Source organism: Rhineura floridana, chromosome 3 (assembly GCF_030035675.1).
Source record: "Rhineura floridana isolate rRhiFlo1 chromosome 3, rRhiFlo1.hap2, whole genome shotgun sequence".
In the NCBI taxonomy this organism is placed as follows: domain Eukaryota; kingdom Metazoa; phylum Chordata; class Lepidosauria; order Squamata; family Rhineuridae; genus Rhineura; species Rhineura floridana.
The window spans coordinates 225,865,213-225,920,824 of NC_084482.1; the positions used below are offsets into that span (position 1 = coordinate 225,865,213).

General features: G+C 44.9%; 2 protein-coding genes across 8 annotated transcripts; both read left to right on the forward strand.

The window, feature by feature from the left end:
- Positions 1–1,427: 1,427 nt before the first annotated feature.
- Positions 1,428–23,953, forward strand: LOC133381855 (zinc finger protein 135-like). 4 transcript variants are annotated; one of them, XM_061621409.1, is made up of 3 exons: positions 1,428–1,499; positions 4,063–4,186; positions 16,703–23,953. In XM_061621409.1, the coding sequence occupies exon 3, from the start codon at positions 17,356–17,358 to the stop codon at positions 18,598–18,600; it is 1,245 nt and encodes a 414-aa protein (XP_061477393.1). In that variant the 5' UTR covers positions 1,428–1,499; positions 4,063–4,186; positions 16,703–17,355; the 3' UTR covers positions 18,601–23,953. The 4 variants fall into 4 exon arrangements, with proteins under 4 accessions (XP_061477393.1, XP_061477396.1, XP_061477394.1 ...); XM_061621410.1 differs by lacking the exon at positions 1,428–1,499 and adding an exon at positions 1,559–1,695; XM_061621411.1 differs by lacking the exon at positions 1,428–1,499 and adding an exon at positions 2,733–3,014.
- A 9,424-nt stretch (positions 23,954–33,377) lies between these two features.
- LOC133381803 (zinc finger protein 91-like) lies at positions 33,378–48,508 on the forward strand. 4 transcript variants are annotated; one of them, XM_061621272.1, is made up of 3 exons: positions 33,378–33,579; positions 35,003–35,128; positions 45,284–48,508. In XM_061621272.1, exon 3 carries the CDS (start codon positions 45,932–45,934, stop codon positions 48,419–48,421), a length of 2,490 nt encoding a protein of 829 aa, XP_061477256.1. In that variant the 5' UTR covers positions 33,378–33,579; positions 35,003–35,128; positions 45,284–45,931; the 3' UTR covers positions 48,422–48,508. The 4 variants fall into 4 exon arrangements, with proteins under 4 accessions (XP_061477256.1, XP_061477257.1, XP_061477255.1 ...); XM_061621271.1 differs by lacking the exon at positions 33,378–33,579 and adding an exon at positions 33,603–33,823; XM_061621273.1 differs by lacking the exon at positions 35,003–35,128.
- The last annotated feature ends 7,104 nt before the right edge of the window (positions 48,509–55,612 follow it).

Consider the following 55,612-nt stretch of genomic DNA (forward strand, 5'->3'; position numbering starts at 1 on the left):
TTTAAGTCGATCCCGACTTATGGTGACCCTATGAATAGGGTGCTCATGGTAAGCGGTATTCAGAGGGGGTTTACCATTGCCTCCCTCTGAGGCTAGTTCTCCCCAGCTGGCTAGGGCCTGCTCAGCTTGCCACAGCTGCACAAGCCAGCCCCTTCCTTGTCCACAACTGCCAGCTGGGGGGCAACTGGGCTCCTTGGGACTATACAGCTTGCCCATGGCTGCACAGGTGGCAGGGCACGTAACCCCTGAGCCACTCCCTGTGGGGGTGATCTTTAGCTGGTCCTTTACACCCAGGAGACACGAGCGGGGATTTGAACTCACAGACTCTGGATTCCCAGCCAGGCTCTCCTCCCCACTGTGCTATACCAGCACTACATCTGGATAATGTGTGTTAAATTTGAAAGTGCTATAAAAATGTTAACTACTACTACTCTTTGGTGCTGGTTTTCACTCTCAGTTCTTTCACTGCATGCACATCATCAGCTTGCAACATGGATAAATTATGCATTTACAAGACCACTAAACGTAGATTAATCACCTGTCAGATTGAAAGTATGGGTACAAAGATAGCTATTTTCTCCTCTTGGACCACATAGTTCTGGATGAAGTTTGGATTGTAACACACACAACAAATTGCAGAGCAAACACATACTATCCAGATTGTGACACAAGTTTCCATAAACTAGAGCCCACTCATCTTACCCACAAAAGCTCATGCCACAACCAGTTCTATAAACAGTTATTGTATAACATTATTATTATTGCATCGAAAGTTTGTATAGGACAAGAGAAGTTTCTAAGTAAAAATAGGATTGCAAATGCATCTGCTTTTTAAAGGACCACAAGCCTCTTGTACATTTTTTGAGCCAGAACTGGGGTTATGACAGCAGAAACAGGGTCAGGTAATTCCTCACGTTACTTAATATGATGTATGAGTTTAGAATTTTATACCCCGCAGCAGTTACCCGTTCTCCCAGTCCCAGATCAGTCCCACCCATACACTATTATTTTTAGCATTAACAGCATGTGCGCCTTTTTAAAAAAAGCAGTGTGTGTGTGTGTGTGTGTGTGTGTGAGAGAGAGAGAGAGAGAGAGAGAGAGAGAGAGAGAGAGAGAGAGAGATTCGCTCCCTTTTCCAAATGCACACACTCATTTACATGCTCCCGGGCCCGCGACTCCACCCGAGCGAGGGAGGGTCCCCTCTTGGGCAAGCCTCGCCCAGCGGGAGTCTCTCGGGAGTCAGGACAAGTCAGCCCGGCCGGGGCTGCAGGGGGAAAGCGGTGCGCCGGGACAAGGCCAAAGACTCCCCGCGCAAAGCGCCTTTCTCGGGCGGAGGAGGAGAAGGTTGGCCGCGGAAGGGTTAAGGAAAGGGAACGTGCTTCCTAGAGGGGAAGGGAAGTGGGGAAGCGGCGGCGTCCTGTCGAGAACGGCTAGAGAGCCGCTTCCGCGCCGCCCTCTCCGCGGACTCTTTGGCGACGGGCTGCGTCGGTGGGGATCCGGTGAGCTCCTCGCAGCGCAGTGAGAGACGCAGGCGGGGCAGAGCGAGGAGGAGGGGAGGTCTTCCGGCTGGGGGGGCGGCTCGTGGTGTCACCCGGGGCGGCCCACACCTGCCGCACTGCCCTCGTGACGCCCCTGCGGCCCCGGCCGGGCTGGCTTGTCCTGACTCGTTGTAACCCCTGTTCTGGCTCAACAAATGTACAAGAGGCTTGTGGTCCTTTAAAAAGCAGATGCGTTTGCAATCCTATTTTTATTTAGAAACTTCTCTTGTCCTATACAAACTTTCAATGCAATAATAATAATAATGTTATACAATAATTGTTTATAGAACTGGTTGTGGCATGAGCTTTTGTGGGTAAGATGAGTGGGCTCTAGTTTATGGAAACTTGTGTCACAACCTGTATACTATGTGTTTGCTCTGCAATTTGTTGTGTGTGTTACAATCCCCACTTCATCCAGAACAGTGGCGTCACTAGGGGTGGTGTCACCCGGTGTGGTAACTCATAGTGTCACCCCCATGGACCTCCTCCCATACCAGACCATACAGAATCCTGAGTAATGTTTTTTGTACTAATGTTACTCGTAAATTGTAATATCTGTATATCACTGAATTGTAATAGCACACACACACAGAGCCATTTTGGTCAATGACTGTGCCGTTGTTTGTTGTTATGTCCCTTCAAGTTGATTGCGACTTGTGGCGACCCTATGAATCAGTGACCCCCAATAGCATCTGTCATGAACCACCCTGTTCAGATCTTGGAAGTCCAGGTCTGTGGCTTCCTTTACGGAATCAATCCATCTCTTGTTTGGCCTTCCTCTTTTTCTACTCCCGTTTTTCCCAGCATGATTGTCTTTTCTAGTGAATCATGTCTTCTCATGATGTGTCCAAAGTATGATAACCTCAGTTTCATCATTTTAGCTTCTAGTGATAGCTCTGGTTTAATTTGTTCTAACACCCAATTATTTGTCTTTTTCGCAGTCCATGGTATGCGCAAAGTTCTCCAACACCACATTTCAAATAAGCTGATTTTTCTCTTATCCATTTTTTTCACTGTTCAACTTTCACATCCATACATAGAGGTGGGGAATACCATGGTCTGAATGATCCTGACTTTGGTGTTCAGTGATACATATTTGCATGTGAGTTCTCCAATAGCTGCCCTCCCCTAGTCCTAGCCTAATTTCTTGACTATTGTCTCCATTTTGGTTAATGACTGTGCCAAAGTATTGATAATCCTTGACAAGTTGTGTCCTCATTGTCAACTTTAAAGTGGGGAAGGGCTAAGCTGGGGTTGAGGGATTTGCTGCTCCCCCACCTTGCAATCCTGTGCATGTTTACTCAGAAGTAAATCCCACCCTGTTGAATGGGGCTTACCCACTAGGACTGGCGTCAGTTTTGCTGAGACGGCACCTCGGCATTGCACCTGCACTCTTTGCCCACTCACTTCTCCCTGCTTCTCATCACATCTGTGGCTCCCACTGGCCCTCAGAATTATCCCCAGGCCAGCAGAACAGTGAGTGCTTTTCTACCCTATATCTCAGTGGTAGGCTGAGCATGTGCTTTGCATGTAGAAGGTCCTGGGTTCACTCTTTTGCATGTCCTTGTGAAAGGGAAAAAATGTTCTAGGTTGTTTGTGTGACGATCCCACAGCTGGCTCTGTGTGTGTGTGTGTGCTATTACATTCAGTGATATACGGGAATTACAATTTAAGAGTAACATTAGTACAAAAAACATTACTAAGGATTCTGTATGGTCTGATACGGGAGGAGGTCCATGGGGGTGACACCATGAGTTACCGCACTGGGTGACACCAACCCTAGTGACACCACTGCCGCGAAGGCCCCCTTCTTCTCCCGAGCGGCTTCCCGCTGACCTCCGGGCTATCCATCCATTTCCTGGTGCCTCTCCGTAGTGCAGTCCCCGGGGTGGGCTGTCTCCATCCCGGGCGGGGAGGAGAAAGGCAGCGCTAGGCGTGGGGAGGCACCTCGATGCTGGGTTACTTCTGGCCAAGGAGTTCCGACGTGCGTGTGGGGCGAGGGTCAAGCCAAGCCGACTCTCCAGCGCGAGGGAGGGAAGTGGGACTGGCCCCACCGGGGAGCAGGCTCAGCCCCAGCCCCTGTAGGGAGGGGTCCTGGGGACACCCCGAGGTCCTCGACCCGAAGCGCGCCGGAAGGGTCCCTTCAGCTTTGCCTCTGAGGCTGCGGGATGCTGCAGCTGCGCCCCCCGAAGGCACGGCGCCACCTTGTGGGCGTCACAGGACGCTCCTCCGGCTCTGTCTTGAGTCCCAAATCAAGAATCGGAGCTCTGTTGACCTTGGAGAAGGCAGCTGTTCTCTGGGCCCTTTTCAGACATCTGATCTGAGTCCCCCTGTCAGGCCACGAGGAGGAGAAATGCAGTGGGCTGTAGGTAAGGAGGCTGCAATTGGTGACATTTAGGGGGTCCTTGTAGCAGAGTTTTTCTACTGCTCCTGCTGAGATTTTGGTACAAGTTAGGATTTTTGCTAAGTCAGCCACGGAGTTACCTTTTCCTCACCAAACCTTCCCTCTTCCTTCCCCCTCCAGGCTTGGTCTCCTTTGAGGAGGTAACTGCCTGTCTGTCCAAGGAGGAGCGGACTGTGCTGGATCCAGGCCAAAGGGCTCTCTAGAAAGACGCCTTGCTGCGGATCTGGGAATGTGACTTCTCTGGGTAGGGATCCTTCTGTCTGTCCCATCTTTAGTATGGCTGAAAGGTTATTGGTAAGGCTGTGGCCAGTAAGTCTGCCCTGGCCATTCTGAGCCTTCCTGTGTCACCGTCTTCTGGCCTGGCAAGGGCTGAAGGTACAAGAGCAGTTTCTCTCTATGCTGGGTCTTCTCGTCCCGTTGCTGTGAGGGGAAGACTTCTGCCTTCTCCACTATACCAGTATGGGCAAGACTTAATCTGATAGTGCTATGGCCACTGTTTCCAATTGGTTTGACACCACTTCTTTCTGTCATCTGGTTCTGGGAGCCACTTAATCTTATGTCTGTCATGATCACTGGGTCCCAAAATCCTTGAAACCCCAAAACCAGCTCTGCAACGTAGAATGCTGCTGAACACCACAGCTCTTTTTCAGGCACCCTGCAGTCACCAACTTCACCAAGGCTGGCAAATAATCAAAGCCAGCCCTATCAGGTAGGCCATGTTGCTACCAACCCTTCTGTCCACCCGTTTGGGCCAGGGGACTCTCAAACCTTACGTTGAAAAGGAATGCTTAGGATTCCAAAGAGGCAAGTGCTAAAGACCAGACTCTTTGCTTCTTGGAGCCCCAAGCAAAACAGCTAAATGGTAGCACATATCCCAAAGGCCAAGGTGGCTTTATTAAAAATATAAGTGCATATAAAAGAGCAACATGAAAATCCTGAACCCAGAACACCCACAAGGCAGAGGTAGAAGTCTCCAATAAAGATCAAAGGGCGGTTGCAAATTGAAGCACATGATGAAATACTGACTATTCCTAACACTAAGACACTTTGACAAAGCTTAGGATGGTTCTGACTCTTGTAAGAAAAGGCCTGGCAGCAACAGCGGAGGGGTCTAATAGCCAATCAGGAGACCTCTGGAAGGTGGACTATTCCAGGGCCTCTTCCTGCCTTCTCATAGGTGCGCTCGCACAGCTGGGGACTCTTAGGTCACAGTTGCACCAGATATTTATTCCGCTATTATTCCACTTTAAATACTTATGGCTTCCCCCAAAGAATCCTGGGAAATGTAGCTTGTGAAGAGGGCTAAGAGTTGTCAGGAGGCTCCTCTTTTCCTCAGAGAGCTATAATTCCCCGAGTGTTTTAACAATCAATCCCTCTTCCAAGGGGACTCTCAGAATTGTAGCTCTGTGAGGGGACTGGGCATCTCCTGACAAGTCTCTGCACCCTTCTCAAACTACATTTCCCAGGATTCTTTGGAGGAAGATGATGGTTTAAAGTGGAATAATAGTGGAATAAATGTACAGTATGAATGCAGCCTGAGTATGTGTGGATGTCTTAATCCTGAGCTCATGGCTCATCTAGTGAGGAAAAACTGCTTCTCAGCAGAAGGATATTACCCATAAGGCTGCATTCCAGGAGCAAGTTGTTACCCAGAATTCTTCATGGCAGAGCCATGTTTTCAGGGCAGAGGAACAGGCTTTCTTGACAAAGTCCACGGTGGCCACCCCTCTGGTCAGTTGAACGGCCACCTGTTCTAGGGCACAGTTATTTAGGATTTGTAGAAATTTCTCCTCTTGGTTGTGACAGGAACGCACATGTTGCCAATCTGTGTAAGGGCAGTTGAAGTCACCCATTGCTACATTTTCTCTTTTGGGTACTCCCTTCATTTAATTTTCATCTCAAGTTCACATTGACACATCCCCAGTGCTAAATTACAAGGCATTACAGATCTAAAGCGTTTGATGCGGAGTGGAGGTACCTTTCTGAATTCTTCATTACCTGAATCACAAGGCTATCTGGGCGTAAGTAATGTGTGAGCCTCACGGATGAGAAGACTGACTAAGTGCTCAAAGTAAAGAATGTTTACATTACTTTTTCCTTTGACAAGCATAAGAATGTGTTTATGATTCATTCCTAAGCTTAATTACTTAGTATCACAATTAATTATCAGTGAAAAAAAAACCATTCTAAATTATAGCAGGATGGTACATTCCTCAGATATCTGGATATCTGAAAGAAATACAATTCACTAATCGGCAAAAACCCTTGAGGTTTAGGAACATACCTATAGCCAACAGAAATTTCTATCAAAGTTTAAAAAGCAGGGAAATTGGTCAGCTATAGTGAATGCACCAGGGGAGCAGAGACCTGACCTCCTCTCTGAGATATTGGACTGCCCTACAAATTTGTAAATATGCAAACATATTTTGGGTTGGTCTGTCACAGTGCAGTCCACTTCCTGTGTAGCTTGGAAGAATTTGGTAACAGGTGGATACTATGTGCTGTACTTGATGTCCTTTTGGACACAGCAAAATGGCCAGGTTGTACCCTAAATCACCAGTTTGGGCCAACTCAAATCACATATCCCCACCTCCAGGAGACAAAGGTCATTTCCAGATGGTTCGAGGCCTCATTACAGCTTCACAATTAACATACATTATAGAGTCACAAGAGTGGCTATATATTGTAGCCAGCCTGGGCTTGTCACATTCTGCCATGTTGCATTGAAAAATCCCCTCCATGCCATTCTGCTGCTTCCCATAAGCTCATTTCAAAACAAAACCTTACTAATCTTATAGTCCTGAACTCAGAAACACTTCCTTAACAACTCTCTTAAGTTTTCATGGCGATAGAGAAGACAGTCAGAGAGAATGAAGAGTTCAAAGTGTAAAAATGGGGGGAATCCAGAGCCCTGTTAAGACTTTTTTCTGTCAGAGTTCTCATTCCCATTCCTACGGTTCCCTCCCACCACCCCTTCTCTCCTCCCCCCTCCCTCCCCCTTCTCCCCATGCTCAGTTTCACCTATCCTAAGCATGATTATACAGGAGTAAATCCCATTGAACTCAATAAGCATGCAAATGATCAAACCTGTCCTCCTCCCCCTCCTGCTTGCTCCCATCCCCCTCCTCCTGTACTGAATGTGGAAAGAGCGTCAGTATGAGAAATAAGCTTAGTTTACATCAAAGAATCCACACAGGAGAGAAACTATATAAATGCATAGAGTGTGGGAAAAGCTTCAGTGGTAGAAGTGTTCTAAGTGTACATCAAAGAATCCACCCAGGAGAAAAACCCTATAAATGTGCAGAGTGTGGAATAAGTTTCAGTCAGAGACCACACCTTACTTCGCATCGCAGAACCCACACAACGAAGAAGCCATGTAAGTGTCTGGAGTGTGGAAAGAGTTTCAGTTCTAGTCAAAGTCTAGCTTCCCATCAACGAACCCATATAGGAGAGAAGCCATTGAATTGTCTGGAACGTGGAAAGAGTTTCCGTCAGAGTAGTAACCTTTCTTTACATCAAAGAACCCACACAGGAGAGAAACCGTATAAATGCATAGAGTGTGGAAAAAGTTTCAGTCAGAGCCAACACCTTACTTCACATCACAGAACCCACTCAGGAGAGAAGCCATACAAGTGTTTGGAGTGTGGCAACAGTTTCAGTCATAGTAGAGGCGCTTTTTTACATCAAAGAACTCATACAGGAGAGAAACCATATAAATGCATGGCATGTGGAAAATGTTTCAGTCAGAGCCAAGACCTTAATTCACATCACAGAACCCACTCAGGAGAGAAGCCATTACTGTACATCAAAGAATCCACACAGGGAAGAAGTATGTATGGAGTGTGGAAAAAGCTTCAGATGTAGAGATTTTACTAAACATGAAAGAACCCACACAAAAGAAAAGCCACATGAATGCATATAGTGTGAAAAAAAGTTTCAGTCAGAGCCAACCCCTTACTTCAAATCACAGAACCCACATGGGGGGAAACCCATACAAGTGTCTGGAGTATGGAAAGTGCTTCTGTCATAGTCAGCAGCTAACTTGACATCAAAGAACCCACAGAGGGGCGAAACCATAAAAATGTCTTGAATGTGGAAAGGTTCAGTGCGAGCTCTTACCTTAATTTGAACCACCAGTATCGTCTTACTGCACACCAAAGAACCCACACAGGGAAGAAAGCAACAATGCATGGAGTGTGGAACGAACTTCAGTCATAGCAAAAGCAAATGACTGCATCATGGCCCTACTTTCAGACTATGGCCTTGCAACATTTTATCTGTTCCTGTTGGACTTTTTTCTCTCAGAGTTCTCATTCCCCTTCCTACGGTTCCCTCCCACCACCCCTTCTTCCTATCCTAAGCATGATTATACAGGAGTAAATCCCATTGAACTCAATAAGCATGGAAATGATCAAGCCTGTCGTCCTCCCCCTCCTGCTTGCTCCCATCCCCCTCCTCCTCCATGCTCACTTTCACCTATCCTAAGCATGATTGCAGGGGAGTAAATCCCATGGAACTCAATAAGCATGCAAATAATCAATCCATTCTCAGCAGACCTGTACAGGATCCCATTTCTTACCTCCTGGATTAAAAATCAGAGAAATTCACTAATTGCTAAAAATCCTTGCTATTTAAGGACATACCTATAGCCCACAGATATTTCTATCAAACTTTAAAAAGCAGGGAAATTGGGCAGCTATAGTGAATGCACCAGGGGAGCAGGAGACCTGACCTCCTGTCTGAGATATTGGACTGCCTTACAGATTTGTCAAAAAGCAAACACAATTTGGGTTGGTCTTTCACAGTCCAATCTACTTCCTGTGTAGCTTGGAAGAAGACACCCCTGTAGCTTCTGTGCCCACTCAGGCCTAACTCAAGTCAGGAATCCTCAGCCAGAGTGTTTTATACAGAGGTCTAATACTTAAAACAGACCAAGAGAGCTCTGTAGCCATTATTATATGTTTCTATCATATTATTTATTATATTTTACAGCCACGAGAATGGCTGTATACTATAGCCAGTGGGGATTTTTCACATTCCGCAGTGTTAAATGGAAAATACCCCCCGCATGCCATTGTGATGCTTCCCATAACCTCATTTCAAAAGAAAACCTTACAAAACTTATATTTCTGAAATCAGAAACGCTTGCTTAAGAACCCTCTCAAATTTCATGGCGGTACACAAAAGAGTCAGAGAGACTCGAAAGTTCAAAGTCTAAAAACGGAGAAAAAAAACTCAGAGCACTTTTGGACTTTTTTCTGCCAGAGTTCCCATAATCTGTTGAAATTCATTAAAAATCAGCCATTTTCACAGAGTACCTGCAATCCTAATACTGACGTTGCCCCATACTCTGAACGCCATCTTCTGCAGTTTAAAAGTTAAAAAAATGCCTGGCTGATTTTTAATTAATTTAAGAAAGTTTGGCTGGAAGCCTATTATAACGCGGGGCATGCTCAGTAAGGACCAACTGTCAGTGTTCTAAAAGCCTCACAGCTGCTGGGCGTGGCTAATCAGAGGGCCACACCCACACCAGACTTGATTTCACTTGAGACAGTCATGGCTTTCCCCAAAGAATCCTGGGAAGTGTAGTTTGTGAAGGGTGCTGAGAGGAGACTCCTATTCCCCTGAGAGAGCTCCAGTGGCCAGAGTGGTTTAACAGTCAGCCACTCTGATTGAAGGTCTTTGAGGGGAACAGGGCGTCTCCTAGCACCTCTCAGCACCCTTCACTAACTACACTTCCCAGGATTCTTTGAGAGAAGCCATGATTGGTTTGAGCCATGGCTTTGGGAGAAGCCATGATAAATTGTTTTAAATTGTTTTTAAAAGATGTGTTTTTAAATTTGTATATTTGTTTTTAATGTTTTTAGTTACTCTAAACCGCCCAGAGAGCTTCGGCTATGGGGCGGTATATAAATACACTAAATAAATAGATAAATAAATAATGATTGTCCAAAGTGTAATAGAGGTCTGGTGTGGATGTGGCCAGGGACAGCTTTGTTTTAAATTTGGGTGGGAGGTAGGGTTGCCAGGTTCAGGGCCTGAGACTGATCCTGTATCTTTAAGAGAAGAGAAAGTCAGCCAAGTGCCGGTGTTCTTGCAACATTGTAATGCGAAAAACCACAAGGTAGAATTCTCCCTTCCCCCAGCACAACTTTGAAAGATACAGAAGATGTCTTGGTTGGCAGGCCCAGCCTGGTCAGTTTTACCTATCCTAACCATGATTGCAAAGGAGTAAATCCGATTCAACCCAATAATCATACAAATGATCAGACCTGCCTTTTCCCTCTTTCCCCTTTCCTCTCCCTTTCTCCTCCCCTCCCTTCTTCTTCCGCCTCCCCTGCCCACTCCATCCCTCCATCCCTTCCCCCCAGTCAGTTTTACCTATCCTAAGCATGATTGCACAGGAGGAAATCCCACTGAACTCAATAAACATGCAAATGACCACATCTGTCCTTCTTCTCCCCTCCCCCTTCTGCCTGCTCCCATCCCAGTCCTACCCTCTGCCTTTCCACCCCTCCCTCCTCCTCCTCCCTTCCCCATCCTCTGTGGTCAGTTTCACCTATCCTAAGCATGATTGCTCGGTGTGTGTGTGTAAATCCCACTGAACTCAATAAGCATGCAAATGATCAATCTGTTCTCAGCAAACTTGCACAGGATCCCATTTCTTACCTCCTGGATTAAAAAGCAGGGAAATTCACTAATAGGCAAAAAACCTTGCAGTTTAAGAATGTACCTATAGCCCACAGATATTTCTATCAAACTTTAAAAAGCAGGGAAATTGGGCACCTATAGTGAATTTACCAGGGGAGCAGGAGACCTGACCTCCTCTCTGAGATATTGTACTGCCCTACAAAGTTGTTAAAATGCTCCACGAGCTAGAGGGGCCCCCAGCTGACGAAGCGTCAAGGCCCCAGCTGACAAAGCGTCAAGGCGAGTTAAGCAGCAGAGCGAGTTCGGCAGCAGGGCGAGGAGGCCAGGGCCCCCCACTCTGCCCTTCTGTTCCCTGACCTCAACTAAACCACAGTCTCCAACCCATTGACGTAATAAACCTTAAACAACTCTATGCAGGTAAGAAGCCAGCAGGCGTGTGGGGGCTTTCCAGTGTTTTGCACAGCCTGCAGCATGTACGACTATCTGCCTGTTGGACAGAAGTCGTGGGTGTGCTCTTGGTGCAATGAGCTCCTGGCTCTCCGGGAACGACTTCATTTCCTTGAGGCCAAGGTGGCGGACCTGGAAAAGCTGAGAGAGGCAGGTGTGTGGAGGAGGCCTTCAGGGACGTTATAGCTGTGTCCCACTCCAGCAATGATAGCTCTCCTACTATCATGGACAACGATGGTCTCGGGGAAGGAGAGCATCCAGCTGAGGAAGAGGGAAACGATCCCTTAGAAGGGACCCATTCCTTGGGGAATGAGCAGCTATCCTCTCGTGCCGAGGATATATCTCCAGGGGGTGGAGGGATCCTTGTAGTGGGTGATTCGATCATTAGGAACATAGACAGTGGGGTGTGTGATGGGCGTGTAGACCGCAAGGTGTTTTGCCTGCCTGGTGCAAAGGTTGCGGATATCGCCCGTCGTTTAGATAGTTTGGTAGACAGTGCTGGGAAGGAGTCAGTGGTCGTGGTGCACGTTGGCACCAACGACATGGGGAAATGCAGCCGTGAGTTCCTGGAAGCAAAATTTAGGTTGCTAGGTAGGATGCTGAAAGCCAGGACCTCCAAGGTGGCTTTCTCTGAAATGCTACCGGTTCCACACGCAGGACCAGCCAGACAGGCCCATCTTTGCAGTCTCAATGCGTGGATGAGACAATGGTGTCGGGTGGAAGGGTTTGGATTCATTAGGCACTGGGGAACATTTGGGACGAGCCGGGCCTGTACAAAAGGGACGGGCTCCACTTGAACCAGAATGGAACCAGACTGCTGGCACTTAAAATTGAAAAGGTAGCAGAGCAGCTTTTAAACTGACTGGGGGGAAACTCAACAGGAGCTGAGGAAGGTCCGGTTCGGAATAAACCTCCCCCCTGGGATAAAAACCAAGTAGGCATTGTGAGACCAGGGGCACAGGATATAAATTCAGAAGAGCAAAATTACCACAGGCCAAACCACAAGTGCCAAAGACACTTGAAGAGAGACACTGCTTACAAGTGCCTGTACGCTAATGCTAGGAGCCTCCGAACCAAGATGGGAGAACTGGAGTGCTTGGTCTTAGAGGAGAGCATTGATATAGTGAGCATAACGGAGACCTGGTGGAATGGAGAAAACCAGTGGGATACGGTTATCCCTGGATATAAACTATATCGGAAGGACAGGGAAGGACGTATTGGTGGCGGAGTCGCTCTATACGTGAAAGAAGGCATTGAATCCAGCAAGCTCGAAACCCCAAAAGAGGCAGAATCCTCCACAGAATCGTTGTGAGTGGTGATACCATGCCCCAGGAGGGACTTAATACTGGGAACGATCTATCGTCCCCCTGATCAAAATGCTCAGGGAGACCTTGAGATGAGATATGAAATTGAGGAAGCATCCAAACTAGGAAATGTGGTAGTAATGGGTGACTTCAACTACTCGGACATAGACTGGCCGCATATGTGTTCCAGTCATGACAAAGAAGCAAAGTTTCTAGATATTCTAAATGACTATTCCCTAGACCAGTTGGTCATGGAACCGATAAGAGGGACGGCAGCCCTGGACTTAATCCTCAGTGGGGACCGGGACCTGGTGCGAGATGTAAGTGTTGTTGAACCGATTGGGAGCAGTGACCACAGTGCTATTAAATTAAACATACATGTAACTGGCCAATTGCCAAGAAAATCCAACACGGTCACATTTGACTTCAAAAGAGGAAACTTCACAAAAATGAGGGGATTGGTAAAAAGAAAGCTGAAAAACAAAGTCCAGAGGGTCACATCACTCAAAAATGCTTGGAAGTTGTTTAAAAACACTATATTAGAAGCTCAACTGGAGTGCATACCGCAGATCAGGAAAGGCACCGCCAGGGCCAAGAAGATGCCAGCATGGTTAACGAGCAAAGTCAAGGAAGCTCTTAGAGGCAAAAAGTCTTCCTTCAGAAAATGGAAGTCTTGTCCAAATGAAGAAAATAAAAAAGAACACAAACTCTGGCAAAAGAAATGCAAGAAGACAATAAGGGATGCTAAAAAAGAATTTGAGGAGCACATTGCTAAGAACATAAAAACCAACAACAAAAAATTCTATAAATACATTCAAAGCAGGAGACCATCTAGGGAGACAATTGGACCCTTGGATGATAAGGGAGTCAAAGGTGTACTAAAGAACGATAAGGAGATTGCAGAGAAGCTAAATGAATTCTTTGCATCTGTCTTCACAGTGGAAGATATAGGGCAGATCCCTGAACCTGAACTAACATTTGCAGGAAGGGATTCTGAGGAACTGAGACAAATAGTGGTAACGATAGAGGAAGTTCTAGGCTTAATGGACAATATAAAAACTGACAAATCACCGGGCCCGGATGGCATCCACCCGAGAGTTCTCAAAGAACTCAAATGTGAAATTGCTGATCTGCTAACTAAAATATGTAACTTGTCCCTTGGGTCCTCCTCCGTGTCTAAGGACTGGAAAGTGGCAAATGCAACGCCAATCTTCAAAAAGGGATCCAGAGGGGATCCCGGAAATTACAGGCCAGTTAGCTTAACTTCTGTCCCTGGAAAACTGGTAGAAAGTATGATTAAAGCTAGATTAACTAAGCACATAGAAGAACAAGCCTTGCTGAAGCAGAGCCAGCATGGCTTCTGCAAGGGAAAGTCCTGTCTCAGTAACCTATTAGAATTCTTTGAGAGTGTCAACAAGCATATAGATAGAGGTGATCCAGTGGACATAGTGTACTTAGACTTTCAAAAAGCGTTTGACAAGGTACCTCACCAAAGGCTTCTGAGGAAGCTTAGCAGTCATGGAATAAGAGGAGAGGTCCTCTTGTGGATAAGGAATTGGTTAAGAAGCAGAAAGCAGAGAGTAGGAATAAACGGACAGTTCTCCCAATGGAGGGCTGTAGAAAGTGGAGTCCCTCAAGGATCGGTATTGGGACCTGTACTTTTCAACTTGTTCATTAATGACCTAGAATTAGGAGTGAGCAGTGAAGTGGCCAAGTTTGCTGACGACACTAAATTGTTCAGGGTTGTTAAAACAAAAAGGGATTGCGAAGAGCTCCAAAAAGACCTCTCCAAACTGAGTGAATGGGCGGAAAAATGGCAAATGCAATTCAATATAAACAAGTGTAAAATGATGCATATTGGAGCCAAAAATCTGAATTTCACATATACGCTCATGGGGTCTGAACTGGCGGTGACCGACCAGGAGAGAGACCTCGGGGTTGTAGTGGACAGCACGATGAAAATGTCGACCCGGTGTGCGGCAGCTGTGAAAAAGGCAAATTCCATGCTAGCGATCATTAGGAAAGGTATTGAAAATAAAACAGCCGATATCATAATGCCGTTGTATAAATCTATGGTGCGGCCGCATTTGGAATACTGTGTACAGTTCTGGTCGCCTCATCTCAAAAAGGATATTATAGAGTTGGAAAATGTTCAGAAGAGGGCAACCAGAATGATCAAGGGGATGGAGCGACTCCCTTACGAGGAAAGGTTGCAGCATTTGGGGCTTTTTAGTTTAGAGAAAAGGCGGGTCAGAGGAGACATGATAGAAGTGTATAAAATTATGCATGGCATTGAGAAAGTGGATAGAGAAAAGTTCTTCTCCCTCTCTCATAATACTAGAACTCGTGGACATTCCAAGAAGCTGAATGTTGGAAGATTCAGGACAGACAAAAGGAAGTACTTCTTCACTCAGCGCATAGTTAAACTATGGAATTTGCTCCCACAAGACGCAGTAACAGCCACCAGCTTGGACGGCTTTAAAAGAAGATTAGACAAATTCATGGAGGACAGGGCTATCAATGGCTACTAGCTGTGATGGCTGTGCTCTGCCACCCTAGTCAGAGGCAGCATGCTTCTGAAAACCAGTTGCCGGAAGCCTCAGGAGGGGAGAGTGTTCTTGCACTTGGGTCCTGCTTGCGGGCTTCCCCCAGGCACCTGGTTGGCCACTGTGAGAACAGGATGCTGGACTAGATGGGCCACTGGCCTGATCCTGCAGGCTCTTCTTATGTTCTTATGCAAACACCATTTGGGTTGGTCTTTCACAGTCCAATCCACTTGCTGTGTAGCTTGGAAGAATTTGGTAACATGTGCCTCTGAGCATATGGTGAGTGGTGGCAACACCTTTAATCAGCCCAAATAATAGAAAGAAGATATGTGCTGTGCTGATCTTGTTTTAGCCAGGAGGAAGCAACATTATTAAGACAGTTGATATAGTTCAGATGGTCACTTTAAATATGTCTCATCTACTTTGCAATTTTAGTGAAGTTTCCTATAGGAAATCATTTTCTTTTGCTTTTGTTTCTATGACTATGTGAAGTACAGCAACACTTTGCAAAATGTATACTAAAAAAACTCCAAACATAGTTGTGGAATAATGGCACTGACGTCTGCAAAATAGTCTCCAGTGGACCTCAGAAGTGTCTCAATTTGCACAAGATAAAACAGTGGGAGGTGAAATATATTCTAGCAAAATTCTAGGTGTGCTCTATGTTTTTAATTGACTGTGCCCACCTTGCCTTAAATGAAGTGGTTTAAACATAGCAGCCTGAAAACATGCATCCTCTTTTTCCCAACAGCTAGAGTCATTGCTGAAGTAGCAACATATTGTAATCAGTCTGATTTTACATCAAACTGCCGTTTCAGATTCAACTGTTAATGCACCCAAAATAGAAATAGAACATAACCTCCAATATAAAACACAAAAGGCTGTCTTCACCATCACATGACAATGACCAATAAAAAGGCTTTGAAATTAATAAAAATACATTTGACACAGATTTCTAGGATGAATAAGGAGAGGGGAAATGTTCTGGTTTAGATTCTCTGTAGAAACATTAGTAACACAGGAAAGAAGCAAAGTAAGAAGAACACCAGCAAACATACAAAAATATAATTCTCCATCTTTGGAGATGGCAGGTGTTGCCACCACTCACCATATGCTCAGAGGCACATGTTACCAAATTCTTCCAAGCTCCACAGCAAGTGGATTGGACTGTGAAAGACCAACCCAAATTGTGTTTGCATTCTGACAAATTTGTAGGACAGTACAATATCTCAGAGAGGAGGTCAGGTCTCCTGCTCCCCTGGTGCATTCACTATAGCTGCCCAATTTCCCTGCTTTTTAAAGTTTGGTAGAAATATCTGTGGGCTATAGGTACATTCTTAAACCGCAAGGGTTTTTTTGCCTTAGTGAATTATTATGTTTGCATGTGCCGATTTCAGCCTGTTGTCCTAGATCTGTATGTATAATTTAAGCTATATGTAACATATGTGTATATACTGAAGCATGTTTCCACAAAACTGATATATTTTAAAACTCCAACACAGGGCAGAAACAGGTAACCTCTCTTGCTGAAAGCGAGGTCCTTAATTTGCCCCAGTAGCCCAGAGGCTGGTGACCAGATATGGGCAGAAGCTGGAAGCTGATTGGACAATTTATTTAAAATACATCAGCAATAGACCAGTGTGTGCATCTCAATTTAGGAAAGATGTGAGCATAAAGAAAGCAAAGAGAAATATCTTCTGGATATTTGAATGTAGAGAAGCAGGTCATTGTGTTTGATCCCTAATCCAATCATTTCTCTGTGCCTTGAAATCCTAACAGGTTTTTCCTTTTCTTTCTTATTTGCCCAAACAGGTGAAAGGCAGGAAAAAAGCATTTTATGGATCCCTTTGTGGTGTCTTTGTAAACAAGCAAGCACAAAGTGGGAAAAGAGACATCTGGGAATAGAAGTGACTTAAAAGGCAGAAGGAAAATCAATGAAAGAAGAAATCCTGTACTTTGCAGGGTGCTGTTATCAATGAACTCTGGATCCCATAGGAAGACCACAAAGGGAAAAGAAAAGGAAAGTGTTCAGTGTGGGAGAAAATATTAAAAAGTAAGCCCAAGTAAAATTGCGGCAGCTACAGAGGGGAAAAAACATATCAGTGCATGGAGTGTGAAATGTGTTTCAGACTCTCACCAGCTTACTCCACATGAAAGAACCCATATTGAACAGAAAGCATATGAGCGCAAGGAATGTGGAAAGAGGTTCAGCATGAGCTCTCACCTTACTTTACATCAAAGAACGCAGACGGGGAGAAATGATATGAATGCATGAGTGTGGAAAAAGCTCCAGTCAGAAGGGCCACCTTACTCAACATAAAAAACATACGCATGCAGAGGAGAAACTGCATGAATACATGTAGTGTGGAAAGTCCGTCCGTATAAGAACTCAGCTTACTTTATATCAAAGAGCCCATACAGGGAAGAAAAAGTATATATGTACTGAATGTGGAAAGAGCATCAGCATGAGAAATAAGCTTACTCTACATCAAAGAATCCACACAGGAGAGAAACTATATAAATGCATAGAGTGTGGGAAAAACTTTAGTGGTAGAAGTGTTCTAACTGTACATCAAAGAATCCACACAGGAGAAAAACTCTATAAATGCATAGAGTGTGGGGAAAACTTCAGTGGTAGAAGTGTTCTAACTGTACATCAAAGAATCCACACAGGAGAAAAACCCTATAAACGTGCAGAGTGTGGAATGAGCTTCAGTCAGAGGCATCACCTTACTTCGCATCACAGAACCCACACAGCGGAGAAGCCATATAAGTGTCTGGAGTGTGGAAAATGTTTCAGTTCTAGTCAAAGCCTAGCTTCCCATCACAGAACCCATACAGGGGAGAAGCCATTTATTTGTCTGGAATGTGGAAAGAGTTTCAGTCACAGTAGTAGCCTTTGTTTACATCAAAGAACCCACACAGGAGAGAAACCATACAAATGCATAGAGTGTGGCAAGAGCTTCAGTCAGAGCCAACACCTTACTTCACATCACAGAACCCACACAGGGGAGAAGCCATATAAATGTCTGGAGTGTGGAAAGTGTTTCAGTCAGAGCTCACAGCTTACTTTACATCAAAGAGTCCACACAGGAGAGAAACCATATAAATGTATGGAATGTGGAAAGACCTTTAAAGAAAGCGGCAAACTTACTTTGCATCAACGAACCCACACAGGAGAGAAACCATTTAAATGCATAAAGTGTGGGAAAAGTTTCATTCAGCGCCAACAACTTAATTCACATCACAGAACCCACACAGGGGAGAAGCCATATAAGTGTCTGGAGTGTGGAAAGTGTTTCAGTCATAGTAGAAGCTTTTCTTTACATCAAAGAACCCACACAGGAGAGAAACCACATATATGCATAGAGTGTGGAAAAAGTTTCAGTTGGAGCCAAAGCCTTACTTCGCATCATAGAACCCACACAGGGGAGAAGCCATATAAGTGTCTGGAGTGTGGAAAAAGTTTCAGTTGGAGCCAAAGCCTTACTTCGCATCAAAGAACCCACACAGGGGAGAAGCCGTATAAATGTATGGAATGTGGAAAGACCTTTAAAGAAAGCGGCAAACTTACTTTGCATCAACGAACCCACACGGGAGAGAAACCATATGAATGCATGGAATGTGGAAAGAGCTTCAGTGATAGTAGAAACCTTTCCTCCCATCAAAGAACCCACACAGGAGAGAAGCCACATAAGTGTCTGGAGTAACATCTTACTGCACATCAAAGAACCCACAGAGGGAAGGATACAAAAATGTATGGAGTGTGGAAAGAACTTCTGTCATAGCAAAAGCATTATAGTAGGGCCCCCACTTTACGATGCTTTGCTAATGCGGCTGTCTCAATTAGATGCAATTAGACTAAAGCTCCACTCATACGGCGCTTGTTCCACTTTTACGGCGGTTTTCGGGCGTCGTGCACCATTCTATTGATTGAGGTCCACTTTTCGGCGGTTTTTGCTTTTTGGCAGGGGTCCAGAATGTAACGTGCCATATGAGTGGGGCCCTGCTGTACTTGATATTAAATGAAGTGACTGCATTATGGCCCTATCTTCAGATTATGTTCCTGGGACATTATCCCTGCTCCTAGAAACTGTTGACATGGACTCTAACATAAACAGTAAGCAAGGTTCATTACTGACTGGCCTGTTTGGCCTTTGTAATAAAACGAAGACGGGTGTTGCTGTCAGATATTAGCTTATACTATTTGGGCAGATGCAATTCACTAAACCTTGATGTGGCTAACATTACTGAATTGCAACCCACCCTGGATCTGTTGAAGGAAAGGAAATATTAATAACAATATGCCCCTAGTTTCTTTTGCCTGAGTAGATACAGGGACAGAGTTGACTTCTGTACTTGTTGCAGGGTTTGATCATTTTCTTTGTTTCACTAAAAGATGAGTTTTGTCTACATCTGAGAGAGAGTTTGGTGTGGTGATTAGAGTCAGACTGGAAGCTGGACGACCAGGGTTCAAATCCCTGCTCTGCCATGAAGCTCACTAGGTAACTTTGGGGCAGTTAGGTGAGCCTAAACTACCTCACAGGATTGTTGTGAGGATAAAATTGGCAGGGGGAGTGTGATGTTCCTGTATGTGAATGTAATGTAAATATGGTAAGTGCAGGTTTATTATAGGAAATACGGTAAGTGGAGTGAGTGAGAAGGGGGAGTACATGGGCTGTAGAATGCTGGATGTGGATTGGCTGTGTGTTTGAATGGCTGAGGGTATAAATGAGAGGATGACAGTTGAGTTATGGGGGTGTTGGACAAGGTGGTGGGTGTTGTAGAGTTGGTGGGGGTTGAAGAGTTGTGGTGTGGAGAGTAAGAGGTGGCTGTTGAGAGATTGGATTGGGAGTTCTGAGGCAAATATTAGGAATAAGGAACATAAGAGAAACATATATGAAACCATATGCTTGTCAATGAAATCTGTAAGTAGTCTTGTTATTCTTAGTGTTATCAATAAATATTTTCTTGGTTTACTTAAAGGCTGATTCCTTAGCTGGGGGTGCACAGGTCAGGGGGGGAGGCAGAGTAACTAAGGCTGACAAGAAATAGTATTGAATGGTGGTAGCGGCAAAGGAAGAGATATTGTATCAACGTCCAGTACCACAGAGCAACCCAGTGCTGTGAGCTTCATAGGCAAGAGGCTTCAGGGGGGTCGGGAATTACCTATAGACACAGACACAAGGTATCAAAATAGCCAGGAAGAGACTAAGGCACAGTCTAGAGGCTATATTGGGTACACAGAGTGTTGAGTAGTGTGGCCTAGCAGGGGGATCTTTTGAGATCTGTGCTAGAGCGGAGACAGGTAAAAATAAACACGATGATCCTGACTTGGGGTGGCCAGAGGTAGGCTACATGTCATAAGGTGGGCCTGACAGAGATGAGACATCTCTAGTGGTCACAGAGAAGGGAAGGATGTCACTGTGATGTTCCTGTATTAATGTATGTATGGTAAGTGCTGTTCGTTTAGGAGATACATGGTAAGTGGAAAGAAAGAGGATGAAGGAGTAAATGGGCAGTAGAATGCTGGATGATTGGCTGAGTGTTTAGAATGGCTGAGAGTATAAATGGAAGGATGACAGTTAAATCTGGGTGGACGTTAGTGGGTTGTTTGAGAGGGTGGACGTGAGTGGGTTGTTTTGGTGGGTTTTTTGAGAGGAGATTGTGTGGAGAGTTGGTGGATGTGAGGAGAGTGTGGAGTTCAGATTAATACTAAGACAAGTACCAGAAATAGATGAAACCATATGCTTATGTGCCTTTATAAAGTAATCTTGTTATCTTTGTTATTTAATAAATACTGTATTTGGTCTACCAAAGGCCTGATCCTTGGCTGGGGTTTCACAGACCAGAAGGGAGGGTAAGGTAAATACCAAGGCTGAAGGCTAACAAATGGTGGCAGCGGTGAAGGGGAGAATATAACACCACAAGTATTCCGAGCAAACCAGGATTATCTGCATTGATACAAAGGGATTGGAACAGCTTAAGCACGCAGTCACAGAGGTAACCTGATTGAGAGAGACTCAGGCAGAGTCTCTGGGGATACTGGTTATAGAACGTGACTGGTGGTGCTGCCTAGCAGGGGGATCTATTGAGATCTGTGCTAGAGCGGAGGGAGAAACCATAAAAAAGGACAGTCTGGACTGGTGGAGTCCCTGGTGGTGCCTAGTGACAGGCAGTAGCCACGAGCAGGTAGGAACCTGACAGGGAGAGCCAGGGAAGGGCGTCACAGTCACATGTGGTGGCTGTAGCGGTGGGATATGAACAACAGAGAGTCCCTAAAAGTGGTGTGGCTAAAAGGAATAACAAATAAAGATTACTTGTGAGAGTGACTGGCAAAGAGTGTGTGAGCTCCGAAAAACATGGCTGAATATATGAAAATGAAAAGAGAGGAGCTGGTGGAGAAATGCATAGCGTTCTATTTACCTCATGAGGATAAAGGTGTAGATGAATTGTGAGTAGCATTGATAACATTCGCATCAATCCAATCCAAAGACCCTGTCAAAGAGACCCTATTTAATTTATTTATTTTATTTTATTTATATACCGCCCTAAGCCCGAAGGCTCTCTGGGCAGTGTACATAGAAGATAAAAACAAGTACAATGTATAAATACAATAAATACAATGAATCAAAAACAAAAAACAGAGGAACAATACAAGAACCAAACAACGTCAAGAATACAAAATAAGAGTACTCTAATTAATAAAGGGTACTCTAATTAGAAGGGTACTCAAGTAATCCTACTTATATAGAGTATTTAAGAGAAAAGGTAAGATGGGAAGCTGAGGAAAAAGACAAGCAGTGGGTCTTTGCAACTGAGAGATTGAGAATGGATGCTGAAAGAGGGAGAATGGAGGCTGAGGAGAAGGAAAAGCAGCAAATGTTGGAGATTGAAAGATTGAGAATGGAGGCTGAAAGAGGGAGAATGGAGGCTGAGATACAAATGGAAAAGTTAAAATTAGAAAGAGAGAAGTTTCATTCTGATGAAACAAGGAAAGACAGAAATGAAACAAAAATAAAGATTACGCCAAAAGACTTTGTGGTATATGAGCCTGGACAAGACCCACAAATTTACCTCAACACATTTGAAAAGGCAGCTTAGATGTGGGGGCTACCAGAAGATAAATATATGTCATATTTATCCAATCTAATCAAAGGGGAACTGGCAGAGATATACCAATATTTCCCCTCAGACAGGCCAGTAACTTATGACAAATTTAAAGAGGCAGTGTTCAAAGAATTCAGACCGGGATCTGACTATTTTAGGAAGTTATTTAGAAACTGCCAGATCCAAACAGGGAGGTCTTTTGTAGAATTGGGAGCAAAATTGATGGACATATTTGGAAAGTGGATGGGGAGTTCAAAGGCTCATTCAGTGGGTGACAAGCTTCATGATACTGGACCAACTATATCATCAGTTACCATCAGAAATAAGGCTCCTGGTTAAAGACCGTTCCCCTAAATCTGTTCAGGAGGCAGCAGAGTTGGCAGATCACTTAGCCTCAAATAGAACTGGCTGGGTGGGAAAAACATCAAGAGAGTTTAAACCCAGACCCAGTAATAATGGCAGAAGGGATGTGGTACCACAGCGAGTGAGTCCTCGAATAAAATCAGAAGGGCACAGGACACCTCAGAGTGGGTCTGTGTACCCCAAAATGGAGGAAAAATTATGCTATAAATGTGGTAGGCCAGGACATCTTCGCTTCCAATGTGAAGTTGCCAACCCTATTGGTAATCCTGCTCAAGGAAGAGCAGTGAAAACAGAACCAAGAGAGGGAGAAAAGAAGAAAGTTCAGTTCTGCCAGATAAACTGGACAAATGTATAGGACTTTGATTCAAGTCTGAGAGAGGAAGTGAGTGTGCAAGGGGCAAAATATTGGGCTTTGCTGGATCCTGGTGTTGCTCAGACTTTACTGAGGCCAGATTTGGTAAAATCTGAGGAAATTTTACCTCAGGAAAAGGTGATAATTCAAGGAGTGAGGGGTGAACCAGAAAGCATTCCCATGGCCCTTATAAAATTATTATTATTATTTATTCAGCTTATTATATTTTATTTATTCAGCTTATATCCCGCCCGACTAGCAAACAGCTCTCTGGGCGGCAAACATAGCAACATATACAATAATAAAATTACAACGTCAGTATAACAAATATAAAAATACACCATCTAAAATAGAAATTATAACATTTACATAAATAACTTAGATTAAAATGCCTCAGAGAAGAGAAAGGTTTTAACCTGGCGCCGAAAGGATAATAGTGTCGGCGCCAGGCGTACCTCCTCGGGGAGACTATTCCACAATTCAGGGGCCGAATGGAGAGGAAAGGAGGAGACCTGTAAAGTGGGTATCAATGCCCAGCAATAAGAACCAGTGATACTGGGAAGAGATGCTATGGGAGCACAAGGAAAACTATATGTTGTGACCCGAAATCAACTGAGCAAGGGAGCTGAAGCCATTTTGGCTGGCTCTGAGCAAAACAGGGTGGAATCTGTGGCTGAGCCTGAGGTTGCCATAGCAACCCCTAGTGAGCCTGATATGAGACATTGTTCAAATGGTTTCTTCTGCTGAGGCACAACAGTTCAGAAAAGAGCTGGAGAATGATAAAAGTTTAAAACAAATAAAGGAACAAGCCCTTCCACAAAGAATCCCCTTTACAGAAAATCTGAGGGATCAAATAGTGTGTGAGAATGGGGTACTGTACAGACTGTGGTTGCCTGCTGAGAGAGAGAACTGCTGTGAACCAGTCAAACAGTGCCTAGCAAATATAGACCTAGATTGCTGGATATGGCACATGATGTTCCTTGTTCAGGGCATCTTGGAATAAAAAAGATGAAGAAAAGGCTGACAACACATTATTATTGGCCTAATATTTCCAAGGATATAAAACAGTACTGTTCCTCCTGTCTCATTTGTAAAAAAGTGGGGAAAAGTGGGGTAAAAACAAAAGCACCCTTGAAGACCCTTCCCATAATAGGACAGCCATTCTATAGAGTGGGAATAGATTTGGTGGGTCCTTTCTCTAAACCTATGAGACATGGCAGGAAATATATACTAGTAGTCAGAGCTTGGAAAAGTTACTTTTTTGAACTATAACTCCCATCAGCCCCATCCAGCATGGCCACTGGATGGGGCTGATGGGAGTTGTAGTTCAAAAAAGTAACTTTTCCAAGCTCTGCTAGTAGTGGTGGATTTCACCACTAGATACCCTGATGCTGAAGCCCGAAGGTCGGGATTTCCTCACAAAGTGTTAACCGATAAAGGTAGTGTCTTTATGGGTGAGGTGATGCAGTGTATGTGGAAGTGCTGTGGGTTAAAACACTTAAAAATGACCACATATCACCCAGCAATTAATGGGTTAACTGAGAGATATAACGGTGTGAATGGGAAAGTATTGAATGAGATCAGAAAGGAAGTGGAAGATATGTTAGAACTAGGTGTGATTAGGGAATCAATGAGTCCCTGGGCCTCAAGTATAGTGTTGGTGCCGTAAAAAGATGGAACGATCAGATTTTGCATTGATTATCGGGCCATCAACAAAATCACAGTCCCAGATGCTTATCCTATGCCTAGGGTAGACACAATGTTAGAACTATTGGGAGCAGCAACAATTATCTCCACAATAGATCTGTGTAAAGGGTTTTGGCAGATGGAGTTAGAAGAACAATCCAGAGCCAAAACTGCCTTTAGTACACCAGATGGGTTGTTTGAGTTTGTAACTCTACCCATGGGGCTTAGGAACTCACCAAGTTCTTTCCAAAGACTTATTAACACAGTTTTAAGAGGCATGTCAAATTTCGCTATGGCCTACATAGATGATATAGCCATATTTAGGAAGTCAGTGCCTGAACATGTACAACACCTGACAGCAGTGTTTGAGGCACTTAAGAAGGCTGGGCTAACTATCAAAGCCAAGAAATGCCAGTTTGGGGTGAATGAGGTGATTTATTTAGGACATAAGGTGGGGAGTGGCCAGATAACCCCCTTATGGAGCAAAGTCAAGACAATACAGTCTTGGCCCATTCCCTTAACTAAAAAACAAGTAAGGGCATTTTTAGGTGTGGCTGGTTTTTATCGGAAATTTATAAAAGGATTTAGGGAAATAGCAACCCCATTACATGATTTGACAAAGAAAAAGTGTGCTGAGCGTGTGTTATGGACTGGAATGTGTCCAAAGGCTTTTGACCAATTAAAACAAGCATTGTGCCAAAGCCCTGTGTTAGTAGTGCCAGATTTTGAGCAGCCTTTTATCGTGGCCACGGATGCATCGGATTTAGCTCTTGGAGTCGTTTTAATGCAGGAGAGAGAAGGCACCAGGCATCCTATAGCATATTTAAGTTGCAAACTGACAGCAAGAGAGAAAAACTGTTCATCTGTGCAAAAGGAATGTCTAGCAGTCGTGTGGGGCCTGAGCAAGCTACTTCCATATGTGTGGGAATGAAGATGCATGGTCGTGACTGATCATCGCGCATTGCTGTGGCTGGATACCATGCGAAACAATAACACCATGCTGCAGAGGTGGTCCTGGGCGTTGCAGGAATATCAGGTGGACTTTGTTTTTATAAAAGGAAAGGACAATGTGTTGGCGGATAGACTTTTGAGGCAAGTGGCCGGGACTGCAGTCACGTGATCCAGACATGGGACTCAAAAGACACTCTACCCCTGAGTGACTCACCAGTGTAATTAGTGCGTCATATTAGTCCTGGATCAAGAGTAATACTGTGCTTTTATTTTAAGGGGGGGGGGAAATGTGATGTTCCTGTATGTGAATGTAATGTAAATATGGTAAGTGCAGGTTTATTATAGGAAATATGGTAAGTGGAGTGAGTGAGAAGGGGAAGTACATGGGCTGTAGAATGCTGGATGAGGATTGGCTGTGTGTTTGAATGGCTGAGGGTATAAATGAGAGGATGACAGTTGAGTCGTGGGGGTGTTGGACAAGGTGGTGGGGGTTGGAGAGTTGGTGGGGGTTGAAGAGTTGTGTAGAGAGTAAGAGGTGGCTGTTGAGAGATTGGATTGGGAGTTCTGAGGCAAATATTAGGAATTAGGAACATAAGAGAAACATATATGAAACCATATGCTTGTCAATGAAATCTATAAGTAATCTTGTTATTCCTAGTGTTATCAATATACATTTTTTTGGTTTACTTAAAGCCTGATTCCTTAGCTGGGGTGTACAGATCAGGGGGGGAGGCAGAGTAACCAAGGCTGACAAGAAACAGTATCGAATGGTGGTAGCGGCGAAGGAAGAGATATTGTATCAACATTCAGTACCACAGAGCAACCCAGAGCTGTGAGCTTCATAGGCAAGAGGCTTCAGGGGGTTTGGGAATTACCTAAACACACAGACACAAGGTATCAAAATAGCCAGGAAGAGACTAAGGCACAGTCTAGAGGCTATATTGGGTACACAGAGTGTTGAGTAGTGTGGCCTAGCAGGGGGATCTTTTGAGATCTGTGCTAGAGCGGAGACAGGTAAAAATAAACATGACAATCCTGACTTGGGGTGGCCAGAGGTAGGCTACACATCATAAAGTGGGCCTGACAGAGGTGAGACATCTCTAGTGGTCACAGAGAAGGGAAGGACATCACAGAGAGCCATGTTGGTATGCCACTTTGAGCTTCTTGGAGGAAAATTGGGATATAAGTGTAATAAAAAAAAAATGGAAATGGACTGCCTTCAAGTTGATTGCGACTTATGGCAACGCTATGAATAGAATCGGTCTTGGATGAGACCGATTATCTGGATCCATTTCAGTCGGGTTTCAGGCCTGGTTTTGGCATGGAAACAGCCTTGGTCGCCCTGTATGGTGACCTTTGTTGGGAGAGAGAGACAGGGGGAGTGTGACTGTGTTGATTCTCCTTGATCTCTCAGCAGCTTTCGATACCATCGACCATGGTATACTTCTGGGAAGACTGGCTGAGTTGGGAGTGGGAGGGACTGCATGGTGGTGGTTCTGCTCCTACTTGGCAGGTCGGCTCCAGAAGGTGGTGCTTGGGGAACATTGCTCGGCACCCTAGACTCTCCAGTAGGGGGTTCCTCAGGGGTCAGTTCTGTCCCCCATGGTGTTCAACTTCTACATGAAACCGTTGGGTTTGATCATCCGGAGCTTTGGCGTGCGTTGCCATCAGTACGCTGGTGACACGCAACTCTACTTCTTTTCATCTTCTTCAGGTGAGACTGAACCAGTGCCTGCTTCCGACAATGGACTGGATGAGGGCTAATAAACTGAGGCACAATCCAGACAAGACTCAGATGCTCCTAGTGCGGGGTTCTTTTGACCAGATGATGGATGTCCAACCTGTATTGGATGGGGTTGCACTCCCCCTGAAGGAGCCGGTTTGGAATTTGGGAGTTGTCCTAGAACCATCTCTGTCACTTGAGGCTCAGGTAGCCTCGGTGGCACGGAGTGCCTTCTACCAACGTCAGTTGGTGGTCCAGCTGTGCCCCTATCTGGACAGGGATAACCTGGCTTCAGTTGTCCATGCTCTGGTAACCTCCGAGTTAGATTACTGCAATGCACTCTACGTGGGGCTGAAGACAGTTCGGAAACTGCAGCTTGTGCAAAATGCAGCGGCCAGATTGGTAGCAGGGACCAGATGGTCTGAACATATAAAACCGATTCTGGCCTGCTTGCATTGGCTGCCTGTATGTTTCTGAGCTTGATTCAAGGTGCTGGTTTTGACCTATAAAGCCTTACATGGCTTGGGACCACAATACCTGATGGAACGCCTCTCCGGATACGAACCCACCCATACACTATGTTCAACATCTAAGGCCCTCCTCCGGGTGCCTACTCTGAGGGAAGCTCGGAGGATGGGAACAAGGGAGAGGGCCTTCTCAGTAGTGGCCCCCAAATTATGGAATGATCTCCCATATGAGGTGTGCCTGGTGCCAACACTTATCTTTTCGGTGCCAGTCAAGACTTTCCTCTTCTCCCAGGCATTTTAGCATGTGTTTTAAAATTGTTTTTAAATTTTAAATTGTGTTTTAAATTGTTTTTAAAAGATGTGCTTTAAATTTGTATATTTGTTTTTAATGTTTTTAGTTGCTGTAAACCGCCCAGAGAGCTTTGGTTATGGGGTGGTATATAGATATAATTAATTAATAAATATTAAATAAATAAAATAAGCGGTATTCGGAGATGGCTTATCATTGCCTTCCTCGGAGGCTGAGAGGCAGTCACTGGCCCAAGGTCACCCAGGGAGCTTCATGGCTGTGTGAGGATTCTAACCCTGGTCTCCCAGGTCGTAGTCCAATGCTCTAACCACTATGGCACACTGGCACTCTTAAGTAAATCAACATTTTTCTTTGTTTAAAAAGCACAACCATGTTATCTCTATGAGAGAAGGCAGATTACACCAAACCTATATTCTTGTGGTGCTGGCTAACAGTTTTTTTTTTTCTTAACCTGGTTACGGACTAAAGATACAGAATGGTCATTTGGTGCTGCTTAACTAGGGCTCATGGGCAGGAGATAGTGGTGAACCTGAAATCCCATCAGAAGTGGCATCCCCTTCAGGTTAAAAAGGGTGTAGATAGGTAAGTGTGAGATAGAAGGGGTGGCAGAGAGACAGGGGGCAGTTTTGCAGCTGGGATTACACAGGCAGAGCAAGTGCAAACTCTCAGGAGACTTGAAGACCTCTTGGTCCTGCAGGGGCCGTCTCTGAGGATCTGCTGTGGCAGAGCAGATCTTCCACCTTGTCCAGGAATGGGAAACTACATTAAAGTCAACCTAGCCCAGAATTCCTATTTCCAGCAGGTGACAGACAGCTACCACGGAAAACCCCCAAACGTAGGTAGAGTTACGTTTGAAAGTCTTAATTTTAATTAATTCCAATATAACAGGCTGTGATCTTGGCAGAGAATAGCTGTTCCATCTTTTGGCTTAAGGTGCATTATTTGTTTTGTTCTTTCCGTGTACTTGTTGGATTTTATTTCGCTGACAAACACTTTCTTATTGTTCCCCTTCCCCAAAATTCATTTCTGCATAATTTGCTTTTAATTTCTCTTTTCTTTCTTTATGCTCCCATCTTTCCAAGTTGAGATGCGCCTGTTGGTCTCTTGCAGATGCTGATGTATTTTAAATAAATTTTCCAGTCAGCTTCCACTTTCTGGCCACATCTGCTCACCAGCTCTTGGCTATTGGAGCAAATTATGGACCTCGCTTTCAGCAGGAGGGGCTGGTTGTGTCTGTGCAGGAGTGTCCGAAGGCTGTCCTGTGTTGGAGTTTTCAGTTTACTAGTTTTGTGGAAACATGCTTCTGTATATACACATACATTACACACAACATACATAATACAGACTGACAACAATAGACTTAAATTGGATAGGCAAACATATATAACGGCTACAGAACTCTCTCTTGGTCTGTTTTAACTATTAGACCTCTGTATTAAACATTCCAGTTGAAGATTCCTGACCTGAGCTAGGCCTCAGTTGGCACAAACGTTTCAGGGGTGTCGAAAGGGCTCACTGTGGTCAACTAGGGCAACTTCCAGACTTTTCTAAACATCAGCGAACTCTCCAGAAAGTGTGTGATAAACTACATTGTCAGTAATGGGTTGAATTTATGAGGAGGGGAGAGAAATTGCTTGGCCAATGGCGTTATCGTGTTTAGGAACTCAGGAAGGTGCCTTATACTGTCACATCCATTGGTCCATCCAGCTCAGTATTGTCTACACTGACTGGCAGCAGCTCCGCAGGGTTGCAGGCAGGCCCTCTCTCCCAGCTCCACCTGGAGATGCCACTGGGGATTGAACCCAGGACCTCCTGCATGCAAAGCAGATGCTCAACCACTGAGCTACAGCCGTTCCCTCTTGGCATTCACAAGCAATAATATTTGGTGCAATACCGAGGGTTGAAAAGGTATATTCCGGAACCATCCAGGCCATGGGGGTGTATTCCACCTGTGGACTCCTTTCTCTTCTACTGTGCTTTAATTTCTTTGGAGGGGAAGGTCTGGCTGCAAAATAAACAGCCCAACCAGCATTTGCCTCTCTGTGTGTTGGATGAGTATTTGCCCAGATGTTTTTGCTGAACCCTCATTTTTTGGACGGGGACCTTTTGGCCCTGCAGATGCTGTTGGGCTCCAACTCTCACCGTCCCTCCCTATTGGCTGTGCTGGCTGCAGCTGATGGGAGGTGGAGTCCAATAACATCTCAAGGATCAAAAGTTCCCCACGTGATCTGGGGTGTTCAATGTGGTCAAGCGGCACAAAGACAACTGGGGACTGAAGTGGGTGCCAAAGAACTGACTGGGTCCATCTGGTGAGTGAGCTGAGATGGAGCAATTTGCTTGAGTGTTGGGAAGAAGCAGGTTGGGAGGAAAACTAAGACAAGACTATAACTTTTTCATTTTTAAGAAGACTGACATGCAAAGTCCCAGACCTACACAGGACAAAACTCTGCTAAAAATGTAGATGGAGATAAGGAATATGAGAATGGAACGGAAGGAAATCGCTCACAAATGCTAAAAGTGAAGTGTGAAGGAACGAGGCACAAGGAAGCTCTGCCAAAACATTAAAACTCAACCCTAAAACAACAGTTGAAAAGGAACTCTCAGCCACCCCTGGCCCTACAACTAAGGAAAGGGGTGGGTGGGAAAGGGGGGGTGACTTATTGTTCTAATAATAAATACTGTATCCACTCAAACAAAAAAAGGAACAGGCATAAATATGGCATGAAAACAAAACAAAGGTGGTGGATGGTGAGTATATGACGTTGTTGGTAATCAAAATAGGAAGTGATTGGAGGGAGGGACATTGCCTCCCCTCCTCCCCAACCCTTTGAGGCATCCTGCTCAGGAGAGATTGAACTTGCAAAGGAGCCCAAGTGAAAGACAAGTGTGATTTGCATCAACATCCCTAAAAGCGCTGTGAGTAGAAAGCCATGTGTAAACCCCCCCTCTGATTGTGATGTGTGTCAATCAAGGAGCACTCCAGCCTCCCCTCCCTCCAATCTCCTTCAGCATTGAAAACATGGGCCTGTCTGTGGGAGGAGTCATAATCCCAAGATTCTCAGCTTTCCTTTTAATGAAAGTCATGAGAGATGCTCTTGGAGGTCACTGATCCATAGGGTGGCCATAAGTCATTGTCGACTTGGAGGCACATAACAACAAATTTCTAGCATTTGTGGAACTTGAGATATGAGGCAAAACACAGAAGCATTATTTCCCTTTCTTGTGTAAGGAATTAATCCATCTTTTGTTTGGCCTCCCTCTTTTTCTACTCCCTTCTGTTTTTCCCAGCATTATTGTCTTTTCTAGTGAATCAGGTCTTCTCATGATGTGCTCAAAGTATGATAACCTCAGTTTAGCTTCTAGTGATAGTTCCGGTTTAAGACATCAATTCTGAAATTCAAGATCATCTGAGCTCTGCGAGTGCCGCATACTCCCGAATGAAGCATAGAGTGTTCAAGCATCGAGATATCTGCAGGGAGGCCAAAATACTTATTTACAAAGCCATTGTACTACCAACCTTACTGCACACCTGTGAAACATGGACCAATTATAAATGCCAAAACGCCAATTTCAACTTCTGGAAAGATTCCACCAATGCTGCCTCTGGAAAATTCTGCAAATTACTTGGAAAGATATACGGACTAATGTTAGTGTTTTGGAAGAAGCAAAGACCACCAGTGTGGAAATAGTGATCCTTCAACGTCGCTGAACTGGCCATATTGTTCAAATGCCTGATCACCGTCTTCCAAAGCAGCTGCTACTCCCAACTTAAGGATGGAAAATGAAATATTGGTGGGCAGCAAAAGAGGTTTAAAGATGTTCTTAAAGTTAATCTAAAAAAATGTAACATGACGATTGAGAATAGGGAAGCTTTGACCCATGAGCGTCCCAGTTGGAGGTTGGCTATTACCAAAGATGCTATGGACTTTGAAGAAGCACAAGCACAGAGCAAAAGGGGCAAACGATCTAAGCAGAAGGCATGTCAAGCAAATCCTCATCACGCCTATCTTCCATCTGGAAGGAGGCTGTGTGGATCTAGAATTGGCCTCCACAGTCACTTATGGACCCACTGTTAAAGATGTTATCTTGGAAGAAAATCTTACTCGGCCACAGTGATTGCCGAAATCAATTTGTTCTAACACCCAATTATTTGTCTTTTTTGCAGTCCATGGTATCTGCAAAGCTCTCCTCCAGCACCACATTTCAAATAAGCTGATTTTTCTCTTATGCATTTTTTTCACTGTCCAGCTTTCACATCCATACATAGTGATTGGGAAAACCATGGTCTGAATGATCCTGACTTTAGTGTTCAGTGATACATCTTTGCATTTGAGGACCTTTTCTAGTTCTCTCATAGCTGCCCTCCCCAGTTCTAGCCTTCTGATTTCTTGACTATTCATTGTGGCAAACACTTGTTGACAAGTAAGATTTTCTTCCAAGATAACGTCTTTAATGGTGGGTCCGTTAAAGCAGAACTATCACTACAAGCTAAAATGATGAAACTGAAGTTATATTTTGGACACATCATGAGAAGATATGATTCACTAGAAAAGTCATTAATGCTGGGGAAAACAGAAGGGAGTAGAAAAAGAGGAAGGCCAAACAAGAGATGGATTGATTCCATAAAGGAAGCCACAGACCTGAACATACAAGATCTGAACAGGGTGGTTTACAACAAATGCTATTGGAGGTCACTGATTCATAGTGTCGCCGTAAGTCGAGATGGACTTGAAAGTGTATAACAACAAAAACAGGATAGACCCCTAGTTTCCTTAAGAAGGTCTGACCACATTCCATACTTTTTATCATTGCTTGCTTGTGTGCTTTCTTTTATGAGAAATAAGGTTCTCATGGTAATGGGAACTCTTTCCACACTCCATACATTTATATGATTTATCTACTAGAGAGAGGTGGGGAGCCAATCTTAACCTGTGAGGCCATTTTATAGTATAGACAATACTGAGCCAGGTGGACTGATGGATCTGACTCAGTCGAAGGCAGCTTCCCGTGTTCGTAAACACACTAACTCAGGCCTAACTCAGGTCAAGAAGCCTGAACCAGAGTGGTTGAAACAGAAATCTAATACTTTAAAAAGATCAAGAGGAGCTCTGTAGCCATCATATGTTGGCCTAGGCCAATTTAAGCCGATTGTCTTAAGTCTGTATGTATTATATTTACTACATGCTACATATATGTATATGCTGCAGCATGTTTCCACAAAATTGGTAAATGTAAAACTGCAACACAGGGCAGACACAACCAGCCCTCCTGCTGAAAGGGAGTCTTTGCCAATTAGGGAAGAGGTTGGCGACCAGATACGGCCGGGTTAAAGTCGGAAGCCGATTGGAAAAGATCTCAAGGGCCATACATTTAAAGCACATCCACTGCACATTTAAAGCACGTGATTTCCCCAAAGAATTGCGGTCATTTTATAAGCTTCTCTGGTGAAGAGCAGCTAAATTAACAGGGGGATGTTTTAAGGAAGCTCCGATTCAATTTCCCCTCTGCTGCAACCAATCCACCAGCAGGGGCGTTTGTTTTCCTTCAGGGTAAGCCTTGAGAGTTTAGGGTTAGGAAGCAGAAAAAGAGGAGCCCGGGCAACTGCACACAGCCTCGTAGTAGCTCCGAGGAAGGACGGCGCTCCTCTGTCCCTGAGCCCGCGGAGACGACCAGGGGGCTCCTCCCCCGGCTCCGACACGTGCAGGAAGCAGTCCGGTCATGCTGAAGGTGTGCTCTCCGCCGTAGCTCTATGGTTTTCTGCCTTCGAAACGGAACCGAAGTGTCGCTGGAACAGGTTTCGAAGGGCCATCAGCGCAGCTTAAAGAAAGGGAGGGAGGCAGGGGGATTTCTCGAGGGGCGGGAGATATTCCGAGGGGCGGAGTTGTGGCAGTTGAGACCCTCCAGGAAGGGGAAACCCGCGTGGTCGGACCCCCGGGCAAAGGGGAGGCTGGTGCCTGGAGAGGACAAAGAGGTAAGGGGGGGTAATTTGCCTCTTTTTTGGGGGGGGAAGAAGTGCCCCCTCCCAAACGCCCCTCGAGGAATCCAGGTTTGCATTGCACAGCCCTGTTTAAATCTTCTTGCCCTGTAGAGATCTACCCGCCCCCGGCCCATGGGATGGGTGGCCAGCAGGTCAGCTTGGGTGGCGGTGGTGGTGGGGAGGACACAGCCTTGCTTGGCTGGGAAAAAGAGCTTCCCCCCCCAGGAAGGAAAGGATCCCTCACCAGGACTCCACCAGCTGCTCTCCAAGCCTCCCCCCACCGAATGTGCAGGCTTTTGATTGGAAGCTCTGCCGCTCTCCCCCCTCTGAGCTCTGTCTAGTGGGGGGGGGAAGAAGCCTCCTTTGGTTGGGGGGAGGGGGCGTAATTGGCTGCAAGGCTGCCGGCAGAGGCTGGAGGGAATGGACCGCGAAGGTCCCCTTCTACCGAGCGGCTTCCCGCTGACCTCGGGCTATTCATCCATCCCGTTCCAGGTGCCTCTCCACCGTGCGGTCCCCGGGGTGGGCTGCCTCCGTCCAGGGCGGGGAGGAGAAAGGCAGCGCTGGGCACGGGGAGGCGCCTCGATGCTGGGCTACTTCTGGCCAAGAAGTCCCGACGTGCGTGTGGGGCGAGGGGCGCCCTCCTCCCGGCTGACGGCCAGGCCGACTCTCCAGCACAAGGGAGGGAAGTGGGACTGGCCCCACCGGGGAGCAGGCTCAGCCCCGGCCCCTGTAGGGAGGGGTCCTGGGGACACCCCGAGGTCCTCGACCCGAAGCGCGCCGGAAGGGTCCCTTTAGCTTAGTCTCTGAGGCTGCGGGATGCCGCAGCTGCGCCCCCCGAAGGCGCGGCGCCACCTTGTGGGCGTCACAGGACGCTCCTCCGGCTCTGTCTTGAGTCCCAAATCAAGAATCGGAGCGCTGTTGACCTTGGAGAAGGCAGCTGTTCTCTGGGCCCTTTTCAGACCTCCGATCTGAGTCCCCCTGTCAGGCCACGAGGAGGAGAAATGCAGTGGTCTGTAGATAAGGAGGCTGCAATTGGTGACATTTAGGGGGTCCTTGTAGCAGAGTTTTTCTACTGCTCCTGCTGAGATTTTGGTACAAGTTAGGATTTTTTGCTAAGTCAGCCACGGAGTTACCTTTTCCTCGCCAAATCTTCCCTCTTCCTTTCTCCTCCAGGCTTGGTGTCCTTTGAGGAGGTGACCGCCTGTCTGTCCAAGGAGGAGCGGACTGTGCTGGATCCAGGCCAAAGGGCTCTCTAGAAAGACGCCTTGCTGCGGATCTGTGGGAATGTGACTTCTCTGGGTAGGGATCCTTCTGTCTGTCCCATCTTTAGTATGGCTGAAAGGTTATTGGTAAGGCTGTGGCCAGTAAGTCTGCCCTGGCCATTCTGAGCCTTCCTGTGTCACCGTCTTCTGGCCTGGCAAGGACTGAAGGTACAAGAGCAGTTTCTCTCTATTCTGGGTCTTCTCGTCCCGTTGCTGTGAGGGGAAGACTTCTGCCTTCTCCACTATACCAGTGTGGGCAAGACTTAATCTGACAGTGCTATGGCCACTGTTTCCAACTGGTTTGACACCACTTCTTTCTGTCATCTGGTTCTGGGAGCCACTTAATCTTATGTCTGTCATGATCACTGTGTCCCAAAATCCTTGAAACCCCAAAACCAGCTCTGCAACGTAGAACACTGCTGAACACCACAGCTCTTTTTCAGGCACCCTGCAGTGACCAACTTCACCAGGGCTGGTAAATAATCAAAGCCAGCCCTATCAGGTAGGCCATGTTGCTACCAACACTTCTGTCCACCAGTTTGGGCCTGGGGACTCTCAAACTTTACGTTGAACAGACATGCTTAGGATTCCAAAGAGGCAAGTGCTAAAGACCAGACTCTTTGCTTCTTGGAGCCCCAAGCAAAACAGCTAAATGGTAGCACATATCCCAAAGGCCAAGGTACTGGTTTTGCTACCCAAGGCTTACAATATGAGGTGGCTTTATTAAAAATATAAGTGCATATAAAAGAGCAACATGAAAATCCTGAACCCAGAACACCCACAAGGCACAGGTAGAAATCTCCAATAAAGATCAAAGGGCGGTTGCAAATTGAAGCTTATGATGAAATATTGACTATTCCTAACACTAAGACACTTAACAAAGCTTAGGATGGTTCTGACTCTTGTAAGAAAAGGCCTGGCAGCAACAGCTGAGGGTTCTAATAGCCAATCAGGAGACCTCTGGAAGGTGGACTATTCCAGGGCCTCTTCCTGCCTTCTCATAGGTGCGCTCGCACAGCTGGGGACTCTTAGGTCACAGTTGCACCAGATATTTATTCCACTATTATTCCACTTTAAATACTTATGGCTTCCCCCAAAGAATCCTGGGAAATGTAGCTTGTGAAGAGGGCTAAGAGTTGTCAGGAGGCTCCTCTTTTCCTCAGAGAGCTACAATTCCCCGAGTGGTTTAACAAATCAATCCCTCTTCCAAGGGGACTCTTAGAATTGTAGCTCTGTGAGGGGATTAGGCGTCTCCTGACAAGTCTCTGCACCCTTCTCAAACTACATTTCCCAGGATTCTTTGGATGACGATGATGGTTTAAAGTAGAATAATAGTGGAATAAGTGTACAGTGTGAATGCAGCCTGTGTATGTGTGGATGTCTTAATCCTGAGCTCATGGCTCCTCTAGTGAGGAAAAACTGCTTCTCAGCAGAAGGATATTACCCATATGGCTGCATTCCAGGAGCAAGTTGTTACCCAGAATTCTTCATGGCAGAGCCATGTTTTCAGCCCAAAAGAACAGGCTTTCTTGACAAAGTCCACGGTGGCCACCCCTCTGGTCAGTTGAATGGCCACCTGTTCTAGGGCACAGTTAGTTAAGATTTGTAGAAATTTCTCTTCTTGGTTGTGACTGGAACGTGCATGTTGCCAATCTGTGTGCGGGCAGTTGAAGTCACCCATTGCTACATTTTCTCGTTTGATTTAATTTTCATCTCAAGTTCACATTGACACATCCTCAGTGCTAAATTATAAGGCATTACAGATCTAAAGCATTGATGCAGAGTGGAGGTACCTTTCTGAATTCTTCATTACCTGAATCACAAGGCTATCTGGGCATAAGCAATGTGTGAGCCTCACGGATGAGAAGACTGACTAAGTGCTCAAAGTAAAGAATGTTTACATTCCTTTTTCCTTTGACAAGCAAAAGAATATAAGTTTGATACATTCCTAAGCTTAATCACTTAGTATCACCATTCATTGGTAATGTGCCCAAGGCATGGGCGGCAGTATAGTGATCCCAATTCATAAACAGGGTTCAGATTCTGACCCGAAAATTTTTCGCCTGATAAGCTTTATTGATGTTGCTGCTAAGTTGTATGCTAAATATTTGTTGGGGAAATTGCACTCTTGGGCTAATGAGAACATGATTATCGTGGAAGAACAGGCAGGATTTATTAAGGGAAAGTCAACCATGGACCATTGCTTGACATTGCTCCACTTCATCCAGAAATATTCCTGTCATAAGAGGATTAGTTGTTACTTTTGTCGACTTTACATCTGCCTTTGACTTCATTGACAGAGAGAGGCTTTGGCAAAAACTTGCCTCCACAAACATCGATCGACAACTCCTTTGCCTGTTACAAATACTTCATGCCAACACGTTTCTTAGGGTTAGGTTAGGTGCAAATGGTCTGCTTTCCGATGCGGTCCCAACAAAGAGAGGCGTACGCCAGGGTGGCCTCCTGGCCCCGTTTCTCTTCAATTTTTATATTAATAATATTGTCAATGAACTTACTGGCCCTGCCTTTTTCCCGCCTTCGATTTTAGATTCAAAGGTCTCGGTGCTGCTTTATGCTGACGATTTAGCTCTGATTTCCATCATGCAGATAGGCATGAGGAGGCTATTAAGAAGCCTGTGCGCCTTCTGTATGAAGGAACACTTAGAAATAAACTACTCCAAGACTAAAGTGGTAGTCTTTGGCAGGAACATTGTCACATATGGAAATTAAATGAAAAACTTATACAACAACAACGCCCCTGTAAGTATTTTGGTCTTACCTTTACTTCCACCCCCTCATGGAAACCACAAGCTGAGTTTTCCAAATTGAGGGCCTCCCATTCCATTCATTTGCTACTGCACTTTTTTAAATTCAAGGGAGGCAGTTTGGTACCACCCATACTGGAAGTGTTCCAAAGGAAAATAATACCTGTGTTGCTTTATGGTGCAGAGATCTGGGGCTATACCAATATGAACACATTAGAGAAAGTTCAAAATGCTTTCCTTCGCACACTATTGGCAACCCCAAAAGGCACGCCTGTCTGTCTCTTGAGGTTAGAGACAGGTTTGTATTCCTTAGAAGCTTCGGCTCATGCAGCTCTGACTAGTCTCCATGGATGACTCTCAGTTACCAAAAAAATGCCTGCTTGAACAACTACAAAACCCCTTGCAAAATAATTGGCTAAACAGGACTAAGTCGACCCTGGCTTTCTATGGGATAAGTATAGAGTCCCCCCCTTCCCATGTTTCCACTCATGCTAAATTGTTATTGAAGGATAGAATATTTCTCTCCTCTAAAAGATGGGATCTTCATGCTTCTACGCAGTCGTCTTTTTCTTATTGGTTCCCCATGTATAAATCTTCTTTTATTCTGGAACCATATTTTTTCTTCCTAGATGCGCCATGGCTGAGGAGAGCCTTTACTGCTTTACGCTTCCAAACAATGCCCACAGCACTCCTCACAGGGAGATATGATAACATCCCTATTTACCTCCGCTGCTGTATATGTAACTCAGGCAAAGTGGAGGATATTCTCCACTATTTGTTGAGCTGCCCTCTTTACAAAGATCTGAGGGCTAAGTTATTAATTTATTAATTATTTATTAATTAAACTTATATACCGCCCGACTAGCAATAGCTCTCTGGGCGGTGAACATCAAAAAATACAATAAAATTACTCAATCTCATAAAACAGAATATATAAAAACTGTACAAACTGAAATCAGATTACAACAATTTAAAATTAAATTAACTTAAATTAAAATGCCTCAGAGAAGAGGAAGGTTTTAACTTGGCGCCGAAAAGATGATAGTGTCGGCGCCAAGCGCACCTCCTCGGGGAGACTGTTCCATAGTTCGGGGGCCACCACTGAGAAGGCCTAGATCTTGTCACCACCCTCCGGGCCTCCCTATGGGTTGGGACCCAGAGGAGGACCTTCGTAGTAGACCGTAGTGAACAGGCGGGTTCATATCGGGAGAGGCATTCCGACAGATATCGTGGTCCCTCGCCGTATAAGGCTTTATAGGTTAATACCAACACTTTGAATTTTGCCCGGAAGCATATGGGAAGCCAGTGTAGGTGAGCCAGAACAGGTGTTATATGCTCAGACCGCTTGGTTCTTGTTAGCAGTCTGGCCGCTGCATTTTGCACTAGCTGTAGCTTCCGAACCGTCTTCAAAGGTAGCCCTACGTAAAGCGCGTTGCAGTAGTCCAGACGCGAGGTTACCAGAGCATGTACCACTGATGTGAGGTCTTCGTTACTCAGATAGAGACGTAGTTGGGCTGCCAACCGAAGTTGGTAGAATGCATTCCGGGCCACCAAGGCTACATGAGCCTCGAGTGAGAGGGAAGAGTCTAAAACAACTCCCAGACTACGAACCTGCTCCTTTAGGGGGAGTGTAACCCCGTCCAGGACAGGGTATATATCCACTATCTGATCAGAGAAACCATCCACCAACAGCATCTCAGTCTTATCAGGATTGAGTCTCAGTTTGTTAGTGCTCATCCAGTCCATTGTCGCGGCCAGGCGATGGTTCAGCACATCGACGGCCTCACCTGAAGAAGATGTAAAGGAGAAGTAGAGCTGCGTGTCATCAGCGTACTGATGACAACGCACTCCAAAACTCCTGATGACCACACCCAGCAGCTTCATATAGATGTTAAAAAGCATGGGAGACAAAACTGAACCCTGCGGGACCCCACATTGGAGAACCCACGGTGTCGAGCAATGTTCCCCAAGCACTATCTTCTGGAGACGACCCGCTAAGTAGGAGCGGAACCACTGCCAAGCAGTGCCTCCGACTCCCAACTCCACCAGCCTCTCCAGAAGGATACCATGGTCAATGGTATCAAAAGCCGCTGAGAGATCAAGGAGAATCAGCACAGTTACACTCCCTCTGTCTCTCTCCCGACATAGGTCATCAAACAGGGCAACCAAGGCTGTCTCAGTGCCAAAACCAGGCCTGAAACCCGATTGAAATGGATCTAGATAATCGGTTTCATCCAATAGCGCCTGGAGCTGGTCAGCAACCACTCGTTCCAAGATCTTGCCCAGGAATGGAACATTCACCACTGGTCTGTAGCTGCTGAAATCCTCTGGGTCCAAGGAAGGTTTTTTCAGGAGTGGTCTCACCGCCGCCTCTTTCAGACAGCCAGGGACCACTCCCTCTCGTAAAGAGGCATTAATCACTTCCTTGGCCCAGCCAACTGTTCCATCCCTGCTAGCTTTTATTAGCCAAGAGGGGCAAGGATCCAGCACCGAAGTGGTTGCACGAACCTTGTCCACGTCCTCGAACTGAACCAACTGAAACTCATCCAACAAAACATGACGAGACTGTGCTCCGGACACCTCATTAGGATTAACTGCTATTAAGTGGGAGTCTAGGTCCCGGCGAATGCAGAAGATCTTATGCTGGAAGTGCTCAGCAAACTCATTACAGCGGGCCACCGATGTATCTACCATGTCCTGTAGGCCTGGATGGAGTAGGCCTTGAACCACTCTAAAAAGCTCCGCTTTGCCCCTATCACCCATCTGATTGATAACAGGCCTACCTTGGAACAAGTCTGTGTCCTTTTAGCGGGCACGGATATTTTTATAACTAGATAAGTGGCAAACTTCGCTTTTGCAGCTGGGAAAATTAGAGCCAAGTTTCAAAAGAATGTAGGATCCTGAATAGTGGTTGTTAGTGTAGAAATGTTTCATTTGGTCGGTCTCCACCTCTTCATACATGTTTTAGTATCCTTGATTGTACAGGACTGTATGAATATTGGTTTTTAATTTAAAATTTTAATCCTTTTAATCCCTAACCCTTTCATATTTACTATTAATATTTGTATTCTGTTTTGTTATTTGTATATCATTGCGGCGGCCTTTGGTCATGAGCAATGAAGTATTACCTACCTACCTACCATTCATTATCACAGAAAAGCAAAACCATTCTAATAGTAGGATGGTACATTCCTCAGATATCTGGATATTTGAAAGAAATGCAATTCACTAATAGGCAAAAACCCTTGAGGTTTAAGAACGTACCTGTAGCAAACAGACATTTCTATCAAACATTAAAAAGCAGGGAAATTGGGCAGCTATAGTAAATGCACCAGGGGAGCAGAGACCTGACCTCCTGTCTGAGATATTGGACTGCCCTACAAATTTGTAAATATGCAAATACAATTTGGGTTGGTCTGTCACAGTGCAGTCCACTTCCTGTGTAGCTTGGAAGAATTTGGTAACAGGTGGATACTGTGTGCTGTACTTGATGTCCTTTTGGACACAGCAAAATGGCCAGGTTGTAGCCCTAAATCACCAGTTTGGGCCGACTCAAATCACATATTCAACTGTACACTATAGCCAGCGGGGATTTTTCACATTCTGCAGTGTTAATATCCCCCGCATGCCATTCTGATGCTTCTCATAACCTCATTTCAAAACAAAACCTTACAAAACTTATAGTTCTGAACTCAGAAACACTTGCTTAACAACCTCTCAATTTTCATGGCGATACACAAAACAGTCAGAGAGAATCGAGAGTTCACAGTCTAAAAAGAGGGAAAAAAACTCAGAGCCCTTTTGGACTTTTTTCTGCCAGAGTTCCCATAATCTGTTGAAATTCATTAAAAATCAGCCATGTTCAAAGGGTACCTGTAATTGTAATATTGACCTTGCCCCATCCTCTGACCTCCATCTTCTGCAGTTTAAAAGTTAAAAAAATGCCTGGCTGATTTTTAATTAATTTAAGAAATGCTCAGTAAGGACCAACTGTCTGTGTTGTAAAAGCCTCACAGCTACACCTAACTTGATCTCACTTGAGACAGTCCTGGCTTCCCCCAAAGAATCCTGGGAAGTGTAGTTTGTGAAGGGTGCTGAAAGGAGACTCCTATTCCCCTGAGAGAGCGCCAGTGGCCAGAGTGGTTTAACAGTCAGCCACTCTGATTGAAGGTCTTTGAGGGGAACAGGGCGTCTCCTAGCAACTCTCAGCACCCTTCACTAACTACACTTCCCAGAATTCTTTGAGAGAAGCCATGATCGGCTTTGATCCATGGGTTTGGGAGAAGCCATGATAAATTGTTTTAAATTGTTTTTAAAAGATGTGTTTTTAAATTTGTATATTTGTTTTTCATGTTTTTAGTTATTGTAAACCGCCCAGAGAGCTTCGGCTATGGGGTAGTATATAAATACACTAAATAAATAGATAAATAAATAATGATTGTCCAAAGTGTAATAGAGGTCTGGTGTGGATATGGCCAGGGACAGCTTTGTTTTAAATTTGGGTGGGAGGTAGGGTTGCCAGGTTCAGGGCCTGAGACTGATCCTGTATCTTTAAGAGAAGAGAAAGTCAGCCAAGTGCAGGTATTCTTGCAACATTGTAATGGGAAAAACCACAAGGTAGAATTCTCCCTTCCCCCAGCACAACTTTGAAAGATACAGAAGACGTCTTGGTTGGCAGGCCCAGCCTGGTCAGTTTTACCTATCCTAACCATGATTGCAAAGGCGTAAATCTGATTCAACTCAGTAATCATACAAATGATCAGACCTGCCTTTTCCCTCTTTCCCCTTTCCTCTCCCTTTCTCCTCCCCTCCCCTCTTCCTTCTTCTGCCTCCCCTGCCCACTCCAGCCCTCCGTCCCTCCCCCGTCAGTTTTACCTATCTTAAGCATGATTTCACAGGAGTAAATCCCACTGAACTCAATAAACATGCAAATGACCACATCTGTCCTTCTCCCCTCCCCCTCCTGCCTGCTCCCATCTCAGTCCTCCCCTCTGCCTTTCCATCCCTCCCTCCTCCTCCTCCCTTCCCCATCCCCTGTGGTCAGTTTATAATAATAATAATAATAAATTTTATTTCTAGGCCGCCTATCTGGCCGCACAAGCGGCCACTCTAGGCGGCGTACAAGATAAAGTAAAATGCAACATACAAACTACATAAAAACCCAAGAACTACAATATAAAACGAAACCGAACCCACCCATAGCTAAAACCAATGGCACCCAAAAGAAAACAAAAACAAAAGACAAAAACCCAGGCCACCTCAGCCAGCCGGCTTATGTATCCCTCCAAAGAGGGACAGGTGATGGAAATTAGTCACAGCTGGCTGGGTACCTGGGACCTGGTCCTGCAGGAGGCACGTCTGCCAGGCAGCAGTCCCACTGGGAAGGGTGGTGGAGGTGGTGTTCCAACAGCAGCAGCAACAGCAGCAGCAACAGCAGGCTCTCCTTCCCTGGGTGGCGATGTTCTCCTTCTTCCTGCAGGCACTGGGTCTCCCAGGCCACCTCACCTATCCTAAGCATGATTGCTGGGTGTGTGTGTGTAAATCCCACTGAACTCAATAAGCATGCAAATGTTCAATCTATTCTCAGCAAACTTGCACAGGATCCCATTTCTTACCTCCCGGATTAAAAAGCAGGGAAATTCAGTAATAGGCAAAAAACCTTGCAGTTTAAGAATGTACCTATAGCCCACAGATATTTCTATCAAACTTTAAAAAGCAGGGAAATTGGGCAGCTATAGTGAATGCACCAGGGGAGCAGGAGACCTGACCTCCTCTCTGAGATATTGGACTGCCCTACAAAGTTGTCAAAATGCAAACACCATTTGGGTTGGTCTTTCACAGTCCAATCCACTTGCTGCGTAGCTTGGAAGAATTTGGTAACGTGCCTCTGAGCACATGGTGAGTTGTGGCAACACCTGTAATCAGCCCAAATAATAGAAAGAAGATATGTCCTGTGCTGATCTTGTTTTAGCAGGGGTGAAGCAACATTATTAAGACAGCTGATATAGTTCAGATGGTCACTTTAAATATGTCTCATCTACTTTGCAATTTTAGTGAAGTTTCCTATAGGAAATCATTGCTTTTATTTCTATGACTATGTGAAGTACAGCAACACTTTGCAAAATTTTTACTAAAGAAACTCCAAACATAATTGTGGAATAATGGCACTGACTTCTGCAAAATAGTCTCCAGTAGACCTCAGAAGTGTCTCAATTTGCACAAGAGAAAACAGTGGGAGGTGAAATATATTCTAGCAAAATTCTAGGTGTGCTCTATGTTTTTAATTGACTGTGCCCACCTTGCCTTAAATAAAGTGGTTTAAACATAGCAGGGTGAAAATATGAATCCTCTTTTTCCCAACAGCTAGAGTCATTGCTGAAGTAGCAACATATTGTAATCAGTCTGATTTTACTTCAAACTGCCGTTTCAGATTCAACTGTTAATGCACCCAAAATAGAAATAGAACATAACCTCCAATATCAAACACAAAAGGCTGTCTTCGCCATCACATGACAATGACCAATAAAAAGGCTTTGAAATTAATAAAAATACATTTGACACAGATTTCTAGGATGAATAAGGAGGGTGGGGCATTTTCTGGTTTAGATTCCCTGCAGAAACATTAGTAACACAGGAACGAAGCAAAGTAAGAAGAATACCAACAAACATACAAAAATATAGTTCTCCATCTTTGGAGATGGCAGGTGTTGCCACCACTCACCATATGCTCAGAGGCATGTGTTACCAAATTATCCCAAGCTACACAGCAAGTGGATTGGACTGTGAAAGACCAACCCAAATTGTGTTTGCATTCTGACAAATTTGTAGGACAGTACAATATCTCAGAGAGGAGGTCAGGTCTCCTGGTTCCCTGGTGCATTCACTATAGGTGCCCAATTTCCCTGCTTTTTAAAGTTTGACAGAAATATCTGTGGGCTATAGGTACATTCTTAAACCACAAGGTTTTTTTGCCTATTAGTGAATTATTATATGTTTGCGTATGCCGATTTCAGCCTATTCTCCTAGATCTGTATGTATAATGTAAGCTACATGTAACATATGCGTATATAGTGAAGCATGTTTCCACAAAACTGATATATTTTAAAACTCCAACACAGGGCAGAAACAGGTAACCTCTCTTCTGAAAGCGAGGTCCTTAATTTGCCCCAGTAGCCCAGAGGCTGGTGACCAGATATGGGCAGAAGTTGGAAGCTGATTGGACAATTTATTTAAAATACATCAGCAATAGACCAGTGTGTGCATCTCAATTTAGGAAAGATGTGAGCATAAAGAAAGCAAAGAGAAATATCTTCTGGATATTTGAATGTAGAGAAGCAGGTCATTGTGTTTCATCCCTGATCCAATCATTTCTCTGTGCCTTGAAATCCTAACAGGTTTTTCCTTTTCTTTCTTATTTGCCCAAACAGGTGAAAGGCAGGAAAAAAGCATTATATGGATTCCTTTGTGGTGTCTTTGTAAACAAGCAAGCACAAAGTGGGAAAAGAGACATCTGGGAATAGAAGTGACTTAAAAGGCAGAAGAAAAATCAATGAAAGAGGAAATCCTGTACTTTGTAGGACGCTGTTATCGATGAACTCTGGATCCCCTAGGAAGATCACTAAGGGAAAAGAAAGGGAAAGTGTCCAGTGTAGGAGAAAATATTAAAAAATAAGCCCAAGTAAAATTGTGGCACCTACAAGGGGAAAAAACATATCAATGCATGGAGTGTGAAAAGTGTTTCAACTCTCACCAGCTTACTCCACATGAAAGAACCCATATAGAACAGAAAGCATATGAGCACAAGGAATGTGGAAAGAGGTTCAGCATGAGCTCTCACCTTATTTTACATCAAAGAACTCAGACGGGGAGAAATGATATGAATGCATGAGTGTGGAAGAAGCTCCAGTCAGAAGGGCCACCTTACTCAACATAAATGTGTGCATGCAGAGGAGAAACTGCATGAATACCTGTAGTGTGGAAAGTCCATCCGTATAAGAACTCAGCTTACTTTATATCAAAGAACCCATACAGGGAAGAAAACGTATATATGTACTGAATGTGGAAAGAGCATCAGCATGAGAAATAAGCTTACTTTACATCAAAGAATCCACACAGGAGAGAAACTATATAAATGCATAGAGTGTGGGGAAAACTTCAGTGGTAGAAGTGTTCTAACTGTACGTCAAAGAATCCACACAGGAGAAAAACCCTATAAATGCATAGAGTGTGGGGAAAACTTCAGTGGTAGAAGTGTTCTAACTGTACATCAAAGAATCCACACAGGAGAAAAACCCTATAAACGTGCAGAGTGTGGAATGAGCTTCAGTCAGCGGCATCACCTTACTTCACATCACAGAACCCACACAGCGGAGAAGCCATATAAGTGTCTGGAGTGTGGAAAAAGTTTCAGTTCTAGTCAAAGCCTAGCTTCCCGTCACAGAACCCATACAGGGGAGAAGCCATTTAATTGTCTGGAATGTGGAAAGAGTTTCAGTCACAGTCATAGCCTTTCTTTACATCAAAGAACCCACACAGGAGAGAAACCATACAAATGCATAGAGTGTGGCAAGAGCTTCAGTCAGAGCCAACACCTTACTTCACATCACAGAACCCATACACAGGAGAAGCCATATAAGTGTCTGGAGTGTGGAAAGTGTTTCAGTTGTAGTAAAAGCTGTTCTTTACATGAAAGAACCCACACAGGAGAAAAACCCTATAAATGTGCAGAGTGTGGAATAAGTTTCAGACAGAGGCCACACCTTACTTCGCATCACAGAACCCATACAGGGGAGAAGCCATATAAGTGTCTGGACTGTGGAAAGAGTTTCAGTCACAGTAGTAGCCTTTCTTTACATCAAAGAACCCATACAGGGGAGAAACCATATAAGTGTCTGGAGTGTGGAAAGTGTTTCAGTCATAGTAGAAGCTTTTCTTTACATCAAAGAACCTACACAGGAGAGAAACCATATAAATGCATAGAGTGTGGAAAATGTTTCAGTCAGAGCCAACACCTTTCTTCACATCACAGAACCCACACAGGGGAGAAGCCATATAAGTGTCTGGAGTGTGGAAAGTGTTTCAGCTGTAGTCGAAGGCTTACTTTACATCAAAGAACCCACACAGGAGAGAAACCGTATAAATGCATGGAGTGTGGAAAAAGTTTCAGTTGGAGCCAAAGCCTTACTTCGCATCATAGAACCCACACAGGGGAGAAGCCATATAAGTGTCTGGAGTGTGGAAAGTGTTTCAGCTGTAGTCGAAGGCTTACTTTACATCAAAAAACCCACACAGGAGAGAAACCGTATAAATGCATGGAGTGTGGAAAGAGTTTCAGTCGTAGTGGAAGCCTTTCCTCCCATCAAAGAACCCACACAGGAGATAAACCGTATAAATGCATAGAGTGTGGGAAATGTTTCAGTCAGAGCCAACACCTTTCTTCACATCAGAGAACCCACACAGGGGAGAAACCATGTAAGTGTCTGGAGTGTGGAAAGAGTTTCAGCTGTAGTCGAAGCCTTACCTTACATCATAGAACCCACACAGGGGAGAAGCCATATAAGTGTCTGGAGTGTGGAAAAAGTTTCGCTCGCAGTAGAAGTCTTACTTTACATCAAAGAACCCACACAGGAGAGAAACCGTATAAATGCATGGAGTGTGGAAAGAGTTTCAGTCGTAGTGGAAGCCTTTCCTCCCATCAAAGAACCCACACAGGAGATAAACCGTATAAATGCATACAGTGTGGGAAATGTTTCAGTCAGAGCCAACACCTTTCTTCACATCACAGAACCCACACAGGGGAAAAACCATATAAGTGTCTGGAGTGTGGAAAGAGTTTCAGCTGTAGTCGAAGCGTTACCTTACATCATAGAACCCACACAGGGGAGAAGCCATATAAGTGTCTGGAGTGTGGAAAGTGTTTCGGCTGTAGTCGAAACCTTACTTTACATCAAAAAACCCACACAGGAGAGAAACCATATAAATGCATACCGTGTGGGAAATGTTTCAGTCAGAGCCAACACCTTTCTTCACATCACAGAACCCACACAGGGGAGAAACCATATAAGTGTCTGGAGTGTGGAAAGAGTTTCAGCTGTAGTCGAAGCCTTACCTTACATCATAGAACCCACACAGGGGAGAAACCATATAAGTGTCTGGAGTGTGGAAAGAGTTTCAGCTGTAGTCGAAGCCTTACCTTACATCATAGAACCCACACAGGGGAGAAACCATATAAGTGTCTGGAGTGTGGAAAGAGTTTCAGCTGTAGTCGAAGCCTTACCTTACATCATAGAACCCACACAGGGGAGAAACCATATAAGTGTCTGGAGTGTGGAAAGAGTTTCAGCTGTAGTCGAAGCCTTACCTTACATCATAGAACCCACATAGGGGAGAAACCATATAAGTGTCTGGAGTGTGGAAAGAGTTTCAGCTGTAGTCGAAGCCTTACTTTACATCATAGAACCCACACAGGGGAGAAACCATATAAGTGTCAGGAGTGTGGAAAAAGTTTCACTCGTAGTAGAAGTCTTACTTTACATCAAAGAACCCACACAGGAGAAAAAACATAGAAATGTACTGAATGTGGAAAGACCTTTAGTGCGAGCTGCAAACTTACTTTGCATCCAAGAACACACACAGGAGATAAACCATATAAATGCATATAGTGTGAAAAAAAGTTTCAGTCAGAGCCAACCCCTTACTTCAAATCACAGAACCCACAGGGGGGGGAAACCCATACAAGTGTCTGGAGTATGGAAAGTGCTTCTGTCATAGTCAGCAGCTAACTTGACATCAAAGAACCCACAGAGGGGCAAAACCATAAAAATGTTTTGAATGTGGAAAGGTTCAGTGCGAGCTCTTACCTTAATTTGAACCACCAGTATCGTCTTACTGCACACCAAAGAACCCACACAGGGAAGAAAGCAACAATGCATGGAGTGTGGAATGAACTTCAGTCATAGCAAAAGCAAAGGAAGTGGCTGCATCATGGCCCTGCTTTCAGACTATGGCCTTGCAACATTTTATCTGCTCCTAGAAACGGTTGACATGGATGATTTTGAACCCAACTTCCAGAGTATTGATTTCAGCAACAAGGAAACCAAATTCAGAGTCAGCTAATGTCTGGGATAGGTGGATAGCTTTCCCTAGTTCTCCATTAATCCCTTGTACCCACTGCCAACCGATTAAATTCTCACCAAGACACTTACTGTCATGCCATGCTCCTCCTCCCACTCTCTGAGGGATCTTCTCTCTCCTCCAACATAAACAGTAAGCATGGTTCATTCTTGATTGGCCTGTTTGTCCTTCGTAACAAAATGAAGAAGGATGTTGCTGTCAGATATTAGCTTATACAATTTGGGCAGATGCAAGTCAATAAACCTTGACGTGGCTAACATTACTACGTTGCAACCGTTCCTGGGACCTGCTGGTGAAGGACAGGTGGTGGTGGGAACAAGAGCAAGAATAATAATAGGTCCTGTGATCTTGTTGCCACAGTTGACTTCTGGGCTTGTTGCAGGTTTTGATCATTTTCTTTCTCTGTTGAATGGATCGTTATTGCTGATGAGAAGCTGTTTCAGATTAGGGTGTTGTTTTTATGCAAGGAGGAATCTATCCCTGCAGCCTTGTGCAAAGGAGGTGGAATATTAAGGTGACGTTGATAAAAGTAACAGAACTGAGAGTTGACAATTTCTAGATTCACACTAAAAAAAAAGTTTAGAAGATGAGGTTTATCTACATTTGAGAGACAGTGTCATGTGGTGGTTAGAGTGTCAGACTGGAGCCTGGACAACCAGGGTTCAAGTGCCTGCTAGGTCATGAAGCTCACTAGGTGACCTCGGGCCAGTTAGCTCAGCCTAACCTAATTCACAGGGTTGTTGTGAGAATAACATTGGGAGGGGGAGAGCCAAGTTCATATGCCACCTTGAGCTCCTTGCAGGAAAGGTGGGATATAGATGGAATAAACAAACATGCATTTCTTTTTCAAACACACACTCAATTTATCTGTATGAGAGAAGGCAGATGGGACCAAACCTATATCCTTGTGGTGCTGGCTGTCATGGTTTTTGCTTGAGCTGGGTTACGGGTTAAAGATACAAAATGGTTGTTTGGTCTTAACTGGGGCTCTTGGGGAGGAGATCGTGGTGAACCTGAGATCCCATCAGAGTTGGCAGCCCCTACAGGTAAAAAAGGGGGTAGATAGGTAAGTGTCAGACAGAAGGGGTGGCAAAGAGAGAGAGAGAGAGAGAGAGAGAGAGCAGCTTTGTAGCTGGGACTACACAGGCAGAACAAGTGCAGACTCTAAGGAGGCTTGAAGGCCTCTTGGTCCTCCAGGGACTGTCTCTGAGGATCTGCTGTGACACAGCAGATCTTCCACCTCGTCCATGAATGGGAAACTGCACTAAAGTCCATCAAGCCCAGAATTCCTATTTCCCTCAGATGACAGACAGCTACCGTGGAAAACCCCCAAACGTAGGTAAAGTTTCAAAGTCTTAATTTTGATTAATTAATTAATATGACAGGTTGTAATCTTGGCAGAGAATAGCTGTTCCCTCTTGTGGCATAAGTGATAAGGTGTGCATTTGTATTCTCTTTTGTAATTGTTGCTTATATCAGCAAACAGTTTCCTTATATTTCCCCCTTCTTTAGCTGCAGCCAGCACAGCCAACGGGGAGGGATGGGGAGAGTTGGAGCCCAACAGCATTTGCAGGGCGAAAAGGTCTCTCTCCAAAAAATGAGGGTTCAGCAAAAAAATCATCGGGGGCAAATGCACAACCAACGCAGAGACAGACAAATGCTGGTTGGGCTGTTTATCTGACAACCACAGAACTAGCAAACACCCCCCTATCACTGCAAGACCTTCCCCTTAAAAGAGATTGAAGCACAGTAGAAAAGGTAGGAGTCCACAGGTGGACTGCCACTCCAAGGCCTGGATGGTTCCGGAATCACCTTTTTGACCCTTATTAAAAGGTAAAGGTGTCCCCGCACTTGTAGTGCGAGTCATTTCCGACTGTTAGGGTGACAACTTGCGACGTTTACTAGACAGACCATATATACGGGGTGGGATTGCCTGTATATGCTGCAGCATGTTTCCACAAAATTGGTAAATGTAAAACTGCAACACAGGGCAGACACAACCAGCCCCTCCTGCTGAAAGGGAGTCTTTGCCAATTAGGGAAGAGGTTGGTGACCAGATACGTCCGGCTAGAAGCCGATAGCCGATTGGAAAAGATCTCAAAGGCCATACATTTAAAGCACATCCACTGCACATTTAAAGCATGTGATTTCCCCAAAGAATTGGGGTCATTTTATAAGCTTCTCTCGTGAAGTGCAGCTAAATTATCAAGGGGATGTTTTAAGGAACCTCCGATTCAATTTCCTCTCTGCTGCAACCAATCCCCCAGCAGGGGCTTTTGTTTTCCTTCAGTGTCGGCCTTGAGAGTTTAGGGTTAGAAAGCAGAAAAACAGGAGCCCGGGCAATTGCACACAGCCTCGTAGTAGCTCTGAGGAAGGACGGCACTCCTCTGTCCCTGAGCCTGTGGAGACGAATGGGGCTCTTCCCAGGGGTGTCACTAAGCAGGTGAGGGGTGCGGACCACACCCGGGTGACACTGAGAGGGGGGTGACACCCAGAGCCACCCCTACCTTAATCTCTGGACTCTCAGCTTCAAATAAAAAAAAAAACTTAAGTTTCTAGGTCATCTGGTTCCCGAGATATACACCAAAACGTCAGCCCCCCCGCAACTGTTTAATCTATTTTTTAACCGATCTGTATAGCAGCTTTTAGCCAGAGCTTGGAAAAGTTACTTTTTTAAACTACAGCTCCCATCAGCCCCAGCCAGCATGGCCACTGGATTGGGCTGATGGGAGTTATAGTTCAAAAAATAACTTTTCCAGGCTCTGACCTCTAATCCCGCCCTTTCAGGATTGTAGCCAATAAGGGGAGCCAGGCTTGTGATTTGTTGACCCAGGCAGTGCTTAGGCTTCTTTACAACGTCAAAATGGTGGTTTTGAGGTCTTCCGTTTGAGTAAGTAAGAATATGGGTTAAAGTTTTTTTCTCTTGTGTGTAACACGCAGTCAGACCCTGGGCTGTTGGAGAGGGCAGTGCTTTGAAAACCAGTTATAAATCTGTTTGATTTTTACATTTCATTTTGTCACTAGAGTGGCCAGATCCAAAATAAAGGGCAGGATTATGTCACCTTTAAAAGTTGTGTAAAAGAAGGAATTTCAGCAGGTGTAGCTTCAAGCCAGAGCAGCAGGAGGGAAAGAAGTAAGACCAGCTGCTTGAACTGAGAGACTGTGCTTGTTATTTGCTTGCTACTTCTTTGTGGCATCCTCTTGAGTAGACTTACTGAAGTGGTCAGAGGGCTTCTGTTGGAAGGGACTACAAGTGAATCAGCAGTTTCCAGCAGCCCTCTATATCGGGCCATTGTTGGAGGCAGGGCTGTAAGAGAGACACAGGTGGGGGGTTGGCTTGCTGTTGGCTATGAGGGCCTGTACATGACACTGGGGCAATGAGACAGACTGGGGATGCTGTTGGTGTACTGCCCCCCCTAACTGAGCAGGCAGAGTTGGTCTCAAGCTTGAGAACCCCATGACATTTGTTTTGAGGGACTTCAGTATCCACACTGAAGCTGCATTGGAATTTCATGGCCTGCAACCATGGGGCTGTCTGTCTGGGCCAAAGTGTAAGGAAGGGCATACCTTTGTTTTGGTCTTTGCCTCAGTGTGTGAACAGGGCAAGCTGGACATTGAGGGGGGCTTAACTCACCCCACTGTTACTGTCAGACCACTCTCTGGTAAAGCTTGGACTTATAGTACTAGTCACCTTCGGTAGAACTGGGGGACCTATTGAGATGGTCTGCCCTTGGAGACTTATGGAATCCAAAACCAAAGCCAGTGGTGATCCTGTTGAGGTCTTTGTGTCACTATGGAATGCAGATGGGGGTGGGCGCTTGACATGATTGCTCCCAATTGTCCTGTCCTGCACTGTAGAGCCCAGATTGCTTCCTGGTGTTCTGCGGTGTACCAGGACAACAAAAACTAAAGTGCAAGTGGTGTAAGATTCAAAGTGAAGCCAACTGGACATGTGCTAGAGCGCATCATTGCACTTTTTTGGGAGCAGGGTCCCTGTGTCTCCAGCATCCTGTGAGCCAATCGGCATAAAAAGAAGACTGAGAAGTCTTCTAACATGCTCCCTTGCTCCTTCCTGCTATTTAGAGCCAATCAGAGTGAAATGAGGTGAGTCAGCCACAGAGAAGACTCTCCTCAGTAGCTAACACTCTCCCTTTAAAAGCTTACTGGATTGTAGGGATGTCTGTTGTTGTGAGAAAGACATCAACAAGGATCACATTCTCAACCCAGCAGCAAAAAGAAACGGTGGGTGGTGGTGGTTGCAACTATCATGGTTCCTGAATTTCTGAATGTGCCACTATACAGCTGCTAAGGAGAAAGAAGCTCACTGGCAGTGTCTACTCATGCACACACACATGCACACACACATGCACACACACATGCACACACACATGCACACACACATGCAGTGGGGCAATGCCCCTTCTGCCCAAAGGGGCCAGCCTCCACTCTTGGGCAGTTATAGCTAACAGAGAAGTCTTGTGCAACTAATCTTCCCTGCAAAAACAAGCTTTTTCTTACAAGGGTAGTGGCAGGAAAGTGCACTCAGACATGTGGGTTGACAATATTTGCTCTGAGAAGTCCTCATCTGGTCTCAGGATGAAATCTCTCCACCTTCCGCACAGGGAAGTTCCCCCCTTACTCAGAACTCTCTCCTCTGACACACCCATACATCAGCTGTGAGTCCAGGGATGTAGTCATCTGGGGTCACAGCGGGTCATAGACCCATCACTTTTTTGGGAGCTGGGTCCCAGCCAGGTCCCTGTGAACGAGCCAATCAACATGAAAAGGGAATGTGTAAACCCTTTGAAATTGCTTTTAACAACAACAACAATAATATGCAATAAAATACAATATAAGAAATAAACTTGAAAATTACTGAACCACTTAATGTTTTTTCTGCCTGTTATAGCAATTGTAATACACTGTGCTAGATTATATTCTATATAATTCAAATTGTATTGCAATTATTATTACTACTATACAATAAAATACAATATAAGAAATGAAACGAGCACTAAAGACACACTTAATAAGCAACTGGAATATTTAATGCAGTAGACGTACCGTCTCCCATCTTCAGCCACAGATTATTTATTATTTATTTATTACTTGAATTTATATGCCACTTTTCCATACAAATATGCTCAAAGTGGCTTATGAAAATGCAAATGATGACATCAATAGAAATAATTCAAAAACATAACAATCGTTTCAAATAATTTCAAAGCATAACAATCCAACAATAACTCCAAATGATTACCTAAACATTATCACATTTAAAGTCATCATAAAACATCACATATCAAATTAATAATGTAACATTTCAATAGTAATAACCCAGTGAAAGCTCCAGGGTGTTCCAAAGGGCAGGTGCTGCCATGCTAAAACATGTAGGACAAATCTCAAAGCAGGCACATGTGGGCTGTGGCCATCCTGCAAAGGGCCCCCCTTGAGGAGCACTACCTATCTCCTCACCTAACTCTCCTCAGTGAGGTGAGTCCAGAACCAGGAGGGGGGGAAGCAAAGCAGCACAGTACAGTAACTAAGCACAACTGTGCCTTGTACAAACCATATATTGTGCGTCCCCATTGCTATTTGTATAAACCCAGGGTCACAATCCTGACACCCACAACTGTGGTAGCTATGGTACCCATGAAAGCCTCGATTGGTGCCCTGAGGAAGGTGCTCCAAACCTCTGAGATTTTTAAAAAGTAAGTCTCTAGCCCTTCTACAAAGAAAGTTATGAAGCAAGATGTGCAGGTGTCCTTGTAAGCGATTTCTGTGAAATGAGCCAGCCTGGCTGCTTCCGACTATCAGTGTTTTTAGCCAATGACTGAAGTCAGAGCTGTGACTGATGTGAGCTGTTTGGACACCAGGCAACAGGAATCTCTGGGGTCCTGAACAGCTCCTGTTTCCCCTTCCCCTTTGGTGCACTTTTCCTTCTTATGTCTTATTTTCTAGTAGTCTTTGGAACCTTTGTGGTTTGCTCTTCCTTTGTGCTAGCAACCAGAATGCACTTTTGCTGTGTGGATTCCTTTGAAATTAGGTGCTCCCTAGAAGTTATTTTATCCAAATAAAAGGTAAAGGTGTCCCCCACTTATAGAGCGAGTCGTTTTTGACTCTTAGGGTGATGTCTTGCAACGTTTACAAGGCAGACCATATATATGGGGTGGGATTGCCAGTTCCTTCCCTGGCCTTTCTTTACCCCCCAGCATATGCCGGGTACTCATTTTACCGACCACGGATGGATGGAAGGCCGAGTGGACCTCGACCCCTTTTACCGGAGATTCGACTTCCTCCTTCCATTGGAATCGAACTCCGGCTGTGAGCAGAGCTTCGACTGCTTTACCGCCGCTTACCACTCTGCGCCACGGAGGATCTTTTTATACAAATACTAATACGCAATAAATGCAGGAGGATGTTAAAGATCCCCAACCTTCAAAGGGCAAATGCAAAATGTGAAAACTTTGCATAGAGGCTTAGGCATGTCTTTTGCTATGCAGGAGCGGTTGTCCAGGCACTCTCTAAGGATTCATCCTACAGTTAACTTGAAGTATAATGGTATACATGCCTACTTCAGAAGTAAGTCTCTCTTTAATGGGGCTTACTCCCAGGTAAGTGGG

Excerpts from the sequence above, each read along its gene's own strand:
- LOC133381855 (XM_061621409.1), top strand. The coding sequence starts at position 17,356 with ATGAGAAATAAGCTTACTCTACATCAAAGAATCCACACAGGAGAGAAA.
- LOC133381803 (XM_061621272.1), top strand. The coding sequence starts at position 45,932 with ATGAGAAATAAGCTTACTTTACATCAAAGAATCCACACAGGAGAGAAA.